This window comes from Aegilops tauschii, chromosome 7, assembly GCF_002575655.3.
Source record: "Aegilops tauschii subsp. strangulata cultivar AL8/78 chromosome 7, Aet v6.0, whole genome shotgun sequence".
Classification (NCBI taxonomy): Eukaryota; Viridiplantae; Streptophyta; class Magnoliopsida; order Poales; family Poaceae; genus Aegilops; species Aegilops tauschii.
The window spans coordinates 517684485-517756573 of record NC_053041.3 but is presented as its reverse complement, the minus strand read 5'-3'; positions in this window follow the sequence as shown (position 1 = coordinate 517756573).

Below are 72089 nucleotides of genomic sequence, written 5' to 3'. Positions count from 1 at the left end.
TGACTTGCCCTGCTCCTTGATGAACATTAAGAGGAGAAACACCAAATAGGAGTGCACCATATCCAAATTCCTAATGCGAGGGAAGAGAGTGCTGCGAAAGATCCAATGCATAATGTCCAAAAATGGAACGAGCTCCGTGCGAGTCCCCTTGAGAGTCTTCACTGTCCTGGAGTAGCGGATAAGCTTTGACTTGTGCATGGGAGGTGATTCCTTGTGAGGCCGGAGACCAACTGGGTTGTCTTCACCCTCATCAATAATACCCGAACAATCCATGAAGTCCTTCCAATCAACCTTGAATCTCCTTCCACCGGTCATCCATGACATAGATCTCTCCTCGTTTGCATGGAAGTGAACCGTGGCATAGAATTGAGCCACAATCTCTGGATCATAGCCCTTGTTGTATGTGATGAAGGGAATGAGTCCCCATTGATGACAAAGAGCAAGAGCCTCTCCAAAGTATGCCAGGTCCTTCTCCATACGAGAGACATCAATAGACTTGATGGTCACAAACAAGTTCTTCTTGATCATTAGAATGTCAAGGTAGATCAACAATTGCTCCTTGGTCCAGAAGGGACGACCAACAAGTGCCTCATCCTGAGCACGACGATACGGGTTGCGAATGCGGAACACCTCAAACTCCTTTGCGGTCATCTCATCAGGAGGGGTGTACTTCTCCTTCTCCTTTTGCTTACTGGTTGGTGACTTCACGTGCCGCCTGGGAGAACCACTAGAACTAGAAGGAGTGCCATATGCGGTACGGTAGCGCTTAGATCCACCCGGACGCTCGGGGTTCTTGCGACGAGCATGATGAACAGAACTACCATCACCTGGAACCCACAAACACAGAGCAAGGGAAAAGCAGGTGTAAAGCCATAGCATAAGCCAAGAGACATAAAATGAGAATAGAAGTAAGTGCAAAAAGTGTGAAAATCCAGATCACAGCGGTAGTACCACCGAAGGGTAAGCGGTAGTACCGCTGGATACGAGCGGTAGTACCGTGGCAAGCAGTAGTACCGACGGCATCCAAGCGGTAGTACCGACCACCCAACGGGATGACTTCCGCGGTGTGGATCCGGTAGTACCGGTGTCGTGAAGATGCATAGCCCCCGGTTCTCCTTCAAGTGCATATTCAGCACCGGATAAGTCACCATGCACTCAGTAGGAAGTGCCTCGCCTGGAAACTCAGCAGCTCACTTCTCCTCAATCGGTTTAAACAGATAAGGGCCATAGATGGGCACATTTCGGTCAGGCACGGCAGAGCGAAGCTCACGCCACATGATGTGTGAGATGTCCAAAGTAGATGACTTGCCCTGCTCCTTGATGAACATTAAGAGGAGAAACACCAAATAGGAGTGCACCATATCCAAATTCCTAATGCGAGGGAAGAGAGTGCTGCGAAAGATCCAATGCATAATGTCCAAAAATGGAACGAGCTCCGTGCGAGTCCCCTTGAGAGTCTTCACTGTCCTAGAGTAGCGGATAAGCTTTGACTTGTGCATGGGAGGTGATTCCTTGTGAGGCCGGAGACCAACTGGGTTGTCTTCACCCTCATCAACAATACCTGAACAATCCATGAAGTCCTTCCAATCAACCTTGAATCTCCTTCCACCGGTCATCCATGACATAGATCTCTCCTCGTTTGCATGGAAGTGAACCGTGGCATAGAATTGAGCCACAATCTCTGGATCATAGCCCTTGTTGTATGTGATGAAGGGAATGAGTCCCCATTGATGACAAAGAGCAAGAACCTCTCCAAAGTATGCTAGGTCCTTCTCCATACGAGAGACATCAATAGACCTGATGGTCACAAACAAGTTCTTCTTGATCTTTAGAATGTCAAGGTAGATCAATAATTGCTCCTTGGTCTAGAAGGGACGACCAACAAGTGCCTCATCCTGAGCACGACGATACGGGTTGCGAATGCGGAACACCTCAAACTCCTTTGCGGTCATGTCATCAGGACGGGTGTACTTCTCCTTCTCCTTTTGCTTACTGGTTGGTGACTTCACGTGCCGCCTGGGAGGACCACTAGAACTAGAAGGAGTGCCATATGCGGTACGGTAGCGCTTAGATCCACTCGGACGCTCGGGGTTCTTGCGACGAGCATGATGAACAGAGCTACCATCACCTGGAACCCACAAACACAGAGCAAGGGAAAAGCAGGTGTAAAGCCATAGCATAAGCCAAGAGATATAAAATGAGAATAGAAGTAAGTGCAAAAAGTGTGAAAATCCAGACCACAGCGGTAGTACCACCGAAGGGTAAGCGGTAGTACCGCTGGATACGAGCGGTAGTAACACGGCAAGCAGTAGTATCGACGGCATCCAAGCGGTAGTACCGACCACCCAACGGGATGACTTCCGCGGTGTGGATCCGGTAGTACCGGTGACGTGAAGATGCATAGCCCCTGGTTCTCCTTCAGGTGCATATTCAGCACCGGATAAGTCACCATGCACTCAGTAGGAAGTGCCTCGCCTGGAAACTCAGCAGCTCACTTCTCCTCAATCAGTTTAAACAGATAAGGGCCATAGATTGGCACATTTCGGTCAGGCACGGCAGAGCGAAGCTCACGCCACATGATGTGTGAGATGTCCAAAGTAGATGACTTGCCGTGCTCCTTGATGCACATTAAGAGGAGAAACACCAAATAGGAGTGCACCATATCCAAATTCATAATGCGAGGGAAGAGAGTGCTGCGAAAGATCCAATGCATAATGTCCAAAAATGGAACGAGCTCCGTGCGAGTCCCCTTGAGAGTCTTCGCTGTCCTGGAGTAGCGGATAAGCTTTGACTTGTGCATGGGAGGTGATTCCTTGTGAGGCCGGAGACCAACTGGGTTGTCTTCACCCTCATCTACAATACCTGAACAATCCGTGAAGTCCTTCCAATCAACCTTGAATCTCCTTCCACAGGTCATCCATGACATAGATCTCTCCTCGGTTGCATGGAAGTGAACCGTGGCATAGAATTGAGCCACAATCTCTGGATCATAGCCCTTGTTGTATGTGATGAAGGGAATGAGTCCCCATTGATGACAAAGAGCAAGAGCCTCTCCAAAGTATGCCAGGTCCTTCTCCATACGAGAGACATCAATAGACTTGATGGTCACAAACAAGTTCTTCTTGATCTTTAGAATGTCAAGGTAGATCAACAATTGCTCCTTGGTCCAGAAGGGACGACCAACAAGTGCCTCATCCTGAGCACGACGATACGGGTTGCGAATGCGGAACACCTCAAACTCCTTTGCGGTCATCTCATCACGAGGGGTGTACTTCTCCTTCTCCTTTTGCTTACTGGTTGGTGACTTCACGTGCCGCCTGGGAGGACCACTAGAACTAGAAGGAGTGCCATATGCGGTACGGTAGCGCTTAGATCCACCCGGACGCTCGGGGTTCTTGCGACGAGCATGATGAACAGAGCTACCATCACCTGGAACCCACAAACACGGAGCAAGGGAAAAGCAGGTGTAAAGCCATAGCATAAGCCAAGAGACATAAAATGAGAATTGAAGTAAGTGCAAAAAGTGTGAAAATCCAGATCACAGCGGTAGTACCGCTGGATACGAGCGGTAGTACCGCGGCAAGCAGTAGTACCGACGGCATCCAAGCGGTAGTACCGCTGGATACGAGCGGTAGTACCGCGGCAAGCAGTAGTACCGACGGCATCCAAGCGGTAGTACCGACCACCCAACGGGATGACTTCCGCGGTGTGGATCCGGTAGTACCGGTGACGTGAAGATGCATAGCCCCCGGTTCTCCTTCAGGTGCATATTCAGCACCGGATAAGTCACCATGCACTCAGTAGGAAGTGCCTCGCCTGGAAACTCAGCAGCTCACTTCTCCTCAATCAGTTTAAACAGATAAGGGCCATAGATGGGCACATTTCGGTCAGGCACGGCAGAGCAAAGCTCACGCCACATGATGTGTGAGATGTCCAAAGTAGATGACTTGCCCTGCTCCTTGATGCACATTAAGAGGAGAAACACCAAATAGGAGTGCACCATATCCAAATTCCTAATGCGAGGGAAGAGAGTGCTGCGAAAGATCCAGTGCATAATGTCCAAAAATGGAACGAGCTCCGTGCGAGTCCCCTTGAGAGTCTTCACTGTCCTGGAGTAGCGGATAAGCTTTGACTTGTGCATGGGAGGTGATTCCTTGAGAGGCCGGAGACCAACTGGGTTGTCTTCACCCTCATCAACAATACCTGAACAATCCGTGAAGTCCTTTCAATCAACCTTGAATCTCCTTCCACCGGTCATCCATGACATAGATCTCTCCTCGTTTGCATGGAAGTGAACCGTGGCATAGAATTGAGCCACAATCTCTGGATCATAGCCCTTGTTGTATGTGATGAAGGGAATGAGTCCCCATTGATGACAAAGAGCAAGAGCCTCTCCAAAGTATGCCAGGTCCTTCTCCATACGAGAGACATCAATAGGTTGACGGTCACAAACAAGTTCTTCTTGATCTTTAGAATGTCAAGGTAGATCAACAATTGCTCCTTGGTCCAGAACGGACGACCAACAAGTGCCTCATCCTGAGCATGACGATACGGGTTGCGAATGCGGAACACCTCAAACTCCTTTGCGGTCATCTCATCAGGAGGGGTGTACTTCTCCTTCTCCTTTTGCTTACTGGTTGGTGACTTCACGTGCCGCCTGGGAGGACCACTAGAACTAGAAGGAGTGCCATATGCGGTACAGTAGCGCTTAGATCCACCCGGACGCTCAGGGTTCTTGCGACGAGCATGATGAACAGAGCTACCATCACCTGGAACCCACAAACACGGAGCAAGGGAAAAGCAGGTGTAAAGCCATAGCATAAGCCAAGAGACATAAAATGAGAATAGAAGTAAGTGCAAAAAGTGTGAAAATCCAGATCACAGCGGTAGTACCACCGAAGGGTAAGCGGTAGTACCGCTGGATACGAGCGGTACTACCGCGGCAAGCAGTAGTACCGACGGCATCCAAGCGGTAGTACTGACCACCCAACGGGATGACTTCCGCGGTGTGGATCCGGTAGTACCGGTGACGTGAAGATGCATAGCCCCGGGTTCTCCTTCAGGTGCATATTCGGCACCGGATAAGTCACCATCCACTCAATAGGAAGTGCGTCGCCTGGAAACTCAGCAGCTCACTTCTCCTCAATCAGTTTAAACAGATAAGGGCCATAGATGGGCACATTTCGGTCAGGCACGATAGAGCGAAGCTCACGCCACATGATGTGTGAGATGTCCAAAGTAGATGACTTGCCCTGCTCCTTGATGCACATTAAGAGGAGAAACACCAAATAGGAGTGCACCATATCCAAATTCCTAATGCGAGGGAAGAGAGTGCTGCGAAAGATCCAGTGCATAATGTCCAAAAATGGAACGAGCTCCGTGCGAGTCCCCTTGAGAGTCTTCACTGTCCTGGAGTAGCGGATAAGCTTTGACTTGTGCATGGGAGGTGATTCCTTGTGAGGCCGGAGACCAACTGGGTTGTCTTCACCCTCATCAACAATACCCGAACAATCCATGAAGTCCATCCAATCAACCTTGAATCTCCTTCCACCGGTCATCCATGACATAGATCTCTCCTCGTTTGCATGGAAGTGAACCGTGGCATAGAATTGAGCCACAATCTCTGGATCATAGCCCTTGTTGTATGTGATGAAGGGAATGAGTCCCCATTGATGACAAAGAGCAAGAGCCTCTCCAAAGTATGCCAGGTCCTTCTCCACACGAGAGAGATCAATAGACTTGACGGTCACAAACAAGTTCTTCTTGATCTTTAGAATGTCAAGGTAGATCAACAATTGCTCCTTGGTGCAGAAGGGTCTACTTCTCCTTTTGCTTGCTGGTTGGTGACTTCACGTGCCGCCTGGGAGGACCACTAGAACTAGAAGGAGTGCCATATGCGGTACGGTAGCGCTTAGATCCACCCGGACGCTCGGGGTTCTTGCGACGAGCATGATGAACAGAGCTAGCATCACCTGGAACCCACAAACACAGAGCAAGGGAAAAGCAGGTGTAAAGCCATAGCATAAGCCAAGAGACATAAAATGAGAATAGAAGTAAGTGCAAAAAGTGTGAAAATCCAGATCACAGCGGTAGTACCACCGAAGGGTAAGCGGTAGTACCGCTGGATTCGAGCGGTAGTACTGCGGCAAGCAGTATAGCCGAGAAGGATGCTGACGTTATTGGTATTTCACCACGTCAGAATATTGCACATACCTGGACAGTCGGGGTTCATTATCAAGGGCGTTGCTCAGCCTGGTATATGTTGTAAAGACCGAATACCTTAGGGAGTATTCGGCGTCGCGAGTTTGGCCTTATATGCATCAGATCCGAATCATGTCTTTGGTTGAATGTTGGGTTTGCCCGGCTCCCGTGTTTTGCTACCTTACGTTCCGCTCTATCGGCTAAGGTGGCACCGGGAGAACTACTGCGATTGTGCCCTGGTTCAACCGGACGAGCACCTCATTAGAGAAAGCCGAAAACTGACTGTCATGATAAAGCTTGAGACTGGTCAACCACTCGAAGACTCATCGGAATCTTCGGGATTCCTCCGCATTAACGAAGGACCGGTTTTCCCGATCATGTACGTATGCGCACCGTATTCGGATAGCCGCGGAAATACCAGGGGCTATATAGTAGCCCCACTATCAAACTCCTATGGTTAAGTGAAAGTGTTAAAGCAATATAGTCCGATCGCCTCGTTCGCCGTGCTACCACCTCCTTAATGGACCAAGACGTTGGATCAAGTGTGAAGACGCGCTTTTGTGAACACCCCCGCATTATATGGGTGGGGGCTGAAGCGGACGACTGCAAACTTTTAGGATATATATTTATACATAAACGACCGCACAGGAGGCATAATAATACTTTCAGCCAAAAGTATAAACACAACCTTTATAATTCAAATAACATTGTTCTTACAATGGGGATACATGTCACTAGAACATGATACTCTTTGAGCACTGAGCCTCTATCAAACGAGCGCCTTCGAGAACTTCTTCAAAGTAGTGCTCGGCCGATAATCGGCCTACGGCCGAACTCTGGATTACAATAGCGGTGGCCTCCATCTCTGCCCAGTATGTCTTGACACGGGCAAAAGCCATCCGTGCACCCTCTATGCACGCCGACCTCTTCATAGCGTCGATATGCGGCACAGCACCAAGGAATCGTTGCACTAAGCCAAAATAACTATTTGGCCTTGGTCCTTCCGGCCAAAGATGATCCACAACGGACCTCATGGCAAGCCCGGACAACCTATGGAGCTAGGCCCACTAGGTCATTCGCTCATTTAATAGCAACGGCCGCACCGGAACATTGAACTACGACCAGAACAGCTTTTCCACTCCGTGATCTTTTTGATCTTTGAAAAACTCGGTCGCATCAGCAGCACTCGCTGCCAAATCCGCGTATGCGTCTGCAGAACTCCATAATTGATCAAGAGGGGCATACTTAGGATCTCCGAACTTAGTCCGCAACAAAAAGGGCTTCCCGGCCGCGATATCTCCGGCTTGACGTAGCTCCTCCTGCGCCGCTCTGATTTTCGAGCGGGCCTCCTTGGCTGCTACCATGGCTTTCTCCAGGTCCGCCGTCTTCGTTTGGATTTCCTTTTCAAGAAGCTCATAACGGTCGGCGGAATCTTTCAACGCAATAGCCATCTTGGCTATTCGCTCTTTGCTCTCGCAATGTGCAACCTGTTCGGCTCTTAACTCTTCGACCGCCTTTAGGGCGGCCGCATCACTCCTCCTGGCTTGTTCCTTGGCTCATGCAAGTTCTGCCCGAAGGGTCTCCACGGCGACAGCTCCATCCGCAGTCACAGCATATTATAGATACTAGCATTATGCTCCTCTTAACATATGTTGACCATCGGAGAATTCATACCATGTGCCTCGTCAAGCCGCTCGTTTACAAGAACGATGTCGGCATCTGCCGCATCAAGTTGCCGCTTCAGCTCGGCAAACTCACCAGTCCGGCTAGCCACCGGACCTTCAGCCACTTGCACATGAAGGCGACATGATTATTACCTGGGACTATGATCCTCTGTTTGCCGCCGTTTTCGACAGCAACCAGAGTCTCAGGGGCTACTATCTGCATAGGGCACACCTAGCGTGTGCGGTACCGTCAAAAACATATACTACTTTGCGTACCTCAAAGCCTCTCAGTATGCTCATAAAAGCTTCATGCAACCCGCTTTCAGCGGATGAAATACTCTCAACCACCGTACCCATTAGCGTATGATGCGCTTCTGAGATAGCCGCTTGCTCCAGAAGATTCATCAGTACGTCGGGTCGCGCACCAGACAGTCCCGGCCTCTTTCTGTTGCTCTCCTTAGGAGCCGAATACTCCAGATCTGGCCTTGGCGGATCAGGACAAATCCTCCGTGACGACACCTCAGGGTCGCCCGCCTCATGAGGCGGGGAGGCATGGGGAGGTGTTTCGCTCTCCATCATCTCCGGAAGAAGATCCCCCGAAGTCGAACTCTGTCGAGAAGGGCTACGATCCGAACTACAAGACATATGCTTCGGTTATTGTCCTCAAAAATAAAGCAGGATATTTTTACTATGGAGTACTTTTGTTTACTTATAGCTCGGTGGAGGGCTGATCCCCTTGCAAGCACTGTGCGGTAAGGATACCCTCCGGGGCAGGACCCTCTGGCGAAGATTTCTTCCCTCGTTTGGAAACCGCGAGGAGTCTGAAGAAGCAGAAGCAAAGGCTCAAGGCCGCGCAGAATACGCTCAACAGTAGATGGAACAAAGTGCTCGACACTGAAGAAAAGTATGGTGGTAGTTGCCATACAAAGAGCTATCCAAAGCGCAAGCTGTTGCCTGAGTTCGATGATGAGGCCGTAGAGCCTACACAGCCGAAGAATAAAAAGGCCGATCAGCCGGATCAACCACCTCGTGGCCGCGATAGGGTGGCTAACGAGGCCGCACATAAGTCAACACACGATTTACGTGAGGACTTGCGCCAAAAATCCGGTATGACCAGGTCCATCTATGGATCTAGGAAGCACGCTCCGGCACAAAATCAAAACCGAACACTACAACCGTCCGAACGCCACGATACATCCAAATACAGGGGTGCCGCACACCCCCTATGGTTCACCGATGAGGTAATGGATCATGAATTTCCAGAGGGATTCAAGCCCGTGAACATAGAGGCGTACGACGGAACGACGCAATAAAAGCAAGCGTCGAAATAACGAAGACAGCCCAGCCAACACGGCGGTAAACGCCGGTTTCAGGGGCTCTCGACCCGGTCAGCGGAAGAAGCCTCTCAAAGGCAATAGAGATGGACCGTCTAGCCTCAACTAGATTCTAGACCAATTATGTTAGATTCATGGCACCTCCGAAAAACCTGCGAATCACACCGACAGAGAATGCTGGGTCTTCAAACAGGTCGGCAAGCTAAACGCCGAACACAAGGGGAGGGAGACACCAAGTGAATACGAGGATGAGCCTCGTCAGCAAAGCAAGGGGGGACAGAAAAAATTCCCACCAGAGGTCAAAACAGTGAACATGATTCACGTAACAGAAAGAAAGAGCAAACATGCACTCCAAGACACATGCGCCGTAGAGCCCGTCACCCCCAAATTCAACCCTTGGTCGGCCCGCCCAATCACCTTTGATCGCAGGGATCACCTGACAAGTATCCGGCATGGAGGATGAGCTGCCTTGGTGCTAGACCCAATTATCGACGGATACCATCTCACCCAAGTCCTCATGGACGGCGGCAGTAGTCTTAATCTGATATATCAGGACACAGTCCGCAAAATGGGGATAGACCCGACAAGAATCTGCCAAAGTACTACTACCTTTAAAGGGGTAATACCAGGCCCAAAGGCCCGCTGTACGGGCTCTCTAGTACTGGAGGTTGTATTCGGTTCTCCCGACAACTTCCGAAGTGAAAAGTCAACCTTCGACATCGCTCCATTCCGAAGCGGCTATCAAGCACTACTCGGAAGAACAGCTTTCGCTCGTTTTAATGCAGGACCGCATTACGCTTCTCTTAACCTTAAGATGCCCGGTCCCCGTGGCATCATTATAGTTAGCGGAAATATTGAGCGTTCCTTATGCGCGAAAGAATGTGTGGCGGCTTTAACAGCCGAACACTAAACGGCCCCTCCAACCAGAATAAATGATCGGTCGTCAAGACCGCGGACACGGCTAGACGAGTCCGGCACATTACTAGATGTAACAACTTTGATAAACCTGAGATTGGTTTGATGGTTATACCCCCATAGGCGGTACCAGGGGCTTCCCGCATGTAAAAAGGACTAGTTCGGCTCGACTTTACTTATCTTGAATTTTAATGGTTTACTGAGAATAACCAATTTTTCGCACGACAACTTTCACCTAAGTTCTTCTCTTTTACAGATGACAATCGTGCTACACCCTTCCAGGATACGGCACAACAGAGACACAGGCGCAGACGTGCAGCAGGGACCCGCTCAAAGGTTTCTTTTTAGATTAAGACCATGTGTAAACCTTTTTTACTATCTTTTGTTGCTTCACATCCCCCGGATACTCAGTATAGCCGAGAAGGATGCTGACGTTATTGGCATTTCGCCACGTCAGAATATTGCACGTACCTGGACACTCGGGGTTCATTATCAAGGGTGTTGCTCAGCCCGGTATATGTTATAAAGACCGAATACCTTAGGGAGTATTCGGCGTTGCGAGTTTGGCCTTATATGCATCAGCTCCGAATCATGTCTTTGGTCAAATGTTGGGTTTGCCCGGCTCTCGTGTTTTGCTACCTTACGTTCCGCTCTATCGGCTAAGGTGGCACCGAGAGAACTACTGCGATTGTGCCCTGGTTCAACCGGACGAGCACCTCAGTAGAGAAAGCCGAAAACTGACTGTCATGATAAAGCTTGAGACTGGTCAACCACTCGAAGACTCGTCGGAATCTTCGGGATTCCTCCGCATTAACGAAGGACCGGTTTTCCCGGTCATGTACGTACGCGCACCGTATTCGGATAGCCGCGGAAATACCAGGGGCTATATAGTAGCCCCACTGTCAAACTCCTATGGTTAAGGGAAAGTGTTAAAGCAATATAGTCCGATCGCCTCGTTCGCCGCGCTACCAACTCCTATGGTGAAGGATGGAATGACCGAGTTCGACGCGCTTTTGTGAACACCCCCGCATTATATGGGTGGGGGCTGAAGCCGACGACTGCAAACTTACAGGATATATATATACATAAACGACCGCACAGGAGGCATAATAATACTTTCAGGCAAAAGTATAAACACAGCCTTTATAATTCAAATAACATTGTTCTTACAATGGGGATACATGTCACTAGAACATGATACTCTTTGAGCACTGGGCCTCTATCAAACGAGCGTCTTCGAGAACTTCTTCAAAGTAGTGCTCGGCCGATAATCGGCCTACGGCCGAACTCTGGGTTGCAATAGCGGTGGTCTCCGTCTCTGCCCAGTATGTCTTGACACGGGCAAAAGCCATCCATGCACCCTCTATGCACGTCGACCTCTTCATAGCGTCGATATGCGGCACAGCACCAAGGAATCGTTGCACTAAGCCAAAATAACTATTTGGCCTTGGTCCTTCCAGCCAAAGATGATCCACAACGGACCACATGGCAAGCCTGGACAACCTATGGAGCTCGGCCCACTCGGTCATTCGCTCATTTAACAGCAGCGGCCGCACTGGAACATTGAACTGCGACCAGAACAGCTTTTCTACTCCGTGATCTTTTTGATCTTTGAAAAACTCGTTCGCATCAGCAGCACTTGCTGCCAAATCCGCGTATGCATCTGCAGAACTCCATAATTGATCAAGAGGGGCATACTTAGGATCTCCGAACTTAGTCCGCAACAAAAAGGGCTTCCCGGCCGCGATATCTCCGGCTTGACATAGCTCCTCCTGCGCCGCTCTGATTTTTGAGCGGGCCTCCTTGGCTGCTACCATGGCTTTCTCCAGGTCCGTCGTCTTCGTTTGGCTTTCCTTTTCTAGAAGCTCATAACGGTCGGTGGCATCTTTCAACGCAATAGCCATCTTGGCTATTCGCTCTTTGCTCTCGCAATGTGCAACCTGTTCGGCTCTTAACTCTTCGACCGCCTTTAGGGCGGCCGCATCACTCCTCCTGGCTTGTTCCTTGGCTCGGGCAAGTTCCGCCCGAAGGGTCTCCACGGTGACAGCTCCATCCGCAGTCACAACATATTATAGATACTAGCATTATGCTCCTCTTAACATATGTTGACCATCGGAGAATTCATACCCTGTGCCTCGTCAAGCCGCTCGTTTACAAGAACGATGTCGGCATCTGCCGCATCAAGTTGCCGCTTCAGCTCAGCAAACTCACTAGTCCGGCTAGCCACCGGACCTTCAGCCACCTGCACATGAAGGCGACATGATTATTACCTAGGACTATGATCCTCTGTTTGCCGCCGTTTTCGACAGCAACCAGAGTCTCAGGGGCTACTATCTGCATAGGGCACACCTAGCATGTGCGGTACCGTCAAAAACATATACTACTTTGCGTACCTCAAAGCCTCTCAGTATGCTCATAAAAGCTTCATGCAACCCGCTTTCGGCGGATGAAATCCTCTCAACCACCGTACCCATTAGCGTACGATGCGCTTCTGAGATAGCCGCTTGCTCCAGAAGATTCATCAGTACATCGGGTCGCGCACCAGACAGTCCCGGCCTCTTTCTGTTGCTCTCCTTAGGAGCCGAATACTCCGGACTTCGGGTGGCCGAAAGGTTACCCTCTGGCCTTGGCGGATCAGGAGAAATCCTCCGTGACGACACCTCAGGGTCGCCCGCCTCATGAGGAGGGGAGGCATGGGGAGGTGTTTCGCTCTCGATCATCTCCGGAAGAAGATCCCCTGAAGTCGAACTCTGTCGAGAAGGGCTACGATCTGAACTACAAGACATATGCTTCGGTTATTGTCCTCGGAAATAAAGCAGGATATTTTTACTATGGAGTACTTTTGTTTACTTATAGCTCGGTGGAGGGCTGATCCCCTTGCGGGCACTGTGCGGTAAGGATACCCTCCGGGGCAGGACCCTCTGGCGAAGATTTCTTCCCTCGTTTGGAAACCATTGTTTCCAAGTCTTCAGAGGCAGTCCTCTTCCTTCCCTGGGGAGAGGGAATTTCATATTCTTCTCCCCGGTTATCCTCCTTCGCGGAGGCGCTAATTCCCCCGGTTTGGATGAATAATGAGTGAGGCCCGCTTTTAGCCTCTTTATTCCCCCCTTTATCTTCCCCTGAGGGCGCTTGATAAGGCGCAAGCTCAAGCATTCTGGCCAGTACTGGATCTGTTGAGCCTTCGGGAAGGGGGGCCGAACACCTGATCATCTTCTCCTTTTTTACCCAGTCCTGGTCAAAGAGCGACTTATCAAAATGATGTTGTGATACATAAAGAGACAACATGTTCGGCCGAAGGACTACTTACTTGGGTATCTAGACGATTGCAGCTCAGACCCGCATCCTCGGTGGTGTCCGGACACTTTATTTGTGATTCGAAGAACAATCTGTACATCTCTTCGAGCGTCATGCCGAGAAAGTGCTGAATAGCTCGCAGTCCTTCCGGTTGAACTCCCACATACGGAGAGGTCGACGTTTGCAAGGCGGGACTCGACGAACTAGCATGACTTGCATTACCGTGACCAGGCTGACATCTCTCTCGAGGAGATCTCGGATGCGACTCTGCAATATCGGCACATCATTTACTGGCCCCCAGTCCAGCCCCTTGTTGATCCATGACGTCAGTTGTGGCGGGGGGCCCGAGCGAAAGGCAGGGGCGGCCACCCACTTAGTACCGCGGGGAGCTGTGATATAAAACCACTCCCGTTGCCATAAGCTGGATACCTCCGGGAAGGAAACCTTTGGCCATGGAACATCGGCGCCTTTGCTTATTACGGCTCCTCCGCATTCTCCGTGTTGCCCATTAATCGTCTTCGGTCCACATTAAAGGTCTTGAGCCACAAGCCGAAGTGCGGGGTGACATGGAGGAAGGCCTCACACAGGACGATGAACGACGAGATGTGAAGGATGGAATCCGGGGCCAGGTCATGGAAATCCAGCCCGTAATAGAACATGAGACCCCTAACAAAGGGATCTAGACTAAGGCCTAGCCCTCGGAGGAAGTGAGAGACGAATACGACGCTCTCGCCGGGTTCGGGAGTGGGAATGACCTGCCCTCGAGCAGGTAGCCTGTGCGAGATTTCGGCGGTCAAATACATGGCTTCTCTTAGCTTCTTGATGTCCTCCTCTGTGACAGAGGAGGGCATCCACCGACCTTGGAGGTTGGATCCGGACATGGTTGAAGGTCCGAAGCGCCTAGCATGAGCCTTGGGTGTTGGAACTCGAGGTGGGGAAAGGGTTCGATTGAATACGAGAAGAAAAGGACAGGCCTTGACCTCTTTATAAAGAGGGTGCATATCAAGCGTCCTCCGCGTGGCCGTTTGGAACTTGCCTAAAATCGAGGAGTCATGCCAACGACCACGATTGGGTTACCCACACCCGTATTGATGAGAATCCCGTAATAAGGGGGACACGATCTCTGCTTCGACAAGACGTGCCAATAAAATCGCCTCACAAAACGTGCAGTGGCAGGCTGATTGAGAAAAATGGTTCAAATAATGACCAGGCCGTGGTGTGATGTCACGTTATGAAAAGTTGTCAGCAGATTAGATTTGTGGAAATATTATTCTCTCTACGGTGGTATGTGGAACTTGTTTTGCAGAGCCGGACACTATCCTTGTGTTCAAAAATCTTCTATGGAGTATTCGGAGGAAGAACCCGCCTTGCAATGCCGAAGACAAATCTGCGCGCCGGACTCATCATCATTGAAGCCTAGTTCAGGGGCTACTGAGGGAGTCCTGGATTAGGGGGTCCTCGGACGGTCGGACTATATACTTTAGCCGGACTGTTGGACTATGAAGATACAAGATTGAAGACTTCGTCCCGTGTCCGGATGGGACTCTCCTTGGCGTGGAAGGCAAGCTTGGCAATACAGATATGTAGATCTCCTCCCTTGTAACCGACTCTGTGTAACCCTAGCCCCCTCCGGTGTCTATATAAACCGGAGGGTTTAGTCCGTAGGACAACAACAAGCATACCATAGGCTAGCTTCTAGGGTTTAGCCTCTACGATCTCGTGGTAGATCAACTCTTGTAATACTCATATCATCAAGATCAATCAAGCAGGAAGTAGGGTATTACCTCCATCGAGAGGGCCCGAACCTGGGTAAACATCGTGTCCCCCGCCTCTTGTTACCATCCGCCTTAGGCGCACAGTTCGGGACCCCCTACCCGAGATCCGCTGGTTTTGACACCGACAGTACCACCAAAGGGTAAGCGGTAGTACCGCTGGATACGAGTGGTAGTACCGCGGCAAGCAGTAGTACCGTCTGCATCCAAGCGGTAGTACCGACCACCCAACGGGATGACTTCCGCGGTGTGGATCCGGTAGTACCGGTGACGTGAAGATGCAAACTTTTGGCAAAAACTATTATACACCTATCTAGCAGTCATCCCTCATCCTACTCATGCCTAAGTTTAGCCAAAAATCTACAGATACCACATGCATTGCCCTAGAACCAAGATTCAAAAATTAGAACCATAGGAGAGGAAAAGGTGGGGATCGACCCCACTGGCCGGAAACGAAGAAGACGACATGGATTAAGAGGGCCGGAGCCGGCCTCTGGAGCAGTTTTGAGTCTCCTGAGAGAGAGAACACAAAGAGGAAATGAACAGGTATGGGGGAGTTAGAACTCCCCGTGCTTATCACTTAAACCCCTTGCGGGTCCTCGAAGCGGTAGTACCGCTGGGGTCAGCGGTAGTACGCCTGAGCGGTAGCACCGCCTGAGTGGTAGTACCGTGCCCTACAGTGGTAGTACCGCCTCAGTACCGTGCCCTTTTGCAATCATGGTTCGGACCATGTTCTCCTTTATATACCATTTCTCGTAAAAGTTTAAGCACTTGTCTTCTGCAGAGCAATACCCCAGTCCAACCTCTACTTTGGTTTGTCGTCGAGTATTACCCCCTGGTATCTCGAGATTATCACGGAACTGCATAACTTCTTATGAGTTCTCCATCAAGTGCTACATTCTCATTGATTCCAAATTTTCACGGGCTTCGAGTTATTAAACACTCAAGGACATCGATAACTGAAACGAGTCCGCATCGCGATTAAACAACTCTTAGTAATCTTCTTTGCTTACGAGTTTGTACTCGATCACGACATCCCTAGCCTGATCGGCTATATCATTACCATGCTAAATTTTAACTGTGCTATTTGGTCCTTCTTCCCGAAGCACAATTTTTGATGATGAACTAACCTTACGTCGATCCTCCTCGTCATATCATTTCGCCTTAAACAACAAGCTTGGTTTCGAGTTTGTGTCGTACCCTTGGTTCCAATAACCTTTCGCTTCATCATTCCTTTGACTTGATGTCGTCGCCGATCGATTACATCTTCATTAACTCTTGCAACAAATGTATCGTGAATATCATCAACATTCTGAGCTCTTTCAAGAGATCTATCGAATTTTGATGAGAAATACCATCCTTTGCCATCGATGGTTTGGGTTATCATCGACAACATTATTGCATTCCCCCCAACACAAAAACTTGTTCTTGTTTTGTGTTGTACCTTGAGTTCCTTGCTATCCAACTTATGTTATATTCTACCGTGGAGTATTACCATCTTTGATGTCAAGAATGTCGTGAGCATTTCTCCACCTCTTAGAAATTCTCGGTATGATGATACTTCTCACCATCACCATTCTTCCTTGGTCCCCGTGTTGTTTTTAACTAGGATACCAATATGCTAACGATGTTGTTTGAGTTATGTACTTCTAGCAACCCTATTGCTTTGAAGTTAACGATCGACAGTTTGTTCTTAGACTGTTGGTTATTGAATCGTCACTCTAACATTGATCTTGCTGCCTAAGGTCATATTCCGGGCACACCTTTCGACTAACGATTGATGGTGTATGTTTTCCTAGAGCATACAACATTATATCATTTGAATTGACAAGTGTTATCTCCTTGTTCACATAATTGTGGAAATCCATCTTTTGGAAATCTTGATAAATTGTCCTCAGCCCATCAGCCACCTCCTTGTCCTCTCCTTGGGTTAATGATGAACTCTTGTTAACAGAAATCACTTCATAGTTCATTTCCTGAGAATCTTATAGTGTCATCCCGTCAATTTGTCTGGCACCTTGTCTGGCACAAAGATTTTAACCTTGGGCCCATGACCAAAACTTGACTTTGAAGCACAAGTACCATCAACAATGGTTAATGTGTGTGTGCGGGGGCGTTGCCCAGCAGCGAGATCACTGGTGGTGGCCGGTGGGAATGGGGAGATGAGGGAGGGGGGAAAAGAGAATGGAGGAGGACGAAGAAGAGAGTGTCTACGTGGCAGTTTTTTTACCTATGTGGAGTTTTCTTCTTTCTGCCAACTCAGCCCGACTAATGGGTCTGGACAATTAGTGACGTCATCAAAATGCTTAGCATCTACCGTCAGTGTGCTTTGCCACTGGCAAATCTCCAGTTCGGTGCAAGTGTAACGTTTTGTAAAGTGGTGATTTTCTGAGAGTTGTGACACGAAAGTGGTGCTTCTGCATTGTACTCATAACAAGAAAGGAGACCAACACGCTGTGGCAAAAAAACATAAGTCTGTACTATATATGTTTGCCTTGTCTCTAAAAAGCAATGCAAAAGTCGTTTGAAACGTGTAAGCATACATTGCGTGTTTGGACTTTGGACTAGGGGAAAATGTACACACAGTTGTAGATAGATAGATCAAAACACACCAATTTATATACGAGGTAATAACACTAGTGGTGCCTAAACTTGCCATCGATGTTCACTTTGGTGCCTGAACTTGAAAAATACACCGAACTGGTTCTATAACTTGGCAATATGGTTCAAATACGATTCAAATCACGTGTAGATATGTATGTATTACTGACTAGACATGGCATCGTGGCGCGGGGCCCACTTGCAGTGTCGGGGAAAGACTGACATGAAGAGTGTGCGTCTCAATGACCATCGGGTCCCACCTGTCAGTGCACAACTGAAATAAATAAAAAAAGTTGTAAAGCTGAGTTTCAAACCGGTGACCTGTGCACCACACAGGACATGCGCCAACCAATTGCCCATGTACGTTTGCTGTCTTTCACGCACTGCAACATTTTATATAGGTTTTATATATCCGGCATAATCATGGAGTTAGATGGGCTCCAGTTAGTGCACCCATTTTCCAAATGTAAGTTGTTTTTCTTATTGTAGAAATTACAAAATATTCAGATAGTATATGAAGTGATTATTCTTTTAGGAAATGTATTACTAGTTGTAAAAAGTGTTCAGGTGTTTTAATAAAGTATATGTATTTTTCAAAAAGATATATTTTCGAATAAAAATAAATTTTAAAATATGTGTGATAAATAAACAAGGGCCTAGTGTTCCCCCAGGATTTTATACATTCTTAAATATAAATTAACAATTTTCAAACTATACATACATTTGTCTACTTAAAAATATTTTAATTACTTGAATTTTTATTATTCCGTAATTATTTTATAAAATCACATTAACATTTTTTTAAATAAAAATTTTATGCATATTATTTCTAGCTTTATTTTTATTACTAATACAATAATTCGCATAAATTTTAGAATTACTAAAAACAAAAAAGAAACTCACATCTCGAAGGGTCACGTACAAGAGGAAAAAGAACTAATAGTTTAAAAAAAGGACCACGTGATATGTTTTTAAACATGAAGATTTTGAAAATGAGATTAACATTTCAAAAATGTATAACTTTTAGAAATTGCGAAATTGTTTTATTATATTTTGTGAATCCTTACAAATATTATATTTTGTATTATTTTAATTTTTGAATATTTTCAATTTCATTAGCATTTTTCAAGGGGTCAACCATATATTTAATATTGTTAATATAGTTTGAATTTTTTTTCTCTAAAAACGAAAAATAACTAGCATGTGAAAAATTGGGCGCACTGATTGCAGTCTAATTAGCTAGATACAGGTTAGTGATACGTAATAGTCAATTGCTGAAGTGGTTTGCGCAGGCCCTTCGTAGCGCACAGGTCTTTTGTTCAAATCCCAGCCGAGTTCCTTTTTTTTTATTTCGGTTCTGCACTGATAGGTGGGACCCGATGGTCATTTAGACGCGCTCTTTCCATGTTAGCCTGTCTCGGCACTGCAAGTGGGCCCCGTGCCACGGTGTCATGTCTAGTCAACAAACATACGTATCTGGACGTGATTTGAACCGTATTTGAACTATACCGCCAAGTTATAGAACCGGTTCGGTGTATTTTTTAAGTTTAAGCACCAAAGTGAACATCGATAACAAGTTTAGGCACCGCTGGTGTTATTACCTCTTTATATACGTTTAGTAATATGCTCTTACAATTTTCGGTAAACAACTAGTACAACAAACTATTATCTATCCCTCGCAAAAAAAAGGAACTATGATCTATCTTTTCCCTTCAAAAATAATAATAATATGATCTATCCCAAAAAAACCAACTATGATCTACAATGAACTGGGATAAAAGAGCCACATCGCATCGAAACCGAAATCTTTATTTGGGGGGCTTGTAGTCTTGGATCTCAGGTTGAATACTTCACCGTTGTCAATAAAATAAATAGCATCTTCTTCAATCTCGTCACCCGCAACAATAGACTTGCTAGAGTGTTTGCTAAGAAAGAGCGCATGGCCATGTAGACCAGTCGACACGGGCACCCACGTTCTTGCACCGATGTCCGCTTCAAAAACCTCCACCTTACGAGTGAAACCTTCAAGGTAGCTAGTACATTCCATCTCGCGTCTCACCATAAGCAGCTTCCCATGCGATTGTACCAGGTACCAGGCGGTCAGGATATCAACATGAGGTCTCTCGTGGTCGCGTGCCAAGTGCATAGCGTCATTAATTATGTAGTCGCAGGGTGATCTATTACCCGGTGCATCTTTTTCTTTCTCCAGAGTGACAATCGGGCCTGTGATGACGCGCTTAATGCTGGTCACCGTGGGTATGCCCTTGGTATCAAAGGCGACGCCCAAGGAGATGAGGTTCTCAGCCTGTGTGATGGCATAGAGTGTGTCTCCGAGAAACGCGACGTCGATGATGCGAGTGAAGGGTTGATGTCGTGGCTTGGGTAACCACACACCCTTGCCTGGGTTTAGCAAGATGATGGGATGATTGCGGTTGTCGGTCCTTATGACGACGAGACCATGGAGGCCAGAGTGCGTGAGCACCTTGTGGATCCCAAAGGTTTCGGGAACATTGCCGATGACAGCGTCAAGCTCCGGGAGCTCCAGCATTGTCCTTGAGAAAGGATTAGTGAGCACGTATGTATGCTTGTTGTGAGCATCGATGACATCGATGGTGAGAAAACAGTCGGTGGAGCCAACGAAGCGCTGGTTTTCTGGGAGGGGAAACATTCTGTGGGGGGCGCTGTCAAAGGGGAGCAACAGGGATCCTGTTGGGAGCAGGACCCTGGGTAGCTTGCGCGGAGACGGGACAGAGCGCCAGGAACGGCAGACTGCTTGGAAGCGAACGTGGTGAATCGGGTTGGGGAGGGCGGCGATGATGATGCGTAGAAGCTCTCCGGGGAGATCCGACCATGACGCCATGGATGAATCAAGCCGTTGGTGCCTACTCTGGAACAAAAGTGCAGCTAGCGGAGCATCAGATTTTTTGCACCCATGGATCACAAATTAAAGCGTACAACCATGAAACATCGGACATATACAGACTATGGATGGAGTAACTTAATTGCACCAGGAAGGAAGGAGAAGCTTACCAGCTGAAGGAAAGTTATCGGGGGGAGATCCGAGCATTGATCTACGTACGCTGCTCGATTCAGCTGCTATATATATGATATGATGATCCTACCTACGGATACGTATACCAGTACGAGTTTTTTTGCAACAGGAAAGAGAGATTTATAAGTAGCGCTAGGCCCCGTCCGATGCTAGACCTACAAGGAAACATGCATGTTCTAGCCAACCCGGAGACTAGTTTTCCGTTCCGTGTACGTCCGTGTTAGCTACTTGTATTTTAAATAAATATACCTACGTAGGATCTATCTAGTCTAGTACCAACTGCTGTATCCATCGATCAGCATAGATCGATGGTGATGATGGTGTCCGTTTCGGCGTGGTCGGATCTCCCGCGAGAGCTTCCACGTATCATCATCGCCGGCCTCCCTGAGACCCTGACCCGATTCACCACGCTCGATTTCGAGCAGTCTGCCGTTAGTGGCACTCGGTGCCCTACGGCCCTACCCCATCAAGCTAAGCTACCCATCGTCGTGCATCCGACTGGCTTCTTGTTGCGTCCCTTTGAGAATATCTTCCCCCTCCCGGAAAACGAGCGTGCCATTGGTTCCACCGACGGCTTTCTTGCCCGTCGCCTCACCGATGTTGATCGGAACCGGCATACCTACACGCTGCTTAATCCTTTCTCAAGGACGTTAGTGGAGCTCCCGGAGCTCGACACGGTCATTGGCAGTGTTTCCGAATCATTTAGGATCCACAAGGTGCTCATGCACTCGGGCCTCGATGGTCTCGTCGCTATAAGGATCAACAACCGCAAAATATAGAAACATTGGGCAGTTCCAGATTGGGAATGAAGTCTGCGATGAGAGAAGGCGAGGCGGCGACGAGGCCGCCAAAGGCGGCCGGACTACCGCCGCCGCTTCATCAATCCTCGCCCAACGGACGTGCTGGGACACATCAGATCCTTCCGTTCTCTCCTAGTACCCTGGCGGCGGTGCCGTCAGGAGGAAAGGAGGGGTCGACGGGATCGGGTGGTGACCGCGGCGACCTGCCGTGCGGTGAGATCGGACGGGAGGAGGCACGATGGGTGCAATGGCGGGCGTTCTTCTCCGACGGGACAGATCTTGTCATTTGGATCGAAGGACGTCTTCGTTTTACTCCGCGTTCGCGATGGATGGTTCTCCTTGATCTGGAGAACGATGTCCTCGCTGGCGATTTTCTCCCGGACGGCGACATGATTGAGGTTGGTTTTAAATTCAAACTTGATTTTTATGACGTGGTTGTTGGTGAATGTGTGCAGGTGGATGTGCAACCGAAGGCATCGGAGATGATCGATTTGACCGAGCCGATGGTTCATGCACGACCGGGAGGGCGGTTTTGGGCGCTTCTGGAGAGCGACGATGAGGAGCAGGTCGAGGGTCATGTCCCCATGAAGAATGACGGATTGCCCCTGGCCTCGCAGAGCGCTGGTTCATCGCCGGAGCTCAAGATCAAGACCGATCGGCGTCGTTCTTCAGTTCAAACTTCCAAACCGGCCATGAAGCCGTGGAGCGGACCGATTCCTAAGGTAATGAGAGAACCGGTAACGTTGTCATATTTCTTGCCGGAAAACTGGACTCTTGTCACGCGGAAGAAGCAGAAGAAACGGCGGCCGTCGGCGGCGCAGGCGCCGGAGCCGGCGATTGACCGATCGTGCGTGATCCGGGCGGAGCGGATCTCACGTTTGAAATTGCTGCTAGGATCTGACGGACTGGAAATAGTGGGCCGCTGTGCGGGTGCGCCTGCGACTGGGCCGTCGGGTCAGGGAGAATTGGATGCGCGCGGGCCGGGATTAGCGGGGCTAGTGGCCCAGGCAAAACCGGTTGGCGGCGAGCGGGCTGTGGAGGCTAGCGTGCATGAGATTGCATCGGATCGAGTGCCATCGCATGCACGATCGTGTTTTCCCTGCCGAAACGTAGTTGTCGCTAGGGTTCGCCGCCGCGGACGATTGGTTTTCCACCTGCTGTGCGTGGACGTGCGAGGCGGGTGTCGGGCCACTGTGGAGCGCTTGCGACGTTGGCCGGCGAGGACGTGATGCCGCCCAAGGCTCCGCCACCGGCGAAGGCTCCACCACTTGCGAAGGCGGCGTCGGGGGCTGCTACTGCGGCTGTGGCGGTCTCGGGTGCGGCCGCTACGGCGCCAGTGCGGGCTGCGGTGCCTCCTGCCAGGGCCGCGGCGCCGCCGCCGTCAGGAGCTGCGCCCCCTCAGCCACAGCGCCCTTGGCCTCGACAGATGGCCGGCGGGCGGGGTGGAGCTGCCCATGGCGCTGTTGGCCGCGGCTCGGGCGCGTTCGCGGGTGACAGTCACAATCCCCCCCGTGGTCAGTGGGGGGACGATGGCTACAACGCTTACGGGCAAGGCCTTCATCGCGGTTCGTCGTCCACCGGTGGTGGGCGTGGCTATGGTTGGACGGATCAAGGTGCTGCCGGTCGAGGGTTTCACGGAGCACCCGGAAATTTTGTTGAGGGTGCGGTTGGCCCCAATAACCGATTCCGGGGCCGCTACCGCGGTGGGCGGGGTGGTCACCGGCGCCCTCCTCCTCCGCGTAATCTTCCCGTTGCCACGGGTTCGGTCACGGCCCTTGAGGAGATGCCCACCGATGGTGCTGGTCTAACTCAGGTGGCGGTGGAGACGGTTCGGGCCCTCGCTGATGTGACGGTGCCGGAGACCATTCAGCCTGCTGATGCTGCATCCGACAAAGGTACGGAGAAGTCCGGGGGTGACAAGCCGTCCAAGTGGGCGACTAAGAAGAAAAAGTTGACCTGTTTCCGGTGTGGTGAGACGGGACACTTTATGGTTGATTGCTCTGCTGAGTTATGTGATATTTGTCGGAAACCGAAGCATGTGGCGGCTGAATGTTCGCTTCTTTTAGGGCCCAAACCGACGGTTAACATTTATGGGCTCTGTTGCTCTGAGTTGATGTTCTTTGAGTCACCAAGTGTGGCTCCGGTGGCTCCTGTCATTGAAACTTCCTTCCCAGGTGTGGTTAAGGTGGTTCATGGACCTCTCACTGAAGCTCAGATTATTCAGCTGTTGCAGGAGTTGGCACCGGGGAATTTTCACTGGTCTCTGTTGAAGTTATCAGATCAGACTTACAAAGTGGACTTCCCTTCTAAGGAGGATCAGATGAGAATTCTCAAGTTTGGCATGAGTAGAGTTACTGGTACAAGTTTTGTGTTACAGTTTGATGAGTGGAAAAAGAAGGAGCCTCAGGGTACGCCGCTGACTCAGATTTGGGTTCTTTTTTCGGGGGCGCCATCTGAACCCCTGGATAACTTCTTGGTCACTTGGAGCCTGGGATCCCTGCTCGGCAAGACGGAGCAGGTGGATATGCCCTTCACGCGTGCTCATGGTGTGCCGCGCTTGCTGGTTAGTGTGGCTAATATTGAGTTCTTGCCGGATGTGGTAAGATGGACTCACGAGGGCGTTGCTTATATGTTGGACGTCGAGTATGAGGACCCTGATCTGTTTCAGGAATTTGAGGAGATACATCATATGGACACTTCTGAGGGGGGAGGTGCTCCTGGTTACCAGGATGGTAGTGCACAAAATGATGGTGACAAGGCTTCAGGGCCTGCGGATTCGTCCAAGGCAGGAGAGTCTGCTCAGGGGAAATCACCGAGTTCTGTTCCGTCTAACATGGTGCAGCTTGGATCCTTAGGAGCTTTCTCAGCGCCTCCTCGTCTTTGGAGTGATCGCGTGGATATGGCTGATCCGTCGGAACAATTGCCGCTGGCGATTGCGGGGTCTGACTCTTTGTTGGTCTTGGACGGACTGGGAGGAACCAGGGGGCAGGAGGTTCACGTTACTCCACCTTCACCTAGGCTGGAGGTGACGGTTGCGCTGCCAGGTTCGGCGGGAGTGGGCGGGCGGGAGGTCCGGCCCTCATCTGCTACTTCTTCACCTGCCTCAGGGGGCCCAAGGCTTGCTCGGTGGCTATGGGCTCCCTGGAGGTTCTGGCGGGTTTGGGTGGGCCATGCGGGCAGGAGGCCTGTGCACCACCTTCTCCCTCCCTGGCGATACGCTCCCCGTCGTCTACTGCGGCGCCATCACCGGCCAGTGGAGGCGGCCAGGGGTCTCCCGCTGTTTCACTTGCGGCTTCGCCCACCTCAGGTGCTTCCACAGGTGCTGGTGCGGCGCCAGTGGTTGGTGGGGTTCTGATGGCGTTTCCGGGATCTGGACACCGGCCAAGACCGCGAGAGGCCTCGAGGATGCTTGGTGATCTTTCGGCTGATCCAGTTCAGTTGAGTTCTGTTGGGGGTCGGGCAGGCGGTCCTACCCCCAATAGGGCCACGAGGAGGAGGTCATAGCTTTTGGCGGGATCCCAGATCCTGTTTCTGAGGGGCGGCGTATAAGCAGCCGTCTCCAGGAGCAACCGGATGTGGACGACATGCAGCTACGGTGCGCTTTGCGAGCGGCCAAGCTTCGTGACATTGAGGTCACTACTGGTATGTCTGTCAATTTGTCTAATTCGATTTTGCATTTTCCAATGATGAGATAGTTCATAATGCAAATCAATTAGGGGTCTCCCTAGGTAGTAATGATACTGAGATCAATAAATCCGTCAATGATATTCTCGATCTCGAAGCGGAGCGCGCTTTGGAGATGATTCGTAACATAGCTGCGGTTGAACCCATCACTATAGGAATCAGCTATTTTGCCGTCTGCCACGGCGGACGGCAAAGGCATGAACGGCGGACGGCAAAGGCCTTTGCCTTCAGCCGCGGACGGCAAAAGGCTCCGGCAAAGTAGGCTACGGTAAATAGGTCCTTTGCCGTCTGCTTTTTATGGCGGACGGCAAAGAGTCCTTTGCCTACAGCGGCGGACGGCAAAGAGGAGGGACGGCAAAAATACTGGACGTCCGCCAGTGTTAGTCCGTTAGGCGGCTAATGGCGGCCTTTGCCGTCCGCCAGCGGACGGCAAATTTGAGCGCCTCTTTGCCGTCCGCCAGTTGACGTCAGCAATGCGTCAGCGCCCGCTGTTTTTTGCCGTCTGCCACGGCGGACGGCAAAGGCAAAGTCTTTGCCATCAGCTTAGCTTTGCCGTCCGCCACGGTAGGCAAATTTGCCAAATGGCCCATCTCTCAGGAAGCACAGGTGGGCGCCACGTGCCCCCTTTGCCGTCTGCCACCGATGGCAAAGGTGTCTTTGCCGTCCGCGGCGGATGGCAAAGGTGTCTTTGCCGTCCGCGGCGGACGGCAAAGAGCCTGCACTGCCTCTTTTTATTCTGTTTTTCTTATATCCAACAATTATCACAGGAAATATATCACAGCAAATATCACAGGAGCCAGCACATATATATCCAACATAATAAATATCCAGCACATATATATCCATACATACATAGTAGGTTGCACATAGTTCCATCGATCCATACATATTACAATATGCAAAGTTTCATCATAGCAATCTAGTTTCATCATAGCAAGCGAGCAGAATACAAGAAGTGCATCAAAGGAAAAAACAAGCAATCCATCATAGAAAGCTGGCTTCCGTGAAGTGAACAAAACCTGCAAAATGACAAATAAGAAAGTTAGAAAAAGAAGACTAGAAGAAGAATTAGACTAGAAGAAAAAGAATAGAAGAAGAAGAAGAAGACTAGAAGAAGAAGTATGTGCCATTTATTAGCTAACTTTGGTGAACTGGATCATTTATGAGCTAAATTAATTGAAATGGATCGTTTATGAGCTAACTTAGGTGAAATGGATCGTTTATTAGCTAACCTAGGTGAAATGGTTCGTTTATGAGCTATCTTAGGTGAAATGGATCGTTTATGAGCTAAGTTAGGTGAAATGGATCGTTTATGAGCTAACCTAGGTGAAATGGATCGTTTATGAGCTAACCTAGGTGAAATGGGTCGTTTATGAGCTAACCTAGGTGAAATAGGTCGTTTATGAGCTAACCTAGGTGAAATGGGTCGTTTATGAGCTAACCTAGGTGAAATGGGTCGTTTATGAGTTAACCTAGGTGAAATGGGTCGTTTATGAGTTAACCTAGGTGAAATGGGTCGTTTATGAGCTAATTATGCAATTTTTGACATAAGTTAGCTAAGTACATATCGTTTTAGAGCTAACTTAGGTAAAATGGATGGTTTATGAGGTCAGTAAGCTTATTAAGTCATTTTGGAGGAAAAGAAGCTAACTCTAGGTCATTATGGTAAGCATATTGGAGGAAATAAAGCTAAGTCTAGGTCTTTATGCATTTGTTAAGCAAAACACTAGAAAAACTTACCGTGATCAGGGAGGTGTAGGAGCGGGGTGGCTAGTGCCGCTACCTGGAGAAGGATCGTGCGATGCGTTTCTGGAGTTAAGCTGCACCAAAGATCATTTCCAATGTCTCGTTAGCATTATGACACTCAAATGTTAAGACTAGCAAGTAATGTCCATTCAAATTAAACTCACCGTGCTCCCAGGAGCAATCACTGGCATCGGCGGAGCGGGCTGACCGGACTTCTCGCACACAGACTGCACATTTGGTTTTCACAACAGAGTCATACTAGTTAGTAATGAGACTCAAATGTTAAGACTAGCAAGTAATCTGCAGAAGAAACTTACCACAAGGAGCTCGTACATGGCCCTTGCCTGCATGTCATTCCGTGCCCTCTCCTCCTCCATCATCTTTCTCGTCCTCTCCTCCATCTCCCGCTGCCTCTCCGCCGCCTCCGCCAGAAGTTTCTCCGTTCTATCTCTCTCAGTCTGTATAGCAGCCTGCAACACCACTCACATGACCATTTGTAATCATTGATGGAAGCGCACACAATGTAATGGAGAAAGATAACTGAGTACGTATCACTAACCTTGATGGCGAGTTGCACTGGCCGTTCACGAGGCCTTATCTCAGGAGCGGAGCTCGACTGGCGCGCCTTGATCTCTGGGAGAGTGCTAGGACAACGGATAAGTCCATCTCCAATGGCTATGGAGCCATGGGACCTCCCGCCACCAGATATCATCACCAGCTCTGGATCAATGGGACCCTGGCTCGGGTTAAAGTCCTCCCCTTTCCTCGCCTTCCCCTCATCTCTATATCTCACGAGCTTGTTGTGGGAGGAGATGTTGGTGAAGTTGTTTGCATCATCGAGGTCAGACTGAGAGAAAGCCTTGACTTTCTTGAAAGAGGCAGTGTGGGCCATGGCATACAGGTTGTACACCTCTGGCACCTTATCCGCCTTATTGTAGCGTGCCTGAAAGAGAGAAACAATGAAAATTAGTAATTAAAGGGCTCAAGCTAGCATGATGAATGAATTGCATGAATCATGAAGCAAACCACATACCCAGTTGCGCCCGAACTGATATAAGTTGGAGCTGCCTTGATGGTGTGGCACACCTTCCATTTGGGCACGTTTGTCCTTGGCCTCGTTGTGGAGGGCTAGCCATTCTTTTGAGCACCACTCATCGACCAACACCTCCCAACAATCCATCCGATCCGCACACCATCTCAGAGGCGCCTAAGTTAGCAAATAGAAACTTGAGCGCTACGGCTAAGAATTACTAAATGAAGGAACTTAAGTAGAAAGCCTTAAGAATTACCTTCATGTACTGCTCCTTACCCAGGAACTTATCGCGGCACGCCGGCTTGGTCTTCTTGATACCACGCAAGGCGTAGTAGTCTCGAACAGCCTGCACCCGAGCCTCGTGCCATAAGTTCTGGAGTAGGCGCTTGCAGACGTTCTGGATAACATGTGCCGCGTCCTCCTCGTATCCCTCCTCACACCTGTAGAATGTCTGCAATCAAATGAGACAATATTGATTAGTACAATTGATAACTAGCTAGTTGAACATTTTTAAATGTGTAAAGGAGAAATTACCCAGAACGTCCTGATCACCATGTCTGCCCTCGTGTCGCACACGACACCGTCGATAATGACATCCGGCGGGGCCGGGGCAGCCACGTAGTGCTCCCAGCTCAACCCAAGCTCTGGAAGCCGACCCTCACCAGGCAACGTGACAAACCCCGGGAAGTTTTGCCGGCAAAGAACTCCAAGGACGGAGTTGGGCCGGCGGACACTATGATGGTGGTCCCAACCCCTGCAGCATGACAAGGCCAACGCATTAGTTATTTGAAGAAACGTGAATGCAGAAGGTACAAAAATATTAAATGCACTTACGTACCTCTCCCCATCAGGGAAAATCAACCACCTCTGCTCGCGGGTCGCCGGCACGGACGGGAGCCGTGTAGCACCACGCTGGTAGACGGTGCCACCCTCCTCCTCAAGATCAGTCGGCTCCCCGCCATCATCAGCATGGCCACTCGGCTCCTCGGGCTGATCCGGCCAGGTACCCCATCCGGACGTGTGCTCCTCGGGGTCTCGTGGGCCGAACTCTCGTGGGCCGAAGGCCAGTCGACCCGAGGCTCGTGGGCCCAAGACCCGTGGACCGGAGGCTCGTGGACCGGAGTCCGTGTAGCCTCCTCCTCGGACGAGTCCACCCTAGCAGTCACGTGCTCGGGTGAGACAGCTGGGGGTGGCGGCGAGGAAGGCGCCGTAGTAGTCACCCTACCTCCTCTCCCGCGACCACGTGCCCCACCTCCTCTCTTCCTACCTCGTCCCCTGCTGGGCACCGCGGTCGACGAAGAAGGGCCCGGCGGTGTGGACATACTGTCCAGCAACGCTCGGCGGAGAGGTGCGTCTGGAATCGAAGACCTCAGACCACGCGGCGACGAAGAAGGGGCCTTGGCGCGCTCCCGACCAGCGCCCACCATCTTTCAACACCTGCCATGACAAACAGTAAACGAAATTAGTACAACATAAAAAAAAGACCGACATGAATAATAATATGTGTATCACTTAAGTGTATCATCATCAAGTACAACATTAAAAAATTTAATACCTGACACTACTAATAATCTCGATCAGTATCATCAATAAATGCATAATCATCATCATCACTATAATCAATGACGGGCTCATAGGGTTCAGTGGCATCAACATGTGGAAGGCCACCTTGACGTAATCGATCAAGCAATGACAGGTCATCCGCAGCAGTAACCTCTTCTTGTTCCGGCTCTTCTTGTTCCTCCTCTGGGGTGATGTCGGATTCACTGTCGCTGTCTACTTCAATGTTTTGGGGTGAAGTATAGCGGTTCTTGAAACGCTTTTTGGAAAGACGTGTCTCTTGGAAGAATTCTCCTTCATATGTGTCTGGGTTAATGTGAGGTTCATAATCCTCTTCCTTTGGGGGAGATAGTCTAGCACGTGGCGGCACTTCATAAACGACATCCCAACCTTTCAGATTTGGATTAGTTTGGCAGGCCCACGGTAGATAGAATACTTGGGTCGCCTGTTGAGCCATAATATAGACATCAGGAACATCTAAATGGGTGCTTTGGTTTATTTCAACTAGCCCTATATGTTCATGAGTCCTTCTAGTCTCCTTCGGCTGAAACCAATAACATTTGAAGACTACGACATTTGGTGGGTTTTCACCATAGAATAGAAGTTCATAAATTGCTTCAACTCTCCCATAATACTCGGTACCTCCTTCGCCGATAGCAGATACACAACAATTTGTAGACTTTCGGTCGGCCATAGATAGCTCTTTGCCATAGGTACGAAAGCGATACCCGTTGATGTCGTATTTGTCAAATGAACGGACCTTATAGTCAAAACCATTAGCGACTTGTCTCAATTCGGCGTCCATAGACTCTGAATTAGCCTACAAGTTTAATATGAAAGGATTGTTGCATTACACACAAATTAGCGAATGAAACCGGGATAGCCGCCTACAAATTAGCCTACAAGTCTAATAGAAATTACCGTTTGTTTGAACCAAGAGATGAAACCGGGATAGCCGCCTCCTTGCTTTGCGAGAAGCTCATACTCTTCGACAGAATCCTTTTGGATCACCGCTCCATACGAGAATAAGGCGACGTATCGACTGTATGAACTATGCAGGAATAAGAGCAGTTCAAAGGAAATAGAAGTTGCGAAACTATGTGTACCGAGAACTTACTCGATGTACGGCCGCACTTCTATCAGGTTGTTGAAGATATACAACGAAATGGTCCGCCATTGTTCGTTATCCAAAGATACTGGATTTGAAACACTGGCTAGTGCGAGATTCCCTTTGAATAGGCTGAGGTTGGATCCACCCTTTTTAGGGTCGTCAGCATTGTACCGAGGCTTCGGATTGACGATTTTTGGCTTCGTAGTGTGCTGTCACGAAGTTTGCCGCCTCCTCAGTGATGAATTCCTCAGCCATCGATGCTTCAATTCTACGTTTATTTTTACATTTTTGTCGAAGCGTCTTCTGCATCCTCTCAGTTGGGTAGCACCAATGATTTTGCACGGGCCCCCCCAATCTTGCCTCGGTCGGGAGATGCAAAATCAAATGTTGCATTGGATTAAAGAAGCCCGGTGGAAAGATCTTCTCTAACTTGCAGATCAACTCCGGCGCCAACTCTTCCATTTCTTCTAGCACGCCAAGCGATAGTTCTTTCGCACAAAGAACACGGAAGAAATAGCTGAGTTCTGCCAGTACTAGCCATTCATCCTCAGGGATGAAGCCACGCAACATCACCGGCATTACCCGCTCAATCCATATGTGCCAATCATGACTCTTGAGACCAAATATCTTCAATTTATCAAGACTGGCTCCCCTCTGTAGATTCGCTGCATACCCATCGGGGAACATCAACTGCATTTTCACCCACAAGATAATTTCCCTCATAGCTGGCCTTCCAAGATTGAACCATGCCTTTGGCTTCGTCCAGTTCTGCTTTCCTTTCGGTTCTTTCATGTTTTGTAACGGCCTATCACATAGCGCCTCCAGATCGACTCCAGCCTTAGTATTATCCTTTGACTTCCCATCTATGCCGAACAATGTACCAAAAAGTGCCTCGGCGATATTCTTCTCAGTGTGCATCACGTCGATGTTGTGTGGGCAAAGGAGGTCTTTGAAGTAAGGCAGATCCCATAAGCATGTTTTGTGAGTCCAGGCGTGCTTAGAATTATACCCCTTGAAGTACCCTGGACGCTCTGGATCTGGCTCGAGAGCGTTTAACTGATCCAGGGTCTGTTGGCCTGTCAATGCAGGTGGTGCAGAGTTTTTGACAACTCTACCTCTAATGAAGTTCTTCTTGTCTTTCCTGAACTTATGGCGAGGATTCAGGAACTGTCTATGCATGTCGAAGCAAGAAAACTTGCGACCGGCCTGAAGCCAACGAAACTCAAGAGCTCCCTTGCATGTGGGGCACGGGAACCTTCCATGCACACACCAGCCAACGAATAGCGCATACGCCGGCAAGTCATGCGTCGAGTACATGTACCAGACACGCATTATGAAGTTCCGTTTGCTATAGGCATCGTATGTCTTGAACCCATTATCCCAGGCTTCTTGCAATTCGTCCTTAAGCGGTTGCATGTACACATTCATATTTTTCCCCAGATAGTTGGGCCCTGGAATTATCAACGTCAGGAAAATGTTCTTTCTTTGCATAATCTGTCCGGGGGGGAGATTGAGTGGAAAGACAAATACGGGCCAACAACTGTATTGGGCTGCCGTCATACCAAACACACTGAACCCATCCGTGCTGATGCCGACTCGAGGATGCCTCGGATCTGCCGCTTTGTCACCATGTAATTCATCAAACTTTTTCCACGCAACACCATCCGATGTGTGTACAATCATCAGATTCCCATCTGCATCTAGTTCGGTTCTTTTGCCCGTTTTGTGCCATGTCATCTGTCTGGCCGTCTCTTCGACCATGAAAAGACGTTGAAGTCTTGGTACGATTGGCATATATCGAAGAACACTAACGGGGACTTTGGTCTGTGTCTTCTCACCCATACCGTTGTCTACCACAACATACCTGGAAGACTTGCAAATGGGACAATAGTTCAAGTCCGCATAGTCAAGCCTAAACAAGAAACATCCTTTCTCACAGGCATGTATCTTATCATAGGGCATCTTCAGTGCACGGAGGATTTTGTCCGACTGGTACAGGTTTGCAGGCATTACATGGCCTTTGGGTAGAAAGCGTCCAAATACTGTCATCATTGCATCGTAGCATTCTCTGCCCAAGTTGAACTGAGCCTTCAGAGCCATTACTTGTGAGATGGCATCCAACTGACAAAGCTCAGTGTGCTCATGGAGCGGACGTTTTGAAGACTCCAACATTTCATTGAAGGCCTTTGCAGATTCCTCCATCTCCTCGTCCGAATCCCGAGCATCATCAAAGTCTTGCACCATGTTTTCCATCCCGGTACCATGCTCGTCGGTGCGACGACGATCCACCTCAGCTCGGTCACGTTGGGCAGACTCACCATTTCAGCCTCTGTCCTCTTTTCCCAATTGCCACACCGTAAACAGGGGCACCAGGTTTTCCTCTGGCCATTTGCAAATGCGGCTCGCACAAACCCCTTGGTTTTTGTGAACCATTCAGTGCTCCATTTGTTCTGACCAGTGTGACCGGTGTACATCCACGCACGATCACTCATCTTGACTTTCAGAGCTACTAGACACACAACAAATATATATATATATATAATTCACCATGTATGTATTCATCAGTTGATCTACTTTGTCAATTTTATTACGTCCATGCAACCTACACTCTAATAGGTAATGATAGGTCCTAATCCCACCCGAGTATGTTTAGATTGGGTTCATTTTCCCATGCTATGCTCCGGATCCTACGCAAAATTTCGGCAGCACCTCCCCGCTGTTCTCCTGATACACGTCTCTGCAATAAACAGAGAGGATGTGTACCCGGAGAACAACAGGGGAGGCACTGACAAAATTTATGCGTCGGATCCGGAGCAAAGCATATGGGAAAACGAACCCAATCTAAACATACTCGGGCTGTCCATGGATAGCGTTGGACAATTCGAAAGAATCAAGGTTATAAATATGCAAATGCATGCATATTTATAACTATGACGCTTTCGAACGGGAGACACATATTGGATACGCATACTGATGATTCAAGACACATATATAGCTAGCTATCAAGTTTCATCGGAATAGATCAAATAATTAATGGGGGAGGAGGACATGTCATTTGTGCTCACCCACGAACGAAGGGGCAGAGCTCGTCAAACGCACGGCGAGGTCGTCGAACACCAAACCTCGCAGCGATGAAACAACTGCACATTTAAAACTACCCGATCAACACAATTATATATGATGTTTTTCATAACAAAATCGAAAGATATATGACCTAACTAATAATTCACAAATATATATGACCCCGTCGGCTTCTGAAAGGCCAAAGAACACCTTTTCGGGAGGTGTCGGGGGTCGGGGTGTCGTGTCGGTCTCGGGGTGCCGTGTCGGGGTCGGGGTCTCGGGGTCGGGGTGTCGGGTCGGGGTGCCGGGTCGGGGTCGGGATGCCGTGTCGGTGTCGGGGTCGGGGTGTCGGGTCAGGCTCGGGGTCGGGGTGTCGAGGTCGGGGTCGGGGTCGGGGTGTCGGGGGTGTCGTGTCGGTGTCGGGGTGCCGTGTCGGGGTCGGGGTGCTGTTTCGGGGTCGGGGTGTCGTGTCGGGGTCAGGGGGTTAGGGGGTCGGGTGTCGGGGTGGAGACGGGGTCGGGTGTCGGGGTGTGGTGTCGGGGTTGGGGGGTCAGGGGGTCTTCTCATTCTTCTACTACTTCTACTTCTTCTCATTCTTCTACTTCTTCTCATCCCCCATCTTCTTCTTCTTCTTCTTCTTTCTCCTCCTCCTCCTCCTCCTCCTCCTCTTCTTCTTCTTCTTCTTCTTCTTCCCCCTTCTACTTAACCTAAACCTAAACTAAAAACCTAAACTAATTAAAACTAAACTATTTAAACTAATTAAACCTAAACTAATTAAACTAAATAACCTAAACTAAAAAAACTTAAACTAAAAAATCTTATCTAAACAGAAAAGAAAAACAAAAAAAAAGAAAAGAAATGGCAGGGGCTCACCGTGGGGGGCGGTGACGGGTCGGGGAGGGGCGGCGACGGGGCGGCAGCGAGGCGGCGCAGCGATGGGGAGGGGAGGGGCAGCGATGGGCGGCGCTCCTCAGGGGGCCGGGGCCGGGGCGGCGGGGGGCCTGGGCGGGGCGGTGGAGGAGGCGGCCTGGGGCGGCGGGGGCCGGGCCCGGGGCGGCGGTGGGGCGCGGGGCGGCGGGGGGCCGGGCCTGGGGCGGCGGTGGGGCGCGGGGCGGCGGGGGGCCGGGGCGGCGGGAGGGCGGGGCGGGGGGGGCGACGGGGCGATGGGGCGGCGGGGAGCCGGGGCGGTGGGGCGACGGGGCGACGGGGGCGACGGGGCGGCGGCGGTGGGGTGGGAGGAGAAGGGCGAGGAGGAAGTGAGTAACGGGCGGGGGGGGTACGGGCCGTTAGTAAAGTGCCCTCTTTGCCGTCCGCCTTTTTGCCTCTTTGTCGTCTGCTAGCGGACGGCAAAGAGGTGGGCCGTTAAGATTTTCCCAAACGAGCGGGGGGTGGGGGCCACCTCACTCTTTGCCGTCTGCCAGCGGACGGCAAAGATTCTTTGCCGTCTGCTGGCAGATGGCAAAGAGCTTCTTTGCCGTCTGCCGTTTCTTTGCCGTCTGCTTTTGGGTAGCTGATGGCAAAGAGCTTCTTTGCCGTCAGCTAGCAGACGGCAAAGAGCTGGCAGATGGCAAATTAGCTGATTCCAGTAGTGCATGAATGATCACGACATAGAGGCATTGGGAGTTAGGGCTCTTGATAGCCTATGTGCGGATCTGGCCCCTGAGGTACAGGAGGATGAGGGACTCGATTCCCCCTTGGCTTCAGCGAGGAATCCCCAGAGCCCGGTTTTGAGGACCGGCAGGTGGAGCCGTATAAGCCTAAGCGGAAGTGGAAACGGAAGGTTTATCCAGTTTCGGCTGTGCGTAGAAGTGCTAGGATCCGTACCTCTAAAAAAATTCATGATGAAATATGAGAGGAATTTTTTGGAATAGCAGAGGTCTTAAAGACTTGGCTAAAAGAAGGTTTCTAGCGGAAGCGTCTATTGACTACCACTTGGATTTTATTGCCCTATCCGAGACTGGAAGGGACAACTTTACGCCCCAATTCCTTAGTACTTTATCCGGAGGTATTGATTTTGACTGGCACTGTTTACCTCCAAGAGGAAGGTCCGGCGGGATCCTACTCGGAGTTAGGTGTGACTCGTTGGAAGTGCGGAGTGTGGTCATGGGGGATTTTGCGGTAAAATTTCGGGTTAGATCAAAGGTCGATGGGTTCAATTGGGCTTTAGTGGCGGTTTATGGGGCCGCGCAGCCAGAACTTAAACCAGATTTTCTGGCTGACCTAGTTCGTATTTGTGGTAGCGAGCAACTCCCAATCCTAGTTGGGGGGGGATTTTAACATTATTCGAAGGAGGGAGGAGAAGAAGAATGATAATTTTGACGGCAGGTGGTCGTTCATGTTCAATACCATAATCGAAAGCTTGGATCTAAGAGAGATAGAGCTATCTGGTAGGAAATTCACTTGGGCTAATTCGCTACCTAACCCGACTTTTGAGAAGCTGGACCGTGTTCTCGCTAGTGTCGAATGGGAACAAAAGTTCCCGCTCGTAACAGTCCAGGCATTACCGCGCGGAATTTCGGATCACACACCGTTGCTAGTTGATTCTGGCCATCCATCTCACGTGGGGGATAAGAATATCTTTTCTTCTGAGCTCTCGTGGTTTGATAGAGAAGGGTTCTTTGAGATGGTTGCTAGAGAATGGGAGAAAGATTCAGGAGGAAGGTCTTCTATCGAGAGATGGCAGAATAAGATTAGGCATCTGCGAAGTTTCCTGCGGGGATGGGCTAAACATACGCATGGGATTTATAAGGCTGAGAAGGAAAGACTCCTTTTACTTATTCAGTCCCTAGACTTAAAAGCCGAATCCACTATTTTAGATACCAGTGAGCTAGAAGCTAAGGTAGAGGCGGAATTAAGGCTGAAAGATCTCCTTCGGGAGGAGGAATTGAAGTGGGCATTGCGAGCTAAGGTTCACAAGATCATCCAAGGGGATGACAACACTCAGTTCTTCCATATGATTGCCAATGGCAAGCACCGCAAGAAGAGGATATTTCAGCTTGAGCAGGAAGAGGGGACGATTGTAGGTCAAGAGAATCTGAAAGTATATATTACGAATTTCTATAAGCAGCTGTTTGGGCCGCCGGAAGATAACTATGTGTCCTTAGCTAGATGAGACCAGAATTGAGGATGTACCTCAACTTGCGTCGGACGAGAATGGAGTCTTGACTGCCCCTTTTACAGAGAAAGAGGTGTTTGAAGCTATTTCACAAATGAAGAACAATAAGGCTCCCGGGCCGGATGGCTTCCCGGCGGAGTTTTATAAAAAAATGTTGGCATATCATCAAAGGAGACTTACTCCCGATGTTCCATGATCTTTTCTCTGGAGAGCTTCAGTTGTTTCAACTTAATTTTGGAACGATTACTTTACTCCTCAAGAAGACAGAGGTTGTTCGTATTGAGCAGTTCAGGCCCATCTGTCTTCTTAATGTAAGTTTCAAAAATTTCACCAAGGTCGGGACTAATAGACTTACGCAAATTGCGCACTCTGTTGTGCAGCCGTCCCAAACCGCTTTCATGCCAGACAGAAACATCCTGGAAGGGGTTGTCGTTCTGCATGAAACACTCCATGAAATCCACTCAAAAAAACTAGATGGAGTTGTTTTCAAAGTGGACTTTGAGAAGGCATATGACAAGGTCAAATGGCCATTCCTTCAGCAGGCGTTGCGAATGAAAGGTTTTGATCAGGCCTGGAGACACCAGGTAGATTCCTTCACGCAAAAAGGGAGTATTGAAATTAAAGTGAATGATGACATAGGTCACTATTTCCAAACACACAAAGGACTGAGGCAAGGGGATCCGATGTCTCCTGTCCTTTTCAACATAGTGGCTGATATGTTGGCAATTCTTATAGGAAGGGCCAAGGATGCAGGTCAGGTAGGAGGCCTCGTCCCGCACTTAGTAGACGGAGGTGTATCCATTCTACAGTATGCCGATGATACTATCATTTTCATGGAGCACGACTTGGCAAAAGCTCGCAACATGAAGCTCGTGTTATGCTTGTTCGAACAATTGTCCGGGTTAAAGATTAACTTCCACAAGAGCGAGTTGTTCTGTTTCGGAAGAGCTAATGATGAACAAGATGCGTACATGCAATTGTTCGGGTGTGAATTGGGGGCTTTACCTTTCACGTATTTAGGTATACCAATTCACCATCGTAAGCTCACCAACAAAGAATGGAAGTGCATTGAGGATCGTTTTGAGAAGAAATTGAGCTACTGGAAAGGCAAGTTGATGTCATACGGAGGACGATTAATTCTGATTAATTCGGTACTCACGAGTATGCCCATGTTTCTTCTCTCGTTCTTCGAGGTTCCGGTGGGAGTCCGAAAGAGGCTAGATTTCTATCGATCACGATTTTTTTGGCAGAGTGATGAAGTTAAGCGAAAATACAGACTTGCTAAATGGGACATCATTGTAGGCCGAAAGACCAAGGGGGTCTTGGAATTGAGAATCTGGAAGTGAAGAACAGATGTCTCCTTAGCAAGTGGCTATTTAAGCTTTCTGTCGAGTCGGAGGCCACTTGGGCTCAGATCTTGCGGAACAAGTACCTTCACTCCAGAACCTTGTCCCAGGTGACAGTAAGCCTGACTGATTCGCCTTTTTGGAAAGGATTGATGAGAGTTAAATCACTCTTTTTCAACAGGACAAGATTCTTAGTTGGAAACGGTACTGCTACGAGGTTTTGGGAGGATACATGGCTAGGGGAGACGCCCCTCGCACTCCAATATCCTTCCTTGTATAACATTGTTCAGCGTAGAGATGTCAACGTTGCAACAGTGATGCAGTCCATTCCGCTTAATATCCAGTTTAGGAGGACGCTAGTGGGGACCCGTTGGGAAGCTTGGCTCCATCTTATTAGAAGATTGATGGATGTTCAGCTATCTCAACGGCCCGATCAGTTGTGCTGGAAATTATCTAAGAATGGCGAATTTTCGGTTAAATCCATGTATTTGGATGTTATCAACTCTAGTGTGATTCCTAGATCGAAACATGTTTGGAAAGTCAAAGTTCCTTTAAAAATCAATTGTTTATGTGGTTTGTGCATAAACAAGTTATTTTAACGAAGGATAATTTAGCAAAACGTAATTGGACAGGATCTACCAGATGTAGTTTCTGCGACCAACACGAATCCATCAAACATCTCTTTCTGGATTGTCCCTTAGCAAAAACCTTGTGGCGGTCGGTCCACATAGCTTTTAACATTACACCACCGAATTCCATCAATACGTTATTTGGGACATGGCTTGATGGGATTAATTTTGATACTGCGAGACACATTCGTGTGGGAGTGTGTGCTTTATTATGGGCAATCTGGAATTGCAGAAATGATTTGGTTTTTAACAGAATAACAAATATTCATTTTTTGCAGGTTATATTCAGGGCCACTGCGTTGATCCGTATGTGGTCACTACTCACTCCGACGGAGGCTAGGGAGCGTTTGGTTACTGTGTCTACCCGATGGGAGATGGTAGCTCGGGGTATTTTTAACCGGTTTGGATGGCGGCCATGTAATAGGATAGGCATGTAGTGCTCTCCTCTTTCTATGCCAGCCGGTTGTGGTTTTCATTTTTCACTGTCCAGCTCTGGTGGAGCCTTTTTACCTTTTTTGTTCGAGACTTGGAGACCTATGTTGGATTTTTTGCTTATTAATAATATTAGCCGTATGCATCATTCAGATGTATAGGCTGAGGCATACCCTCTTTTCAAAAAAAAACAACCGCAATCATCCCATCATCTTGCTAAAGCCAGGCAAGGGCGTGTGGCTACCCAAGCCACGACATCAACCCTTCACCCGTATCATCGACGCCGCGTTTCTCGGAGACACACTCTATGCCATCACACAGGCTGAGAATCTCATCTCCTTCGGCGTCGCCTTTGATAGCAAGGGCATACCCACGGTTACCAGCATTAAGCGCGTCATCACAGGCCCGATCGGTCGGCAATCTTGAGAAAGACAAGGATGCATTGAGAAAGAGAACATGCGACTACATAATCAACGATAGTATGCACTTTGCAGACGATGTTGAGAGACCCCATATTGTTGTGGTGACCATCTGGTACCTGGTCGAATCGCAAGGGAGGCTGCTTATGGTGAGGCGCGAGATGCAACGTCCCTGTGGCCAGGAGGGTTTCACTCGCAAGGTGGAGGTTTTTGAGGTGGACATGAGTGCAAGCACGTGGGTGCCTGTATCGAGTGGGCTACATGGCCGTGCACTGTTTTTGAGTAAATGCTCTAGCAAGTCTTGTTTTGCAGGTGGCGAGATTGAAGAGGATGCTATTTATTTTATCGACAATAGTGAGGTGTTCAACATGAGATCCAAGACTATAAGCCCGGCAGACAAATCTTTCGGCTTTTCCGCTATGTGGGTCTTTTTAACCGGTTCGTTTTAGATCTTAGTTAGTCTATTGTACTGGTTGTCTATATCGATAATCCTAATATAAGAGCAGGTGGAGCATTAGGCCTTGTACAATGCAAGGCGTTTAGTGAGGTACTTAAAGAAATAAATCAGTGATTTTTGAAGCACCGGTGCTTATTTGTAGAGAGCAGACGCTTAATTAGGCGTTTGTCCTGTACAAATAGACATCGATGCTTCAGGAAAAAAACCCGGTTTACTTTTCTAAATACCTCCCTAAACACCTAACATTGTACATGATTTTAGAAGTGAACGGACGACCACCAACTCAAAACTTTAGTAGTAGAAAACATATTTTCGTCTCTTTTCCCTATGAACGATCGACTGCACTGGTGTATTGTTTACCCACATGATCCTAGTGTATTGTTCTTTCAAATCTCTTATTGAATTTCGTATTGGGCTGGTCTACACAGAAACGGAAAACGACAAACGCTTCATGCCGTGGCATCACTGCTAGCTGATACCGCAAATGGTTTCTTCAACAAAGGCAGAGGTTGGGCGGCAATGGCGAGAAGACTTGGGGTAGGGAAATATATAGTGCACCGGTGCTTGTGGTGCTACCGGTGCACTGGACCTCCGTAGCACACTTTAAAAAGTTTCAAAAAAAAAGTAAAAACCATTGAGCACATTCACACAACATCAATGTTTATTGTTGCAAAATTTCAAATCAAAATTTGAAACATTGCTCGAGATACATAAATGACAAATTTAACACTGAATAGTGGTTGGGCTTTAGAATTGGCCCATTATCACATTGATGTCAAATTTGCCTTTTGTATCTCAGGCAATGTTTTTTATTTTGATTTCACATTTTATGACAACAAATATTAATGCTTTGTGAATGTGCTTGTCCGCACACGAACACGTCACCGTGTACCCTCGACGTCGGGGGTGATGCACCGCAACTCACGTCAAAGAGGCCCATCCGGAAGCGCGGTACGCAAGCAATCCGGCGGGTGCTTTTGAGGACACGAAACCCCACACTTCCGGGAGGGACCCCGTCTAGACGCACGGCGACTATGGGCTGCCCTAGGTCGACCTGATAGCTCCTAGGGCCTCGTGGATCGCTGCCCTCCAAGAAGAAGAACGGGCGAAGAACGAGAAGAAAGATACAAGTGAGAAGGTAAAAGGTAAAGATAAAAAGTGGTAGATTGATTTGTTGGATTGTGTGTTGTTATTTAATCGGCCGTCACCTCTTACATATATATGAGGCGGCTGGACTTTCCGTACAAGAAAAGGACTCAGATCACGTCCAAAACATCAAAGGTTAACCTAACTTGAACTAGGGGGCCGGAACTTCCGATCGGCCCGAAACTTCCGGGCTAAAATTATATCAAGTAGCCCTCTTGCACCACTCCTGCAGGTCACATATGGCTTCGGATAGGTCCTAAAAGAAAAGTTGTAGATCTTGCAATGGAGATAAACTCTTCAATTGATTGCTTTATCATCCGAGATCATCTTGAGGTGGAATTCTGGTCCGCAAATCCGCAAATAATGTTGAAATTCCCGTTTTCGGTGTGCACCGCGTGTAAATTTAGCCCGGAACCTCCCCGGCAGTTTTGCCCGGGACTTCCGGGGCAAACTCCTGCAACACACCATTTTGGCTCTACTTTTTGCATACGAATTCCAATTGACACATTTTTTATATCCAAATCGACCGCTTCGACGATACGAAGACAATCTGTGTAAAAACTTTTCTCATATGAGACCGTCTTGGTGGCTTAATTGGCCGAACAATAATCTGAATACAAAATCTTAGTACTTTGGGAATAGTTTCGGCCCTTGTGATGAGATCGGATGGAGATGGCCCGAACTTCAAAGATGCTCACGTCGACAATACGGAACTTTTTCGTGTAGATCACTTCTCCATTTAAGGACATCTTAATTAAGTTCTTGACGGTGCCAAAATCTGGTGTCAACACATGCCCCCCTGTTTTTCGGCAAAACTTGTGTGCTGAAAAATAACTTGCACGAAATTTGTTCTTACCACGATGTCAAGACTCCATCGGCCATTTTGTGCGTGCTTAGAATGATAAGTATATATCGGCCATTTTATTTCTTAGGGCGATAATCGTGTATCGGCCATTTAGATTAGCAACAAAAGTAAAGCTAATCGAACGTATGATGATTTGGTAATACCCTTTCATGATGTAAGAAATTATATTGCATCCATGAATTAAAATAAACCAGTTGAGGAATCTATCCCTAATAATAAAGCATGAATTAAAATTGAAGGACATCTTAATTAAGTTCTTGACGGTGCCAAAATCTGGTGTCAACACATGCCCCCTGTTTTTCGGCAAAACTTGTGTGCTGAAAAATAACTTGCACGAAATTTGTTCTTACCACGATGTCAAGACTCCATCGGCCATTTTGTGCGTGCTTAGGATGATAAGTATATATCGGCCATTTTATTTCTTAGGGCGATAATCGTGTATCGGCCATTTAGATTAGCAACAAAAGTAAAGCTAATCGAACGTATGATGATTTGGTAATACCCTTTCATGATGTAAGAAATTATATTGTATTCATGAATTAAAATAACCCAGTTGAGGAATCTATCCCTAATCTTTCCCATATATATATATATATATATATATATATATATATATATATACACACACACACGCTTTGTCGGGTTGACTTTGTCGGGTTCACCGTCACAATACGCTTCTTCCCGTGAATTTACGCTTTCAGTTTTTTTTTCAACACGTACATATTTTTTCCAAAATCCAAGGTGGTACTAATCATCCGTCCACGTTCGTTTCGTCCGTTGGTGAGTATAAAAAGTTCGTCCGAGCCAGGCCAAGCCCGTGCGCTATGGCCCAATAAATCAGGCCCATCTATCCTGTTTGAAGCAAAAAATGCATGCTTGTTAGAGGATTCGAACAACAAACCTAATGCGTAACAAACAACAGCGAAGCCAACCGAGCTACCTATGTTATTTGTAGAAACCAATGGCCGACTCAGTTTTTAAATAGTCCCACCTCGCGCCCTTACATCAAATCTGCCCAATTTATATACAGCTTTAATTTTCTTGGGTATCAGGAAGTCATCTACTCCCTCCGTTCCTAAATATAAGTCTTTGTAGAGATTCCCCTAGATGGACTACATACGGAGCAAAATGAATGAATCTAAACTTATAATGCATCTATATACATCCGTATGTGGTTCATAGTGGAATCTCTAAAAAGACTTATATTTAGGAACGGAGGGAGTAGAGAACATGGTGAGGTGTGGGTCCCATCTTTCCTAAAAAAGAGAAAGACGGGAAAGTTGGAAGCTCTCCTGTAATAAGAAAGGAAAGGAGGGATGCGGTCCAAAAAAAAGGAAAGGAGGGATTTCGGGGATTGAAATCAAAAAATAGGAAACTGGGAAGTTGTCCCGTCCCGTAATAAGAAGGAAAGGAATTACAGAGAGAAAATAAAGAAGGAAAGGAGGGATTCCGGGAAGAGAAAATAAAGGGAAGGAGAAAAACAGCAACGTGATCAGCTCTCGATCTCCCATCTCCGTGGCCCTTATGGGAAGGGAAGACGGAATAGAGAGAGATTTTTAGTACTCCCTCTGTAAATAAATACAAAAAATGACCTCACAATAGTGTGATATTCAAAGAATTTTAGTACATTCCACATAAAACTATTTGTGTGCATTTTAGTAATTTGCATCGAAAGAATTTCTTCCATGCTTGAGTTCGCCCCCTTAATTTTTTTCGGTCCTCCATCACTGGCTATAGTCCCATGAATGTGTAGTTTTACCCCGACCATAACTCGAGAGAAAATTATGCTACGATTGTTTTTTCTGTGTGGAATGTTTTTTTTTTGAACACTGTACAGACGCAAGCGCTCATATACACGCGCATACACTCACCCCTATGAACGCACACACGCACACCCTACCCCTATGAGCACCTCTGAAAGACTGAGCTGGCATATCATAATTCAGAAATAAATACGAGCACCAGGATTTGAACCCTGATGGGCTGGGGATACCACAGTCCATCTAATCATCCAACCACAAGTTAGGATTGTTTAAAACCTGCAAAAAAATACTATGTCTAAATCATAATTAAAAATTGTTTATTTATTGTTGTTCATGTACAATATTTTTTTAGAAGTATAATGAAAACTGAGTACCGGTTAAAAATAGGTGATTGATTGTTGTTTTAAAAAAAGGCGACTGTATGCATCTACACGAACCAAACGATGGTATGGCATCGGGCATACACAATGACATGATTGCTATTTTGAAACAAAGGATTTGTCAAACGCACACCTTGAAACGAGATTGTACGCTCGCATGCAATGGTTATAAGGGTCAACGACTCCATTTAATAATATATACAGTCAATTTTTTTTCCTGTTGCATACGGGTTCTTCAAGTTTGACAAAAGTTTCCTTCGTACTTGAATCAAACCTTCTCTATATTTTCATGTCATAGGAGCCGTAGTTTTCAGATCATCTACAAACCTCACACAAGTAAACACTAAATTGCGAGAAGCAAGAAAACCTAACAACTTTTGCAAGTTTGACAAAGTTTTCCCGCAAAAAAATAATAAGAATCTAGATAATTGGGTTTTTACTTTTAGTGAAACAAATTTTCTTTCACAATGTTACAAAAGATGAGAGTAATCTTATTTCTGACGTTTGTTGGAAATGAATACAAAAGGTGGCAAATAGTGGCACGCAGTGCAGGTTTGTTGTTTCTTTCACCCATCACCAAAGCAATAAGATACGGACTCGGAGTCCCCGCTATGTGCGATATAAACTCCGCACTTTTCTCTGTTATATTAGCCAGGAATGGAGAATCTTTTTACAACGCTCCTAATATCATTGGACACGAATAGTGATATGCTACAGTCCATAAACCTAGCCAACATTGGCTCATGGACATTCGTGTTACCACCGTAGTGAATCAAAGACAGTACTAAATGGAATTTACTATTTACGGTATAATGCGATATTTTTTAGGCATCATTAAGCAATTCCAACAAAGACGTGAAGAGATACTCCCAACCAGATAGATATTTTTGTGATTTAAATTCCACATTCCTTCAGTGTAATTCTGAAATTTATTCACATTTTTGTTTTGCAATACGGGGTCTTGAGCCGTTGGGTTAGAGTGTGGGTTTTTTCACCCGTTGCAACGCACGGGCATTTGTGCTATAATAATAATAATAATAATAATAATAATAATAATAAAGCACGGATTGACTTTGTCGGGTTCACCGTCACAATACGCTTCTTCCCGTGAATTTACGCTTTCAGTTTTTTTTTCAACACGTCCATATTTTTTTCAAAATCCAAGGTGGTACTAATCATCCGTCCACGTTCGTTTCGTCCGTTGGTGAGTATAAAAAGTTCGTCCGAGCCAGGCCAAGCCCGTGCGCTATGGCCCAATAAATCAGGCCCATCTATCCTGTTTGAAGCAAAAAATGCATGCTTGTTAGAGGATTCGAACAACAAACCTAATGCGTAACAAAGAACAGCGAAGCCAACCGAGCTACCTATGTTATTTGTAGAAACCAATGGCCAACTCAGTTTTTAAATAGTCCCACCTCGCGCCCTTACATCAAATCTGCCCAATTTATATACAGCTTTAATTTTCTTGGGTATCAGGAAGTCTTCTAGAGAACATGGTGAGGTGTGGGTCCCATCTTTCCTAAAAAGAGAAAGACGGGAAAGTTGGAAGCTCTCCTGTAATAAGAAAGGAAAGGAGGGATGCGGTCCAAAAAAAAGGAAAGGAGGGATTTCGGGGATTGAAATCAAAAAATAGGAAACTGGGAAGTTGTCCCGTCCCGTAATAAGAAGGAAAGGAATTACGGAGAGAAAATAAAGAAGGAAAGGAGGGATTCCGGGAAGAGAAAATAAAGGAAAGGAGAAAAACAGCAACGTGATCAGCTCTCGATCTCCCATCTCCGTGGCCCTTATGGGAAGGGAAAACAGAATAGAGAGAGATTTTTAGTACTCCCTCTGTAAATAAATATAAAAAATGACCTCACAATAGTGTGATATTCAAAGAATTTTAGTACATTCCACATAAAACTATTTGTGTGCATTTTAGTAATTTGCATCGAAAGAATTTCTTTCATGCTTGAGTTCGCCCCCTTAATTTTTTTCGGTCCTCCATCACTGGCTATAGTCCCATGAATGTGTAGTTTTACCCCGACCATAACTCGAGAGAAAATTATGCTACGATTGTTTTTTCTGTGTGGAATGTTTTTTTTTGAACACTGTACAGACGCAAGCGCTCATATACACGCGCATACACTCACCCCTATGAACGCACACACCCACACCCTACCCCTATGAGCACCTCTGAAAGACTGAGCTGGCATATCATAATTCAGAAATAAATACGAGCACCAGGATTTGAACCCTGATGGGCTGGGGATACCACAGTCCATCTAATCATCCAACCACAAGTTAGGATTGTTTAAAACCTGCAAAAAAATACTATGTCTAAATCATAATTAAAAATTGTTTATTTATTGTTGTTCATGTACAATATTTTTTTAGAAGTATAATGAAAACAGAGTACCGTTAAAAATAGGTGATTGATTGTTGTTTAAAAAAAAAGTGACTGTATGCATCTACACGAACCAAACGATGGTATGGCATCGGGCATACACAATGACATGATTGCTATTTTGAAACAAAGGATTTGTCAAACGCACACCTTGAAACGAGATTGTACGCTCGCATGCAATGGTTATAAGGGTCAACGACTCCATTTAATAATATATACAGTCAATTTTTTTTTCCTGTTGCATACGGGTTCTTCAAGTTTGACAAAAGTTTCCTTCGTACTTGAATCAAACCTTCTCTATATTTTCATGTCATAGGAGCCGTAGTTTTCAGATCATCTACAAACCTCACACAAGTAAACACTAAATTGCGAGAAGCAAGAAAACCTAACAACTTTTGCAAGTTTGACAAAGTTTTCCCGCAAAAAAATAATAAGAATCTAGATAATTGGGTTTTTACTTTTAGTGAAACAAATTTTCTTTCACAATGTTACAAAAGATGAGAGTAATCTTATTTCTGACGTTTGTTGGAAATGAATACAAAAGGTGGCAAATAGTGGCACGCAGTGCAGGTTTGTTGTTTCTTTCACCCATCACCAAAGCAATAAGATACGGACTCGGAGTCCCCGCTATGTGCGATATAAACTCCGCACTTTTCTCTGTTATATTAGCCAGGAATGGAGAATCTTTTTACAACGCTCCTAATATCATTGGACACGAATAGTGATATGCTACAGTCCATAAACCTAGCCAACATTGGCTCATGGACATTCGTGTTACCACCGTAGTGAATCAAAGACAGTACTAAATGGAATTTACTATTTACGGTATAATGCGATATTTTTTAGGCATCATTAAGCAATTCCAACAAAGACGTGAAGAGATACTCCCAACCAGATAGATATTTTTGTGATTTAAATTCCACATTCCTTCAGTGTAATTCATAAATTTATTCACAATTTTCTTTTTGCAATACGGGGTCTTGAGCCGTTGGGTTAGAGTGTGGGTTTTTCACCCGTTGCAACGCACGGGCATTTGTGCTATAATAATAATAATAATAATAATAATAATAATAATAATAATAATAATAATAATAATAATAATAATAATAATAATAATAATAATAAAGCACGGATTGACTTTGTCGGGTTCACCGTCACAATACGCTTCTTCCCGTGAATTTACGCTTTCAGTTTTTTTTTCAACACGTCCATATTTTTTCCAAAATCCAAGGTGGTACTAATCATCCGTCCACGTTCGTTTCGTCCGTTGGTGAGTATAAAAAGTTCGTCCGAGCCAGGCCAAGCCCGTGCGCTATGGCCCAATAAATCAGGCCCATCTATCCTGTTTGAAGCAAAAAATGCATGCTTGTTAGAGGATTCGAACAACAAACCTAATGCGTAACAAACAACAGCGAAGCCAACCGAGCTACCTATGTTATTTGTAGAAACCAATGGCCGACTCAGTTTTTAAATAGTCCCACCTCGCGCCCTTACATCAAATCTGCCCAATTTATATACAGCTTTAATTTTCTTGGGTATCAGGAAGTCATCTAGAGAACATGGTGAGGTGTGGGTCCCATCTTTCCTAAAAAAGAGAAAGACGGGAAAGTTGGAAGCTCTCCTGTAATAAGAAAGGAAAGGAGGGATGCGGTCCAAAAAAAAGGAAAGGAGGGATTTCGGGGATTGAAATCAAAAAATAGGAAACTGGGAAGTTGTCCCGTCCCGTAATAAGAAGGAAAGGAATTACGGAGAGAAAATAAAGAAGGAAAGGAGGGACTCCGGGAAGAGAAAATAAAGGAAAGGAGAAAAACAGCAACGTGATCAGCTCTCGATCTCCCATCTCCGTGGCCCTTATGGGAAGGGAAAACAGAATAGAGAGAGATTTTTAGTACTCCCTCTGTAAATAAATATAAAAAATGACCTCACAATAGTGTGATATTCAAAGAATTTTAGTACATTCCACATAAAACTATTTGTGTGCATTTTAGTAATTTGCATCGAAAGAATTTCTTTCATGCTTGAGTTCGCCCCCTTAATTTTTTTCGGTCCTCCATCACTGGCTATAGTCCCATGAATGTGTAGTTTTACCCCGACCATAACTCGAGAGAAAATTATGTTACGATTGTTTTTTCTGTGTGGAATGTTTTTTTAACACTGTACAGACGCAAGCGCTCATATACACGCGCATACACTCACCCCTATGAACGCACACACGCACACCCTACCCCTATAAGCACCTCTGAAAGACTGAGCTGGCATATCATAATTCAGAAATAAATGCGAGCACCAGGATTTGAACCCTGATGGGCTGGGGATACCACAGTCCATCTAATCATCCAACCACAAGTTAGGATTGTTTAAAACCTGCAAAAAAATACTATGTCTAAATCATAATTAAAAATTGTTTATTTATTGTTGTTCATGTACAATATTTTTTTAGAAGTATAATGAAAACAGAGTACCGGTTAAAAATAGGTGATTGATTGTTGTTTTAAAAAAAAGCGACTGTATGCATCTACACGAACCAAACGATGGTATGGCATCGGGCATACACAATGACATGATTGCTATTTTGAAACAAAGGATTTGTCAAACGCACACCTTGAAACGAGATTGTACGCTCGCATGCAATGGTTATAAGGGTCAACGACTCCATTTAATAATATATACAGTCAATTTTTTTTCCTGTTGCATACGGGTTCTTCAAGTTTGACAAAAGTTTCCTTCGTACTTGAATCAAACCTTCTCTATATTTTCATGTCATAGGAGCCGTAGTTTTCAGATCATCTACAAACCTCACACAAGTAAACACTAAATTGCGAGAAGCAAGAAAACCTAACAACTTTTGCAAGTTTGACAAAGTTTTCCCGCAAAAAAATAATAAGAATCTAGATAATTGGGTTTTTACTTTTAGTGAAACAAATTTTCTTTCACAATGTTACAAAAGATGAGAGTAATCTTATTTCTGACGTTTGTTGGAAATGAATACAAAAGGTGGCAAATAGTGGCACGCAGTGCAGGTTTGTTGTTTCTTTCACCCATCACCAAAGCAATAAGATACGGACTCGGAGTCCCCGCTATGTGCGATATAAACTCCGCACTTTTCTCTGTTATATTAGCCAGGAATGGAGAATCTTTTTACAACGCTCCTAATATCATTGGACATGAATAGTGATATGCTACAGTCCATAAACCTAGCCAACATTGGCTCATGGACATTCGTGTTACCACCGTAGTGAATCAAAGACAGTACTAAATGGAATTTACTATTTACGGTATAATGCGATATTTTTTAGGCATCATTAAGCAATTCCAACAAAGACGTGAAGAGATACTCCCAACCAGATAGATATTTTTGTGATTTAAATTCCACATTCCTTCAGTGTAATTCATAAATTTATTCACAATTTTCTTTTTGCAATACGGGGTCTTGAGCCGTTGGGTTAGAGTGTGGGTTTGTTCACCCGTTGCAACGCACGGGCATTTGTGCTATAATAATAATAATAATAATAATAATAATAATAATAATAATAATAATAATAATAATAATAATAAAGCACGGATTGACTTTGTCGGGTTCACCGTCACAATACGCTTCTTCCCGTGAATTTACGCTTTCAGTTTTTTTTTCAACACGTCCATATTTTTTCCAAAATCCAAGGTGGTACTAATCATCCGTCCACGTTCGTTTCGTCCGTTGGTGAGTATAAAAAGTTCGTCCGAGCCAGGCCAAGCCCGTGCGCTATGGCCCAATAAATCAGGCCCATCTATCCTGTTTGAAGCAAAAAATGCATGCTTGTTAGAGGATTCGAACAACAAACCTAATGCGTAACAAACAACAGCGAAGCCAACCGAGCTACCTATGTTATTTGTAGAAACCAATGGCCGACTCAGTTTTTAAATAGTCCCACCTCGCGCCCTTACATCAAATCTGCCCAATTTATATACAGCTTTAATTTTCTTGGGTATCAGGAAGTCATCTAGAGAACATGGTGAGGTGTGGGTCCCATCTTTCCTAAAAAAGAGAAAGACGGGAAAGTTGGAAGCTCTCCTGTAATAAGAAAGGAAAGGAGGGATGCGGTCCAAAAAAAAGGAAAGGAGGGATTTCGGGGATTGAAATCAAAAAATAGGAAACTGGGAAGTTGTCCCGTCCCGTAATAAGAAGGAAAGGAATTACGGAGAGAAAATAAAGAAGGAAAGGAGGGACTCCGGGAAGAGAAAATAAAGGAAAGGAGAAAAACAGCAACGTGATCAGCTCTCGATCTCCCATCTCCGTGGCCCTTATGGGAAGGGAAAACAGAATAGAGAGAGATTTTTAGTACTCCCTCTGTAAATAAATATAAAAAATGACCTCACAATAGTGTGATATTCAAAGAATTTTAGTACATTCCACATAAAACTATTTGTGTGCATTTTAGTAATTTGCATCGAAAGAATTTCTTTCATGCTTGAGTTCGCCCCCTTAATTTTTTTCGGTCCTCCATCACTGGCTATAGTCCCATGAATGTGTAGTTTTACCCCGACCATAACTCGAGAGAAAATTATGTTACGATTGTTTTTTCTGTGTGGAATGTTTTTTTAACACTGTACAGACGCAAGCGCTCATATACACGCGCATACACTCACCCCTATGAACGCACACACGCACACCCTACCCCTATAAGCACCTCTGAAAGACTGAGCTGGCATATCATAATTCAGAAATAAATGCGAGCACCAGGATTTGAACCCTGATGGGCTGGGGATACCACAGTCCATCTAATCATCCAACCACAAGTTAGGATTGTTTAAAACCTGCAAAAAAATACTATGTCTAAATCATAATTAAAAATTGTTTATTTATTGTTGTTCATGTACAATATTTTTTTAGAAGTATAATGAAAACAGAGTACCGGTTAAAAATAGGTGATTGATTGTTGTTTTAAAAAAAAGCGACTGTATGCATCTACACGAACCAAACGATGGTATGGCATCGGGCATACACAATGACATGATTGCTATTTTGAAACAAAGGATTTGTCAAACGCACACCTTGAAACGAGATTGTACGCTCGCATGCAATGGTTATAAGGGTCAACGACTCCATTTAATAATATATACAGTCAATTTTTTTTCCTGTTGCATACGGGTTCTTCAAGTTTGACAAAAGTTTCCTTCGTACTTGAATCAAACCTTCTCTATATTTTCATGTCATAGGAGCCGTAGTTTTCAGATCATCTACAAACCTCACACAAGTAAACACTAAATTGCGAGAAGCAAGAAAACCTAACAACTTTTGCAAGTTTGACAAAGTTTTCCCGCAAAAAAATAATAAGAATCTAGATAATTGGGTTTTTACTTTTAGTGAAACAAATTTTCTTTCACAATGTTACAAAAGATGAGAGTAATCTTATTTCTGACGTTTGTTGGAAATGAATACAAAAGGTGGCAAATAGTGGCACGCAGTGCAGGTTTGTTGTTTCTTTCACCCATCACCAAAGCAATAAGATACGGACTCGGAGTCCCCGCTATGTGCGATATAAACTCCGCACTTTTCTCTGTTATATTAGCCAGGAATGGAGAATCTTTTTACAACGCTCCTAATATCATTGGACATGAATAGTGATATGCTACAGTCCATAAACCTAGCCAACATTGGCTCATGGACATTCGTGTTACCACCGTAGTGAATCAAAGACAGTACTAAATGGAATTTACTATTTACGGTATAATGCGATATTTTTTAGGCATCATTAAGCAATTCCAACAAAGACGTGAAGAGATACTCCCAACCAGATAGATATTTTTGTGATTTAAATTCCACATTCCTTCAGTGTAATTCATAAATTTATTCACAATTTTCTTTTTGCAATACGGGGTCTTGAGCCGTTGGGTTAGAGTGTGGGTTTGTTCACCCGTTGCAACGCACGGGCATTTGTGCTATAATAATAATAATAATAATAATAATAATAATAATAATAATAATAATAATAATAATAAAGCACGGATTGACTTTGTCGGGTTCACCGTCACAATACGCTTCTTCCCGTGAATTTACGCTTTCAGTTTTTTTTTCAACACGTCCATATTTTTTCCAAAATCCAAGGTGGTACTAATCATCCGTCCACGTTCGTTTCGTCCGTTGGTGAGTATAAAAAGTTCGTCCGAGCCAGGCCAAGCCCGTGCGCTATGGCCCAATAAATCAGGCCCATCTATCCTGTTTGAAGCAAAAAATGCATGCTTGTTAGAGGATTCGAACAACAAACCTAATGCGTAACAAACAACAGCGAAGCCAACCGAGCTACCTATGTTATTTGTAGAAACCAATGGCCGACTCAGTTTTTAAATAGTCCCACCTCGCGCCCTTACATCAAATCTGCCCAATTTATATACAGCTTTAATTTTCTTGGGTATCAGGAAGTCATCTAGAGAACATGGTGAGGTGTGGGTCCCATCTTTCCTAAAAAAGAGAAAGACGGGAAAGTTGGAAGCTCTCCTGTAATAAGAAAGGAAAGGAGGGATGCGGTCCAAAAAAAAGGAAAGGAGGGATTTCGGGGATTGAAATCAAAAAATAGGAAACTGGGAAGTTGTCCCGTCCCGTAATAAGAAGGAAAGGAATTACGGAGAGAAAATAAAGAAGGAAAGGAGGGACTCCGGGAAGAGAAAATAAAGGAAAGGAGAAAAACAGCAACGTGATCAGCTCTCGATCTCCCATCTCCGTGGCCCTTATGGGAAGGGAAAACAGAATAGAGAGAGATTTTTAGTACTCCCTCTGTAAATAAATATAAAAAATGACCTCACAATAGTGTGATATTCAAAGAATTTTAGTACATTCCACATAAAACTATTTGTGTGCATTTTAGTAATTTGCATCGAAAGAATTTCTTTCATGCTTGAGTTCGCCCCCTTAATTTTTTTCGGTCCTCCATCACTGGCTATAGTCCCATGAATGTGTAGTTTTACCCCGACCATAACTCGAGAGAAAATTATGTTACGATTGTTTTTTCTGTGTGGAATGTTTTTTTAACACTGTACAGACGCAAGCGCTCATATACACGCGCATACACTCACCCCTATGAACGCACACACGCACACCCTACCCCTATAAGCACCTCTGAAAGACTGAGCTGGCATATCATAATTCAGAAATAAATGCGAGCACCAGGATTTGAACCCTGATGGGCTGGGGATACCACAGTCCATCTAATCATCCAACCACAAGTTAGGATTGTTTAAAACCTGCAAAAAAATACTATGTCTAAATCATAATTAAAAATTGTTTATTTATTGTTGTTCATGTACAATATTTTTTTAGAAGTATAATGAAAACAGAGTACCGGTTAAAAATAGGTGATTGATTGTTGTTTTAAAAAAAAGCGACTGTATGCATCTACACGAACCAAACGATGGTATGGCATCGGGCATACACAATGACATGATTGCTATTTTGAAACAAAGGATTTGTCAAACGCACACCTTGAAACGAGATTGTACGCTCGCATGCAATGGTTATAAGGGTCAACGACTCCATTTAATAATATATACAGTCAATCTTTTTTCCTGTTGCATACGGGTTCTTCAAGTTTGACAAAAGTTTCCTTCGTACTTGAATCAAACCTTCTCTATATTTTCATGTCATAGGAGCCGTAGTTTTCAGATCATCTACAAACCTCACACAAGTAAACACTAAATTGCGAGAAGCAAGAAAACCTAACAACTTTTGCAAGTTTGACAAAGTTTTCCCGCAAAAAAATAATAAGAATCTAGATAATTGGGTTTTTACTTTTAGTGAAACAAATTTTCTTTCACAATGTTACAAAAGATGAGAGTAATCTTATTTCTGACGTTTGTTGGAAATGAATACAAAAGGTGGCAAATAGTGGCACGCAGTGCAGGTTTGTTGTTTCTTTCACCCATCACCAAAGCAATAAGATACGGACTCGGAGTCCCCGCTATGTGCGATATAAACTCCGCACTTTTCTCTGTTATATTAGCCAGGAATGGAGAATCTTTTTACAACGCTCCTAATATCATTGGACACGAATAGTGATATGCTACAGTCCATAAACCTAGCCAACATTGGCTCATGGACATTCGTGTTACCACCGTAGTGAATCAAAGACAGTACTAAATGGAATTTACTATTTACGATATAATGTGATATTTTTTAGGCATCATTAAGCAATTCCAACAAAGACGTGAAGAGATACTTTTGTGATTTAAATTCCACATTCCTTCAGTATAATTCTGAAATTTATTCACAATTTTTTTTTTGCAATACGGGGTCTTGAGCCGTTGGGTTAGAGTGTGGGTTTTTTCACCCGTTGCAACGCACGGGCATTTGTGCTATAATAATAAAGCACGGATTGACTTTGTCGGGTTCACCGTCACAATACGCTTCTTCCCATGAATTTACGTTTTCAGTTTTTTCGCCTATATTATTTTCTACATCCGAGGTGATACTATTGCTTCTTACGATCGAAATTCCGTCTGCTCAGATCAAACACAAGCGACCTACAGCATATTGGGCTTCAACGTGTTCGGCCCAACAAACAAATCGAACAAAGAGACCGATTAGAAGACGAATCAGAGGCCCAAAACAAGACAGATCCGAACACGTCCTCCGCTCCTAAGTCGGTCAACACGCACGTTCTTCTCTCATCTCCCACCCCGCAGAAAAATCCAACCTCCACGGATCCATCGCCGCCACCATACCAAGATCCGGCGAGAGAGCGATCGTCCCGGACGTGGGCGGCCATCTGGAACATGGAGCTGCCATGAAAACGCTCAGTGTCATGGAGGGCGAGGTAAAGGTCCGCTACCTCGGCCACGAGCCCACGATCTCAACTTGAGCTTGTCGAGGCGGATGTTTTGCGAGCTGCTGGCGCGCCGTGTGCAGCCCCAGCGCCAACAATAGCCCGATCATCCCAGCAGCCGAGGTAGCCAACCGGCTTGGCCTTTGCCCTCGCTGCGTCGCCGTCGAAGTGCGCGGCCGCGGTGGAGTAGCTCTACAGGGCGGCTGCACGGAGGCCGGCAGAAGCTTGTGAAGAGCCATGACTGTGATCGATAGCAGCAATCGCGATTTTGAATTCTTCTTTTGTTTCCCTTTGAGTTGATGGGGGCTAGATGTACTTCAGACAAGGCTTCAACAAGGAAGAGCGGAAGACCACTAATACTTTTTAGTATTGGATGATGTAGTGTACTATCTATCTATCCATTCAAGAAAATTGATGGCGATGGAATCCGCGTGTGTGCGTGTGTGGCTGTGCCTCTGGTCGCTCGATGGTTTTTCGGGTTCCGTAAAGTAAGAAACTGTTGGTCCTATTCTGAATTCTAATAATGTTGATCACCAGGGAGAGGGAGATCAGAGGACGGATGGAAGGGATGGCGACAACGTTATATTCGAAAGGGAATAACGCTGGAATACCTTGCTATTGCTACCTGTCAGAGTGCATAATTATGAAGTAAATTACTCGGCACTGCTTAGTTGCCAAACTTGACAGTGTCTAAGACCTTCTGTCGACAAGATACACAAACATACAATTCCATGGTAAGTTAACGTCTTCTGATGGATTTTGTTTGCCTTTCTTGACAAGAAAACTATAACTATTTGCTTATAGTTTATCAAAGGTAATCTGCCAGCGACATGAGAAGTATGTTCATTGATTTCATGTGGACTAACTTACTAGATGATTTTATTCATTTCTTATAGCTTCACTCAAATAATTCTCCCTATATTTTTGGGTAATTCATTTCATCCAATAGTTGATAGTTGCTTCATTATTACAAAAATTGATCAGACCAGGAAAAGAGATCTTATGATAGTTTTTTCGTTACTACAAAAAATTCATCAGAGAGAAAAATAAATCTTATCTGATAGTTTGATCTTTTCCCCATTATCTAAGAAAAATTCTCCCTAGATTGCGAATGCAATCGTGGCATGAGATTGTTAAGAGTGAAGACATGCATATGGGTACTTTCCACTGGCACATCACTCTGTAATGAAAAGAATAGCATCATATTTTATTTACCCAACTATTGTTCTCCAAAACTAATCATATTATTTGCTTTCTACAGGTACTATGTAGAGTATTCAAAGAGGTCATCTTCATGAAGCTAGCAGAGGATAGACATTAGGAAAAATGAGAGATGAGGTGAGTTTTTGTTGTTCACCATCCAATTCAAGCATCACACAAATTAAGCATTACTATTCAAAGGATGCAGAGTTAACCCGTTCATCCTTTCTAGAGGAATTAATAAGTTAAAATTTGTGTCCCGTTGCAACGCACGGGCTCTTTTGCTAGTAATAATAATAAAGCACGGATTGACTTCGTGGGTTCACCGTCACAATACGTTTTATTTCTATGAATTTACGCTTTTAATTTGAATTTAAAACATATACACGAGACGGTACTAAAGCGTTGATCGACCACGAATTTGCTTCTTCCTCCGTAAATTTCGTCCGTCAAACTTGCCGGCGCACTGGCCAGCGCGTACACTCGAGTAGATTCTCGGCCCAATAACAAGCGTGTTCCCATGGGCCACCCAGGCGGACATCCAAGAAAAAGCTAAAAAGAAAAGGCACCGCGTTGCAAGAATTCGAACACGTGACCTCGCTAACCTTGAGATGGAAGTCACGCCATCTAGCCAGCTGAGTCTGCTAGCTGATGTGAATAAAACAAAGCTATTTCTTAATTGTAGACTACAGCCAGACGTGGAGGTTGTGGGCCAGCTGAACATGCAGGTAGCCATAATAAGAATCCTAATTCAACTTAGCTACATGTACAAGTCTGTAGAAAAAGTACCTATGTTTTCGGTTCGTTTCGTACGTACTTCTTACGAGCTACATTGTTTCTCAGCTGCAAAAAAAAAAAGGTCTTCTCAATTGAGCCGTGAGCAGCAAGAATGGGCTCTGCTGGAAGTCAAAAAAAGAAGCGCCAAAAAATAATACTTCGCTAGGGATCGTCGAGTATAAGCTGCAACAATCAATTATCATTAGTCCCGTATTGCTCCCTTAAACTTATTCACATCAATTTATATACGTTTTACCCAAGATCCACGAGACATGGATGTTGGATTTATTGGGACAGAGGGAGAAAATCTACTAAATTATATGTTGCTAAATTAAACAGAATTTGTGAGGCGTTTGTAGTGGAATTAAAGGAAGAGAAGAGAGAGACCATCGGATTATATGTTGGCTAATTATGATGGGATTCATTAGACATGGGAGAGACTGAGGTGACCCATGATGGAACCAGTGGGGGCTCTCCGATTAAATCTAGACACGCATATTTGAGGGAGAGAGTGGGATTCGTGAGCCCATTTGGAGATTAAATCCGTGCTTCATGCATACAGTCAACTAATCAAACTTGATTCGTGAATCGCATGACCAAAGGGTGGGGTCATGGGGAGTACTTCGCCTGTTCTGTACCAGACGCCTTGAAGGAAGATTGTGGGATTTGTGAGTCCATGGAACAAAGGTTGCAGATTGCCTAGCAGGATATAGTCGTATCATAGCACGACTGTGTGGTTTGATCTAAGACCTTCATGTATAGAGAAAATCTTACCTCTAAATTATAACATGGAATAAAAATCCTATTAAACCCGTGAAAAAAAGCCAAGTAGTTATGCTTCCCCTTAATATTTATATCCACATCAATGGTCATGTATATTCTACAAGATGTGATTTATCAGCCACATAATTCTTAGCTTTTGTTGCATCATATTTGCCGAAGAGTGAATAAAATGACATATCTTCTAGATTAATTCCTCAACAACTTTTGTTCCACTACATTTATATAGTGGAAAATTAATCATCTATAGCGGTGCTATAGTGGTTTTAGCAGGTAAAGGTGCACACATTTTTATTTTTACCCGTTGCAACGCACGGGCCTTTTTGCTATTTTTTTCGAGAGTACGCCAATGGCGTACCATATTTTTATAGAAGGGAGAAAAAATTTACAAGATTCGTGCGATCAATGCGAACATCGATCACCGAGCACCCACACACACCTACTAGAAGATCAATCGTGATCTCTCACAAAATGATCTAATCCACCCACACCTACACCTGCACTGTGCCAGTCGTGAATTTCGTCAAGGATGGCTCTAGCTAACTCATTGCAGTCCTTGACTTGTTCCGGTCGGTTGAACACCTTAGCGTTCCTCTGCTTCCATAACAACCAAGCCGCGGCAATGACGACTGAATCAAAGCCTCGCTTGTGTTTCCCTTGAAAGCCAGCTCGTGCCCTTAGCCACCATTGGGCAAATGTGTCCATGCTGTTAGGGGGGATGTTGATTTGCAGGGAGTCAAAACACGCGTGCCACACCTGTCGTGCGTAAACACATTGCACCACGATATGCTCAACTGTGTCCTTGTCCTGCAAGCAAGTGTAACAAGGCGAGGGGTTGTCCTGCAGTCCATGTCGTGCCCGTCTGTCGGATGTCCATAATCGGTGATGCACCGCGAGCCAGGCAAAGATCTTGCACTTCAACGGCGCCCAACTACGCCATATCGCCGCAGCTGTAGGCGATCCGATCGCTCCTTGGTTGAGCCTCATGTAAGTGGATCTCGCCGTGTATATACCCGATGGATCATGCGGCCAAGAGAATGTGTCCTCCATTTGCACATCTCTAGGCACCGTCGCGATAGCATGCCTCAAGTGAACTGTTTGTAGCAGTGCTCCGAAAGATGTCTGCGGTTGAACGTCGAGCGCCCACCTTTCACCGATCAAGGCCTGGGCCACCGTGCAGGAGTTTCTGACCCTTTTTTCCACTCCAGCCACCAGCATGGGCGCTATGTCCCTGACGGAAAAACCATGGATCCACCTATCCCTCCAAAAAAGAACCTTGTCTCCTTTGCCCACTGTGATCTGCACCAGGCTGTTGAATACTTGCCTAGCGTCATCATCCACCATAAGCCCTAGCCCGTGCCATGGCCTTTGCGGATCTGTGCGCCGCATCCACTCCCATCGCACCCTAAGTGCTAGTGCTTGCAGGCTCAAATTTTTCACTCCCAGGCCTCCAAAACAAGTCGGCTTGCAGATCGCGCTCCATGCCACTAAGCATTGATCTCTGTTCACTTGATCTTTCCCAGCCCAGAAAAACGCACGCATCCATCCATCGATGTCCTCGATTACCCAGCCAGGGGCCTTCATCACGAGCAATTGATGTACAGGTCTCGCTGCGAGCACCGATTTCACGAGCACAAGCCGACTGGATCTCTGCAATAGTCCTTTCTGCCAAGCCGGGAGGCAATGCCGAACTTGGTCCAAAAGAGGCTGCCAATGAGCCTTAGTGAGATGTTTTATGGCCAGCTGCAACCCGAGGTATTTACACGGGAATTCTCCGATGGGGCATTGCAGCAGGTTCTCAACTCTCGCTTTGTCATCCTAGTCCTCGGAGATCAGGATCGCCGATGATTTTCTGTAATTGACCCTCAGTCCCGAAGCTTCCCCAAATAGCTGCAGCGCGATTCTGACGAACAAAAGGTCCTGATTTGTAGGATTGGCGAATAAAGCCACGTCATCCGCGTAGATAGATAGTCGTTGGGTCGCCGAGATTCCGGTGTATGAACTCAAAACTCCGTCTGTCATGGCCTTGGAGACCAAGGCCGTGAGGGCCTCCATGGCAATGACAAAAGGAAGCGGGGAGACCGGGTCCCCTTGTCGCAGTCCTTTAGCATGCCAAATCCTCCTTCCCGGGACTCCATTGACCAACACTCTGGTGCTCGATGTTTGCAGCAGGACAGCTATCCACCTGAGGCATCTCCCTCCAAAACCTTTGGCGCAAAGTACTTCGAACAAGAAAGGCCAGGACAAGGAGTCAAAAGCACGGCATACATCTAGTTTTAGGAAGACACCTCTATTCTTTCTGGCATGGATCTTCCTTGCCACTTGCTTCACTAAGAGGTAGTTGTCATGCAGGTTTCGTCCGCGGATGAAAGCAGACTGGTTGGCGGCCACTAAGTCCTTCATGTGCGGTCTGATACGATTGGCCAAGAGCTTGGCGAACAGTTTGGAGAAGCTGTGCGGTAAACTGATCGGTCTGTAATCGCCCACCTCCATGGCGTCCGGCTTCTTAGGTATCAAGACGATCAAAGCACGATTTAACCTTGCAAACCCTCGATCATCTCCAACGCAAAGCTTGAGGAGCGCTGCCATGATGTCGTCCTTGATAATTGTCCATGCTCTTTGGTAGAACTCTGCCGTGAATCCGTCCGGCCCGGGAGCCCGGTCTGGGGCCATTTCCTCGATGGCTGACCAGACCTCCTCAACAGTGAACAGCGCGTCCAAACTACTCAAATCTTGCAGAGTCATGCCTAGCATTTGTAGATTGAGCGTGTGCTCTCTGGCCTGAGCCGTGCCAAGCAAGTTTTGGAAAGTCTCCGTGAAAATCTCTTCTTTACGAATCTGCTCAGTGGCGATCTCTTCACCTCGTCTAACCTGCGGTATGAAGTTCTTGGCTCTCCTTCCGTTCGCAACCAACTGAAAAAACTTGGTGTTGGCATCTCCCTCACGAAGCCATCCGTGTCTCGATCTTTGCCGCTCGATCGTGCGTTCTAGCGACGCAAGCCCCAAGAGTGCAAGCTTTAGAGTTCTTCTCAGCCACGTCTCTAACTCAGTGAGCCCTCTGATTTCCATTGCTTGATCCAGACGGAGGGTTACCAGCGTGGCAATGGCAATTTGGAGTTTTATGTTCCCAACTTTCCTCTGACCCCATGCTTGAAGCGCCACCGCTGCGTTACGAAAGAGTGCGTCGAGTCTCTTGAATGGGTCCACAATGGAATGGTCACAAACCCAGGCCTCCCTCACAGCCTGCTCGAAACCCTCTAGCTTAACCCAGAAGCTCTGAAAACGAAACCTTTTTTCGGCCAGTAGGTTGCGTTGGTCGATAAGTGTAGCGGAGCATGATCAGAGACACTTGTCGAGAGCGCCTGCAGTAGATAATCTGGGCGCGCCAGTTCCCAATCCACTGAAACGAGGATCCTGTCTATTTTGGTCATGGTCGGGGCATCTCTCTCGTTTGACCATGTGAAACGACGTCCATGCATGTAGAGCTCTTTCAGCTCGTTATTATCAACGAAACTTCTGAACTTATTCATCATGGCCCGATTTAGATTCATGTTATTTTTCTCCGAGGCTCGAAGGATCAAGTTGAAGTCACCCAGGACCATCCACGGCCCCGGGCATGCCGCTCTCCTCACATTCAGCTCCTCAGGGAATAGAGTCTTGAGGTCATCTCCTTGTGGCCCATAGACCACGGTGATCCACCAATCGTCCCCTGACTTTGGGTGCACCAAGCCGGTGAGGGAGTTTATGTCGCGCGTGATGTTATCAACAATCATCACGGTGGCTAATATGATCCCGCCTCTCGTGTCAACCGCCGACAAATAAGCAAAACCGTCTAAGGACGGCCCACAACATTGCATTATGAGAAAATTATCCACTACATCAAGCTTAGTTTCTTGTAAGCACACTAAGTTAGGCCGCACCGAGACTAGAAAATCTTTGACCGCTTGCCTCTTCGCTTGATTGTTCAAGCCTCGGACATTCCAGCACGTCACCGATGGGTTTAAATCCATGAAGCAGATATGCACCCATCACCCAGCTCGGGATGCGCTCAATGCGCACCGATCCCAACCACAGCCCCTGAGAAAGTACCGCTGAGCTGCCCTGGCAACTCCTTGCCAAACAGGGCTGCGATCACGCGCACGTGCTGCTCGTGAAGAGGCGAGTCAAAAAGCGACTTGAGCTCTTGCACGGCCGTGTCCTCCACCTCCAAGTCTTCCGGAACGAGTCCCAGCGTGCGCAGGAGTACATTCTCCGCCGGCGTGGCCCTTGGCGCTGCCTGTACCGCCGATTTCTTGGCTGCCCGAGTAGTTCTCCTGGGTGTGAATGGCTCTGCCTCAACCCGCAAGGTGGAGGCCTGAACCTCCCTGAGGATTGGTGGGGCAAGTTCTTCACAATGCTTGAACAGAACGCCTTGAGCTTTACGTACATCTCCGCCTCTTTGGTTGTCAATCCACTTGCTGGAACGTTAGCCACAACGATCATCTCCATGCATGTCCCATTGGCGCGGTCTTCCGTTGGCCTCTCAACAGGCAACACATTGCCCACCTGCATCTCCGTTGGCTCGGGTACGTGAATCGAGTCGCATGCAGAAACTGCATGATTCCCATCAGGGCGGGGCCCAGCTAGCGTGTGGCCATGCACCGGCTGCATGCACTCCACCAGCGACAGTTGGCCGCTGCGTCTCCACCACAGAATCGTGTATCGCTGCACCCCGCATGGTCACGAGGGGCGCGCCCTCCACCGAGTGTGTCGGCTCTTCCCGCGGCACGCCAGGCATTTTGGCCGCATCCGGGTGCCCAATCGCCACACCGTCTTGGGATCCTTGCTCTCCTTCCTCAATGGTCGCCAGCTCGAGGACTGGGCCCACCTGCTCCGAAGCGACAGGAAGCACCGGGGCTGTCACCAGCGGTCCCACTGGCGACGCTCCAGACTGGACGACCTTGTTGCACGTGGTCTCCCCTTCTTTTCTCTCCTCAGTCTCCATTCGCCCCAGCATCCGAGGCGGGGGAATAACCGTCGCTTCCGGAACCACCAATCCGGCCGCAGCTCCAGCACTCCTGTTTGAATTCTCAACCGCTCCACCACTCCTGTCTGAATTCTCAATCGCCGCGCGATTCGAACCCTCTCGCCTGAGCTGACCAGTCAAGCGCTGAAAAGCAGACACACGCCTCGTCAGCCTGCTCAGGATAGGGATGGGTGGGGCCACCGGCGCAGCGACGGGCGGGGCCTCCATTGGGGGAAGGCGCCAATCGTGTCCCATCGGCCTCGTCGGCCTGTCCCATTTGCTATTTTTTAAATTTTAATAATAAAGTATGGATTGACTCCGTGGGTTCACCGTCACAATACGCTTCTTCGCGTGAATTTACGGTTTTAGTTTGAACTAGCAAACATACCTGTGCGTTGCAACGGGAGAAAAAAATTCACCCCTCATACACACACTTGATGACACAGCAAATCCCTTGAAATCTTTCATGATGCCACGCAACAAGCAACATGCTAAGTGGTGTTGCGAAGAAACATAAATGTGTGATGATTTTTTAAGTGTACTCATGGTGTTTAGAATTCATTATATAACACAAATATCTACCTAGTTGCCGGTATATGTTTATGCATTTGATGTTGTTTCTCGGTGATGCCCAAAAAATATTGCATTAGAATGAAAATAGCAAAGTACATTTTAGTATTCAATGATAGCATGTGCATAAGAGCATTATTTTTGTCATATATGTGTTTGCATATATAAAAATATATGTGCGTTTGCAACCATAATTCAATTCAAGACTTAATTTGGTTGCAAACATATCGGATAGCTCCACCAAAAACAATCAATCTATAAGGGCATATGTAATAGGCATTTCTAAAATATCTCATCATATAAAGAACGTATTATTTAAGTTTGCACCCTGAACATATTTGTAAAAATTAATGATAAAGGCATATTTGAAATCTAAAATTGATGATAAAGGAATATTTGGAATCTACTTTCAAAAAGTACTTGATCTTTTAGAAAAAGGGAGAGGGTGGGGATCGAACCCACAACCTCCAGCACGGTAGGTGAAGGCACCAACCAGTGCGCTGCATGCATGGTTACTACACATGAGGGGATCTCTTCCTTTCCTATTGAGCTATGCCCGCCGCAGACGAAACAAAATATAAAAAACCAAACCTTTTTCTCATTTACCGGTGGCATTGGTGGGTAATAATTTACAACTTTAGGGGCAGTTTTAATGACAGACGATCAAAAGCACTATTTGCTTTATTATTAGGGACTAGCAAATATGCCCGTGCGTTGCAACGGGAAAAAAATGACACCCATTGTGATGACATTGTGCATGTTGGCGCCCGCCACCTCATACCACATGTTATCCATGGACGTGCTTTGGTAGTGCAGCCAAAGGTCGGACATTGCAAGGTAGCGTGGATTTCTCCACATTGCTCTTCTCACTTGCATTGTGGTAGTTCACCACACTTTTTGTTAGCGGCCAGCTCGATTGAATGAACAACTGTATGGATCAAAATCACAAGAAACGAAGAAGTTTAGCTAATCGAATAAAAAACATCATGATTATCACAAAATTAAATCATCTATAAACATTGATAGATTAATCATTGTAATACCATCAAAAAATAAAAATGGTGTGCATGCAGCACTTTCAAAGTAATTTTACCTGGATGCAACTGTTATTGTTCCTCCATGGCATCAATGTTTAGGTCAAAAGTGTGTATAAGGTGGTTGCCAAGTTGCTCCATACCACATCCAACATGTCCATCATTACGGACATCAAGCATGTCATCATTTTCCTGGTCTGAAACAATAGCTTCATTGAGAACTACAAAAGACCCTATTGCTATGACAGGTAAGAGCATCTACAGCCGGATACCTCAAACCATCCCGCATATGCCCGGTCAGTAACCGGACAAGAGAGGAAGAAAAACGTGACCCAACCGGACGGCTCATATCATCCTTATATGTCCGGGCTGTTCGTGAATCCTCATATCTATCTCAAATATGGGGAGAATATAAGGGCTCACGGACGCGCACGAGCATTCTGCCACATAGGACGTAGCCCCACCCCGGACCATCTTTTCTCTTTCTTTATTCATTCTTTTATTTTCTCTCTTCATCTTCACCAATCACGTGCAAGTGACCGGACATATGAAAAGAAAAATGAAGAGTGTGACTGCGCGGACGGATAAATATAGGCTCAAAAGTACACGCTCGGTCACTGACTGGACGCGTCCACGGGCATTTAAGGAGTCATGTTTGCTATGTCCGACTGTATATTCTCTAAATCTCTATGTTTTGGCGCCGACGATTTGTCATGCACTCATATGAATTAGGATCCCCAGTGTGTGAAGATAATTTATTTTGTATTTATTTTTATTGGACGTGCAAGCATATATGTTTTCACCATGTATACCCATCGTGTGTATATGTTAATCCAACATTGTCTAATTCTTATTCATCTACGTATGGTATTTGTTGCCTTTCTCAGTTTCCGCCTTCTAGTAGCCCGTCAGTATGAGTTCACGAGGAGATAAACAGAGTCAAATTCAAAAAAAAGAGAAATAGATGAGTCAAATTCAAACTTAATAAAAGAGGCAACGTGTGCATAGTTTAGACTTTAGGGAGCTAACACATTTTTGCAAGGAGAGCAAACACGTGTGAAGGCTCCCGTCAAAAAGAAAAACACGTGTGAAGGTTGGCTGCCACGCGTAGAAGAATCACGGCCGTCTCGCTCGCGGTCGCTCGGTTTCGTTTTCCTTTTCTCGTCTGTTTGCTTTTTTCTTGGACGACGATAACTGTCACACGTGTGGTATATTTGATATGCGCCCACACATCATTTATGGTGTGAGCAGGAGGCAGTCCACACGGGCTGTGTGTGGCGGACATTAGAATTACCCACACGTGTGGGCGCGGCTACTTCGTGCCACACACTCAACAAGTACTACTCATCTCCATCCCGTGTGTGTGGCACGAAGCAAAAATGCCCACACGTCCTGGTGCAGCTACGTTAGGTACCCCGCGGGATGACTATTTAGTTGCCATCCTGGTTGACAGATGTAGTTATCCGGGATGGCAAGTGTAGTTCTAAAAGCATGGCAACTCTATCTGTTTTGGTTAACTATAGTTGCCATGTTTAATTTATGGTAGTCGCCGCGTGTAATCAAACCGAAGTTGCCGTGTGTGATTAACTACTTGCCACATATGGTCAAAACAGTAGTTGCCATGTGTGTTTATCTAGTTGCCACATGTGGTCCAACCATAGTTATCATGTATTGTTAATCACAGTTGCCATGTGTGTTTATCTGGTTCCCACGTACACGCAACTGCAGTTGCCGTGTAGCAAAGAACCACAGTTGCCATGTGTGTGTACCGAGTTGCCACGTTCGCGTAACTGTAGTTGCCGTGTAGCAAAGAATCACAGTTGTCATGTGTGTGTACCGAGTTGCCACATTCGCGTAACTGCAGTTGTCATCCACAAGGTAGGAGTGCCGTGTGGGCGAAAAGCAGTTCGCCCACATGCGCATGACCTAGGTGGTGGCTGTATGGGCGAAAAGCAGTTCGCCCACACAGCGCAGCTGGCAAACAGCGTGGTGCGGGCGTGTGGGCAAACTCTCCAACGCCCACACACCAGCCCCGTCCTACGTGGCACACAAAATCAACCTTTTCGTGCCAAGATTCATGCAAAAGGCACTGGACGACGATCGAGGCGTGTGGGCGAGTTGGGTAACGCCCACACGTGTGGGCGTTAGTGTTTCCGTTTCTCTTTCGTGTAGCTATCGCCAACACAGCCGCCGTGATCCCGCCGCGCCCCCTTCTCCCCTCCCCTGCCTGAGTCCACAACACCACCGTCATGATCCCGCCGCGCACCCTTCGCCTCCTCCTCCCCTTCCCCGCTCCAACATCCAGCACCGCCGGGATCATCTCTCCCTTCCCTCCGCGCGGGAGATTCTGGCAGCGTCGTCTGGGGCGGAGGCGGCGGCGGCCTGCTCTTCGGCGCACGGGAGGGGGGTAACGTCCCCGTCCCCGTGCCGTGGTGGTGGAGGCCCTTCTCCTCCCACCGGGTGGCTGGTGGCAATGGGGGCCGCAGGGCCGCGGGGTGTGCACCCACCAGATCTGGCTGCCGGCCAGGGCTGGCTGGTCCCGTTGCCGGCGAGCACAAGCCGCTGCTGTCCGCCACTTCGTCCTCTCCTGCTGCGCACCCTTCGCCTCCCACTGCTTGCCATGGAGCGCCATAGCAGCTGCTTTTGCCTCCCCTGCTTGCGCCATGGAGGCGCCATAGCCGCTGCCGCCTTGGTCTGGCACCTCCACTCCACTGGAGGCCAGGGTTGCCATGAGCTCCTAGCCGAGCGAGCCAGGGTTGCTCCACCCCGGCCTCTCCTTTGCCCGGAGCAGCCCCTTCCCATCGCCGGTTCGGTTCTCGGTTTGATTCCTTCGCAGCACACCTCTCTGGATTCGTTCCTCGGTTGATTTCCGTTGCCTCTTGTTGAATCATCAAGGCGCACGTATATGAACCGATGAAATTAACTTCAAAGTAGCGATGTGGGATTTTATGGAGAAAATCGCTTTGCTTCGCGTGTTGGGCTATTTTTGTCTCTTCCGGGTTGATTTCTATATTGAACTGCGGGTTGATTCTATAAAAAGTGAGGGGAATCAACCCGCGGTCCGCTGTAGTCCGACCGTAAGTGGAAAAGAAAAAAAACGTTTCGTACGCAACCAAGACTCGGCCGTCGTTAAAATTGCAGCCCCACACGAGAACCAGGGTTCCGCCGCCGCCGCGCCCCCACCCCCTGCTCCTCGTTCGCCGAATCCAGACAAGATCGGCAGGATCCGCCACATCCCTCACGACCCTCTCTCGCGTTCGTCTCGCTGGAAATCGCGAGGCAGCCCCGCTCGGAATCCACCGCTCCCTCCTCCTGTTCGTTTTTTTCACAATTTTTTTTCCAGATCGAGAGATATTAAACGGGCCGTGTGTGGCGGCGTGCTCGGAGAGCGGGAGGGGCGCTGTGGTGGTGGAGATGGCCGGCGTCGTAGACAAGCGCTGGGAGCTGCTGACGCCATGGCCGAGCGAAGGGGAGAGCCGACGTGCTGGACGAGAACAACCACCACGGATTCCTCGCCCAAGTCATGATCTAGTTGCATCTGCAATCTCATAGCCGTCTGGCACCCTGATGCCGTATTGGTTGCCGTCATTATGGCACAGTCATTCATAGTGCGCTATTTGGACAGGGATCAGGTGACATGCACCTTTGCATGTCATCGTGTAACTTGCGGCCCAAATTCAAATTTAAACATTGTGAAAAAATCTGAAAAAATTATGCATGTTCACAGCACATTTTAAGATAATCCTAAAAAATTCAGATCAAAATTCAAAACATACATCAAGAAGCAAAAAAGAAAAACTCAGATGTGAATAATATACAGAGAACCATTCGCAACTATTTATGACAGATTTCTCTTTTTTGCTTCTTGATGTATGTTTGGAATTTTGATCTGAATTTTTTAGGGATTATCTTAATATGTGCTGTGACCATGCATGATTTTTTTCAGATTTTTTCGCAATGTTTAAATTTGAATTTGGGTCGCAAGTCACACGGTGACATGCAAAGGTGCATGTCACCTAATCCCTGTCCGCGCTATTTGCATAGCACTATCTCTACTACTATAAAATACCTAGTTGGTGGTGATGGTGTGCCTGCCATACTTCGTTCTCGACCATCAGATCTGCATCCGACGCACAGGAGCTAACCGTGATTCATGTTTGTAAAAAAAAACTTGTGTCTCTTTGTTGAGCTCTAGCCATCCCAACCTTAGCCATATCCAACGAGCGAAGCATTCGATCCTTCACGAAAACAAAAGAAAATAGTGGAACCGAAGAGGGGAGCGCCGCTGCCGCTCCACACACCGCCGGCGCCGCCGACGCAGTCCGCTCCTAACGCCCTCTTCCGCCTCCTCACTGCAGCAGCATCCCCACCGCTCACTACCACGTCCCCCCTACGGCCCTCCCCGATTTGTCCTCCCGCCGACCCCGTCTCCTCCGACGCCGACGTCGGCAAACACGCAGCCGCCGCCGCCCGTCCCCCAAGTCCGTGACGCCTCTCCTCCCTCGTCCTCTGATGTAGCAGCCCCTGCGCCCACCAATTCCCCCTCCTCCCTGTTGTTTCCCCTACCCCATCTCCTCCGACGCCGATGTCGGCAAGTACGCCACCGGCGCCGTCCGCTTCCGATTCCGCGACCCCTGTCTTGCCTTATCCTCTGACTTAGCAGCCCAGTCGCCCACCACTCCCCCCTCCTCCTTCCCGGCGTCTCCTCCTTCCACCCCATCTCCTCCGACGCCGACGTTGGCAAGTACGCCGCCGGCACGTTCCATCCCCCGAGCTCGCGACGCCACTCTTGCCGCCTGTCGTGGAATTATCACGGCAGATGTCCTCGAGCTAGGACTTAGTCGTGGAGCCATCGCAACTAGGAAGCTTGAAGGGGTTAAGCGGGACAAGGAACACGAGGGTTTATACTGGTTCGGCCCCTTACGGTGAAGGTAAAAGCCTACGTCCAGTTTGAGGTGGTATTGATCAGGGTTTCGATAACCAGGGAGCTAAACCGCTATGCCTGGCTCTCGATCAGATTGTTCCTGTCCTTAAACCGCTGCCGGGTCGTCCCTTTATATAGGGAGGCTGACGCCCAGCAGCTCTCAGAGTCCCGGCCGGCTCATAAGAGTGTCCGGCTCGGACTCTCAACTATTCTTGCCTTACACTACAAGTTCTACCATAATAATGATTGCAACTACGGGCCTTAAGCCATATCCGGGTCTTAAGCCCATCTTTGACCCACCGTCTTCAAGCTTGGCGCCGGGCTTCTGGCAATGACCATATGAGTAACCCGTCCCCTCCTGGCGGGTGACTCTAAGGTCTATATCCTCAACATTAGGCCCCAGATTGATTTGAGCCGGCTCATGTCAATCTTCCATTCCTTCGACAGAAAACCTCCGGCTTATAATTGTGTGAAGGCCATAACCCGGCGTGACGTCATCCTCTGGACTCCGGATAATCCGCCGTGACGTCATCCTCCATTAAGTCCGTTTTTTTACTCCGCCAGATCCGCAACGGATCTTTACCTTTACTGTCATCCCGAAAATCGAGGCGTTTCGTGGGGAGATAACCACGCCGTGGTCTCCTTGATTCTCGCGCCCACTTATGAGCTCGCCTTATAAATGGGCCGGCCCGACGGGCCTTCAGCCACTTCTCTCTCCTTCGTCTTCTTCCTCGCGCCACTGCTCCCCTGCCCGAGCTCTGCTACTGCCGCCGCCGCGGGTCTTCTCGTCGTCATCAACTCAGGCCGCTGCATCACCCCGATTTGACCAGAGAAACGCGACAACCTCCGCGACTCACCAGCCACCGTAAGTCCTGCCTGCCCTGTAGAACAGATCTGCCGTAGGGTTCATCCGTGTTCTTCGTGTTCTTCGCTGTCACCTACGAGCCCCGGTAGTTTTTATTTTTACTGCCCTTTTTTATCTTAGCCCCGTGTAGAACTACTGCGGTAGCTGTTTTAGCACCCATTTCTCATGCAAGTAGACCTCCTTTTACTGCATAAGGCCTTGTTCAATGCTCAAGAACTCCCCTACATCTATTTTTTTAGGTCTAGAAATTTTCCTTTTGCCCGACCATTTTGATCCAAACTATTTACCGCAATGTGTGAAACTTGTTTTCACCACACTTAGTAAAAAACTGCCCTCATTGAATCATGGCGGTTTACATTTCCGGCTTAAAGAAAACATGCGCCGTAGAACCTTCCGACTTAAGGGAAGCCGCGCACCGTAAAACTTTCCAGCTCACTTATAACCAGGCTGTAGACAATTTGAATTACCCTTAAGCACACCAGCGGCTTAGATAACCCGATGTACTTAGACATATATCATTAGTCCCCTCCGTAAGCCGCCACCTAACACTGAATTACAACTTTCCTCCGGCTTATACTTAAACCGGACGTTTCCTTTTATCATAGGCTGCCGACTTTCACCATGCCTCCCAAAGCTCCTAAGGCCTCCATTACTTGCAATTGGATGAGGTCCAATGTCACCAATGAGACCCTAGAGGATTTTGTTAAGTCAGGCCACTTGCCCAAGAAGGACGTCATGTCCTACCGTGCCCCTGACCCATCAGAGAAGAGACCACAGCCAAAGGACGAAGAGGTGGTCATTTTTGCGGATCACATGAGCCGGGGCTTCGCACCGCCCGACTCAAAGTTTTTCAGAGACGTTCTGAATTTCTTCGATCTGCGACCTCAGGACATAGGACCCAACTCAGTATCCAATATCTGCAACTTCCAAGTGTTCTGCGAGGTTTACCTTGGAGAAGAACCCAGTCTGCTGCTCTTCAGAGAGCTTTTCTATTTAAACCGCCAAAACAAGTGTGCCAACGGGCCGAGTTTGGAGCTAGGCGGCATCTCCATCCAGCGGCGTAGGGACTGCCTTTTCCCTTACGCAGAGCCGCCCAGCCACCCCAAGGACTGGAATCTGACGTGGTTTTACTGCCAAGACACATCACCGGCTGATGAGAGTCCGTTGCCCGGCTTTCGCCCCTCGCGTCTGGAGCCGACTCACCCACTGTCAGACAAGCTGACTCAAGCGGAGCGCCAACCACTGCTCCCTACCATCAACAAGATCAAGGCTCTCCTGGGCAATGGTCTGAACGGAATCGATCTGGTCCGGGTCTGGATCTCGTGGCGGGTGATCCCATTGAGCCGCCGCCCCGGCTTAATGTGTGAGTAC